The sequence below is a fragment of the Entelurus aequoreus genome, linkage group LG08 (genome assembly GCF_033978785.1).
Source record: "Entelurus aequoreus isolate RoL-2023_Sb linkage group LG08, RoL_Eaeq_v1.1, whole genome shotgun sequence".
Lineage (NCBI taxonomy): Eukaryota > Metazoa > Chordata > Actinopteri > Syngnathiformes > Syngnathidae > Entelurus > Entelurus aequoreus.
Window position 1 is genome coordinate 40,255,435 of NC_084738.1, and position 59,129 is coordinate 40,314,563.

General features: G+C 38.0%; 1 protein-coding gene across 2 annotated transcripts; it reads right to left on the reverse strand.

The window, feature by feature from the left end:
* Positions 1–593: 593 nt before the first annotated feature.
* mbtd1 (mbt domain containing 1) lies at positions 594–57,737 on the reverse strand. 2 transcript variants are annotated; one of them, XM_062056473.1, is made up of 17 exons: positions 57,591–57,737; positions 48,800–49,004; positions 47,075–47,208; positions 32,674–32,788; positions 32,507–32,589; positions 32,304–32,421; positions 29,025–29,159; positions 28,845–28,933; positions 27,242–27,476; positions 23,620–23,675; positions 23,099–23,203; positions 22,871–23,018; positions 22,653–22,735; positions 19,578–19,812; positions 16,505–16,576; positions 9,069–9,221; positions 594–963 (listed from the first exon to the last, which is right to left on the reverse strand). In XM_062056473.1, the coding sequence occupies exons 1-17, from the start codon at positions 57,609–57,611 to the stop codon at positions 845–847; spliced, it is 2,106 nt and encodes a 701-aa protein (XP_061912457.1). In that variant the 5' UTR covers positions 57,612–57,737; the 3' UTR covers positions 594–844. The 2 variants fall into 2 exon arrangements, with proteins under 2 accessions (XP_061912457.1, XP_061912458.1); XM_062056474.1 differs by lacking the exon at positions 9,069–9,221.
* Positions 57,738–59,129: the final 1,392 nt, after the last annotated feature.

A 59,129-nucleotide genomic window follows, 5' to 3' on the forward strand; every position in this document is an offset into this window, starting at 1 on the left:
TTTCATTTACAATATTTTCACCACACAGCCACCAAAATCATGTGTAAAACCTACTATAAGACAAACCCCTAACCAAAGTCAACATAAAAAAACCAAAAATGATTCAAGTACTAGATCAACAATGTCTTGTGTGAATTCAGATATATATATATATATATATATATATATATATATATATATATATATATATATATATATATACATATATATATATATATATATATACATATATATATATATATATATATATATATATATATATATATATATATATATATATACATATATATATATATATATATATACATATATATATATATATATGTATATATAAATATATATATATATATATATATACACACATATACATACACATATACATATATTCTTATTTGTGCCAGCTTTTAATATCAGACAAATTATTAAAATAAATGTTCGTGTTCAGTGGCTAACCTACCCGAAAACAAATCAACACAAGAAAAGACCCAGCCCACCCATACAAAAATCACAGTTTCTACAGGTCTAGGGCGACGTTAAGTACAGAGGAGCTCCACTTACACAGAAAAAGGTAAAAAAACAAAACAAAAAAAAAACATTTTTACCATTGGTTTTAATGCTCAAACAGTTGACACGAGAAAGAAGATAAAAGAAGAACGGTCAAACATTTGTGACCAAGTCCTGGGTGCTTTTCCAAACTTGGCTTTATACACACACTTAGAAATGACTACAGAAAATACCTTACTTCTCCACTGGAAATATGCATCTCTGTGTGCCATTTCAGTTTGGATTGATCCTTGCAGAGTCACTGTCATTTCCCTCTTTGTCCTGTTCTGATCTTTAGATCTTAGGGCTCCTGTTTGATATAGTAGGTGCCAGAGCCATTGCTCTCCTGGTCAGAGGTGCCCTGTGAAAAGTTGAACTCATCCACCTCCATTGTCTCTTCTTTCATTCGTAGGAGGGAGTCTACAGACACAAAAAAGAAAACATAACAGGTCATGCTGAAATACATCAAGACCAGGAACAATCAATCATATTTTACATTTTAAAACATTCCTTATGATGTGTAGGGGTATAACGGTACATGTATTTGTAATTACATTTTTTGGTACCACACTGTACATTTGGTTCCTTACAGCCTTTTTCCACACGGTACACATTAAAGCTATTGCATGTCATCAGCTCAAGATTGTTTTAAAATATCTAAAAACACCACCAAAGGCTAGCATATGTTACCAATAGCGGTTTAAGAGAACATCATTAATAAATACATCTCTATATTTGTCACAAGTTAACCTTTGTAAACATTTACCAGAGGTCCGCAGTAATGTTGGATTTGATTGGCTTTCATTTGATTGGCAGTGTGTCGATTAAAAAACAGATGCAATGTTAAATAGGTGAGCGAGACCGTAACTCATTCCAAATATCGACCTCTTTTCTCCAGGTGTGCGCATAGGTGGGGTGTATCCTGACAGTTTGAAGCACGAAGGGGGCGGGTCACAGTACTACCGCACGATGACATACAGCAGCTTTAAATGAGGGAAAGGAAGGGTGTCACGCATCTACTCGTTTAACAAATACACAGCAGCCCAGGTACAACCACTCACATTGGGACTGAACCCACATTGCACTGCAACTAATGCCACCCACAAGATAATCAGTCACACTTAAGCTAATATGGAACTTTCATTTAAATTTTTATTTTTTTTAACGGTTGCACTTGTCTGCATTATTGCACTTTCAGAAAATGTAATGATAGCAAGCAATACACATATTTATTAGGGCTGGACTATTAATCGAACTTTGAATTCAAATATGGCTTCTCACAATGATAAAAAATATTGGAATCAAAAAAATAAAAAGATTAAAGGTCCAGGCAATGTGCATGCAAAAACCTGAGCTTGTAACATTGAAACGGGCAAGTGAGCGTTTCAGTGGAAAAAAGATCACGTCAACTACAAGTTTGGAATATCACAATGGTTGGTACTTTTTATTTGACTCAGCTCTAGTATGCCTAATCTATAATCACTAAACTCAACAAAAAAGTGATTCATTTCCGCGTTGACGTAAAACAGTCACAGAATTAGCCAATGAAACAGAATCCGCTGTTAAATGCAAAATATCACAGAAATTGACATAAATGTGAATGGAATGCTGTCATTGAGAAGGAATATTTGTTTGGTAAAATAATTTGTCTGCTACCGCTCATTCACCTGACCTGTGACCAGACATCGAGACGGCCACCTGAAACAGCGACTTAACTACGAAGGTAAAGTTAGAAAGAACGATCCACACAACCACTACTGTGAACGTCATTGATGTAAGATCAATGTACAAACAAGACAGCAGCTCCAACTTGAGCCTTTTGTTTTAACAGCCTCAAGTAGTTTTCAAACATCAAGATGAGAACATCAGAGTACACTTCACCTCGTCACAATCATAGCGCGGTGCACCACATTATTTAATTAAACATTTTATTTATTTATTTTGACACAAAGAGCACACACTCTGGTTGTAAAATAAGTGTGAAAGATAAAAAAAAACAAAAATGGAAACCTGAATTGTATTGTTTAAATTGCTATTGCCCTTTTAAATTATTGCTGTTACTATCCATCCATCCATTTTCTACCGCTTGTCTCTTATGGGGTTGCAGGGGTGCTGGAGCCTATCCTATTATTGTTATGTTATTTAAATGTATTCTTTGACTTGTTGTTTAGTCGTTTCTAATTTATATTTGTTGTTCTTTTAAATTCAAATTATAGTTAAGTTTGGTGATGCAATAACCTACTCAGTGGCCTAGTGTTTAGAGTGTCCGCCCTGAGATCTGTAGGTTGTGAGTTCAAACCCCGGCCGAGTCATACCAAAGACTATAAAAACTGGACCCATTACCTCCCTGCTTGGCACTCACCATCAAGGGTTGGAATTGGGGTTTAAAACACCAAAAATGATTCCTGGGCGTGGCACCGCTGCTGCCCACTGCTCCCCTCACCTCCCAGGGGGTGAACAAGGCGATGGGTCAAATGCAGAGGACAAATTTCACCACACCTAGTGTGTGTGTGACAATCATTGGTACTTTAACTTTAACTTAAATAATCCTGTTTTCAATATAATTATTGTGTTATTATTGTGATTTCAATATCAACCAAAAAAATCATAATTTTTAATTTTGGACATATTTGTCCAGCCCTACATGCACACTATTTTACATCAAAGCTATTAAAAATCGGTTTGTTAAATACTTACATGTAATCTCATACAGTATGTATACTTCAACAATCATGATAGAGGTACAACATATTTTCTTTATCATAATACCTTTATTTGCATATCTCATAAAATAATTAGCATGTTGTCACATGGGTTTTGTTTTAGCTGCACTAGGAGGTAGCAGTTATGTAGCTGCTGACAGAAGCACATTGTATATATGTTATATAATTTCATAGTTGGTTAGAGTAAATAAATACAATGTTTAAATATAAGTTCATATTTACATATAATGTGATTAAAAATTTACTTTGTTTGGTAATTTCATGCAAGTATATGTTAACTTTATTTTTGTTACAAAACCCATGTAAATTGGAGAGGAACATATTTTTTGTTCCGGTTTGGTCACATTGTTGGGGGGACAATTAATATGTGACGGAATAAGGGAAGCAGCATGAGACAGCAAGCATTTGATGGAAGAGGTTAATGGAGTCTCGGCTTGAAAATAAACTTTATTCCCTCTGAGTTTGTGAGGCCAATGAGGTATGATTCTTTCTGATAACGCATGTGAAATCAATGTGTTTTTCTTTTATTTGATGTCAGACTAATTGTAAGTTCTGTTTTTCTTATTTATTAGTTCTGACGGCATTATTTTGGCATCGTTGTTAACGAGAAGAAGGCGTGGCTGAAATAAATGTCTGCGTGAGAAACGAACAACTTGAGCCTTGATTAAGACCTCGGAGGGAGTAACAAGTTATATACCAATTATGTGTAGCCCAGTTAAATAAAAACAACGCACTTTCATTTTCTAGATCCTGTCATTTTAGCGCTGTTTTCATTGGGTAAAATGCAGCAAATGTAATTTAATTGCATTAATGTTATTGCCAAGGATTTTAAACATACAGGATAGTGCAAAAACACCATTAAGTTCCAAACTCAAATAATGAATTCCATTTTAGCCACTTTATAAGATCCTCAAGTTTTAATGGATTGTTCCCTGTATTTACCGTGCCAAAGTTATTGCTGCAAAAAAGCTAATTAAAACAATAAATGAGACGTTTGAACAGTGTATCATTATGTGGCTAAAGTGATCACTAAACTACTTTGTCAGTATACCTTTAAACTGATTCAGAAATACCAGTTTGTATATATTTGTATATTGCTTATCACCTAACTAAGCTGCACCACCTACAAGCTGATGACACAGAAGCGCCAAAGCTAGCTAGTTACAACATGGCTAGTGCCTGAAATACTGCATACCTGAAATAAAGGAATCATCCACTTTCCTTCAGATCTAGCGTTTGGAACTACTTTGGTTTTAGTATTAGTATGACCCTAATAGGTGATGATGGAATACAACAAAAGTCGCAAGTGTCACACAATGCTCAACATCGGTGGAAATACTGAACAATATGAAATACACCGCCAGGGACTCCCAAATTATACAATACTGTATTTGGTTGATACTGTGGTATTAAAAGTTTCAAAATATTAATGGTTATGTTTCAAAATATATACTCTGCTGCTTGGTGTCCGTGCATCACATAGTTTAAAGTATCATTGAGTAAAATGAGATTTGATGACCCATTGAAGTTTTATATTAAAATGTTGTCAGTTTTGGAGTGTATGAAGTGTTTTAAGAGCATATAATTGTTTATTAAGTGTGTGTGAAAGCTGTATAGAGTTTGTTTAGGGCTTGTAAAGATGTCTAACGCACACAGTATATATAATATTGCTATAAATCGTAAAATAAATTGTGTACCGACTTTGTGGAAAGTCACCTACCACAGAGCAGTCCAGAACCTAATCCCCACAATAATCAAGGTAAGACTGTATGATTCTAACTGAAAAAGTCCAAACATACTTGGGTGGAATGTACGCGTAAGGGGGTTCTGCGTGTACTCAAAGTGGACGTCCGAAAGGCCTGTGCACACAAAACTCAAAAAAAAGATTTTTAAAAATGCGCACTCGCTTCACACAAAACACTGCTCGGCCCGACCCGCATTGACAGTGACATCAATCTGCATTTTACCACCAAAGCATAACATAAAAATGAAATCAAGCCAATTATGAATTAAATGTTTTCTTCAATGTGTTTCACCTCCGAGACAATTTCAGACCTCTGAGACAATTTCAGACACGGTTAATGTGCCCAGTCGGTAAGTGGCTGCAACATTTTGCACGGAGCCGGTATAGAGTACTGCTCCCTTGGAATACACCCTGATCCTTGTCTTTTGTGGCATTTAATGGCTATACACATCACTGTCTTCTTTATTTTACTGCTTTTCAAAACTCAAATTGTCCAGTTGTAGGGTTTCACAAAAAACTGTAGAAGCTCTGATGACTCCAGACATAGTACACTCACAGTATTCTCCAATCTGTGAGCACCTTAAAGGGGTCATGTAAAAAAAAAAAAGTCTACATTTAAAACACTTCCTTGTGGTCGACATAACGTGTAATGGTCGTTATTTGGTCAAAATGTTGCATAGATTGTTTTACAGACCGTTTTCAAGCTGCTCTTTAGAGTGAGCTGTTTAACAGCGTCTTCTTCCCAGCATCCATGTTGCATTTTTTAGTGCCTCCATAGCGAGTCTACTGACAGATATAAGTTCAAACAATGCTATTTTGTACGAACCAGACTGCCCAACTATAAATGGATAGTGAAAAAGAAGGAACTTATTGACTACAGATTCTGAGTACAATGACAGACTAATGAAAGCACTTTTGGGTAATTTACTATATATGGAGATATAACCGCTGACGAAACAATTGAGAAAAACATCATTGATAGCATTTAGCAGCTAGTTTGGAAGAAGTAGGAAGGAAGGCAAGATTGTATTATAAATATCTCTGCCATTCCTCCATGGTTTGATTTCAAATTTTCGGGACTTATGCTGGATCCCAAATACACAAAAATAGGTACAAAGATGTAAGAAAAGTTGTTTTTGTAGAATTGTTCCCTGGTAATTATGCAGGGCAGAAAATAATCCGGTACAGCTGTAACAGATGACATCCATACATTTAATTTTATTTAAAACCTGTACTTTTGAATTAAAAGAAATGCTGGTAATTTCAATAAACCACAGTGTTTGCCTTGACTCACGGGTGCCCCAGTCTACAATTTTTTGGAGATTCGAGCAGTCTCTTTGCTGATATTTTCGGCATCTCACTTGCTAACATTAGCTAATAACTAAGCAGACAAAACTTTTTTTTCCAACCATGGGTGTGAAGAGGGGGAAGAAGTAGATGATATTCATTTAATTTTTAAAAAAATACATTAGAAATGCACAATAATTTTTTTTCCAATGGTAAAAGGCTGGTCATTCAGTACCATCATTTCCATGGTGAAATCACAGCTCGCTTTAGCCCTCAGGTCGCCACTGGCAAACGTTTTGCACTTTTCCAATACTGCAGTGATAGGAACTTAATCTGTGGCTGGCATTGGGACAGCTTCTTTAGCAGTGCAGGCATCCTTCTAGCCTTTTAAAACACCTTCGTAGCAATGCTGGCATTTAGGTTCAAATTTTTGATGTGTTAAATCGTAATGTTTTTTTCCTCCTCGCGGAATGCAGTACATTTGGTGCAAATATCACACCAGGAGACTTCATCTCCTTGATGCTGACTGGTATTTCCTCCACTGTGGTGCGCAGCTATGGGTTGGCTTGGAGAGGCTCGGGAGGATGGCGGTGGTCAGATTGGCGTGTGAGTACAGTATGTGTGGCAGAGTTGGTGACAACGGGGACCTTGCGGCGTCGGTGAGGAGGTTCTTTGGTGGGACTTCCAAGACCTATGAGACGTTCCACATCTAGGGCCTGCAGAGTATGGCAGAGCAGAAGATGGTCCGGAATTGTCTGGAGGAGAAGAAAGAGGAGTAGAACAACCGGCTGAGGCGAGCCGTGGAGTTCTCCCAGGACAGGCTCCAGGAGTGGGAAAGGGAACTGAAGACATTTAAGGCCCAAACCACAGAGCTCCTGCAGAGTCAGCCCTGGGAGGACTGTGAACAGGCCATCAGCAACTAGGGACTCTTGTCGGTCTTGGGGACTTCATTAAGGTACACAATGTCAATGTGTTTGTTTCTCTGTCTGGACTTTGGCAGTTCTGCCAAGGAGTTGTGTGTTTTTGTTCTGTGGAGACAACATGGAGTTGTCTGTAGTCTCTTTGACATGCCATTTTTTATTTTCTTTAGTTGACTAACTGTTTGGCGGCACGCTTGGACACAGCAGCCATTGAGAAAATTGCTCCAGAGAATAGTCGAGAGAGAAACCGTATTTCGATTTTTCCCTTATGTTATGGATTTGATGATAGAGAAAAGACTCTATGATGTCTTTTTAAGTCCCACACTATGATGCATATGTTTACAATGTGGTTTCAGGGTGTCTACGACAGGCTTATTTTTTTTCCAAGATGGCTGCTGTTGGCAGGAGCTCTGTGCTCTTGTGTCATCCTTTTGTGTTCATGTGTTTTTTTTGCCTTTTGGTTCGGGACCCTTTGAGACTGTGTGACAAAGGGTGGCACTTTCGTGACTTCTGTGGTGCTTCTTTGTGAACTTCTGGATCTGCCTCCTGGGAGCCTTTTGGCCATGGAGACCAGCTGCTGGGTCTCTGCCACACCAGAGTCCATTTGGAGAGACTGGAGGAGATGCGGATGAAGAGACATGCACGCTTCAGTGTCTTGGCTGAATGAGCAGGTATCGGACACCTAGGTCTCCTTGGACGTATCCTCGCTCATCCATGCGGACTGGACACTGGCCGAGAGTTGGTGGGCTTGGTTGCTTTGTTGGGTCTGATCTAGCCATGCTCCCCCCACCCCAGCAGACGATGGCGTGGAACACCACAGAGCCATGTAGGTTTTTTGTTTTTTTTTGGTGTTGTTTTACTTTTGTGGCTATGTGTAGTTAATGTCCTTTGTGTTCTTTGATGTTTCCCTCTTAGACACATGTTTATGTGTGCTATGGGTATTTTTTTTCCTTGACCTCAGTCTGGACCTCCTCTCCGGGGCCCAGGCTTAGACTGATTTTTTTTTTTCTCTCACTAAGATTATTATTTATTTAACACAAAGATTATTATTTATTTAACACAAACTTTAGGCTTACGTCAGGCTGATTAGTAAGATAAGTACTAACCAAATATGCTTGTGGCCCAACAAAACACTGCTCTATTGTATTGTTTTTGATACAATATTCATTATCTCGGATTTCGTTTTTCTTATCTAAAATATTGTTTTTGGGGGGCCCAGAACGAAATAATGGCATTTCAATTTATTTAAAAAAGGAAGATTGATTTTAGATCGGAGTACAGTAGTTGACAAGTGCCACACCTTGCGGATTTTTGGTGATATAAACCGTCTCTTTATTTTTTCAACTTTAGATTACGAGCAAAAACTTGGTTACAAGCCAGCTCCAGATACCTCCCCGCTGCTAGGTGGTGTGGTCAATGCCACAATGAACCCCATAAGATTTCCCCAACATCCAGTGTTTCACACACTAAACTTGGTTTTTCAACCCTTAGTCCAAAGAAAGTGATTGTGACGGACAGTGCTGAAAAGTACAGTACTGACAATGAACCGAACCACGACTTTAAAACCTAGCTTGATACAGATCCTTAATTATGTTGTACCGTTACACCCCTAAATATGATTTACTTCAGAGTGGAAAGAGTCTTGCCAGAGGTAATAACTCTTTTTACAAGCCAACTACCAACATAGAAACTATTAATGAGGGATAGTCAAAATGAACAGGTCAGTGATCATACATGCAGCATCTGCAAGAACCAGTTCCAGAGAAAGGCCATGTGACCAAAAATCTGATGGCTATCTCCTGCAGCCAACATGCCCCAGAAGGCCCATTGCCGTGAACAGTGTGATGTTACCTGAATTGTGGGTTTGGTGGACTTGGAGTCGGAGTTGGGGCTGAGCTGGCCCTTCAACATGATATGGGGGTGGACTCTGCTCTTCATCCCCTGAGAAGCTCCTCCTCATGCCTGCCTGACTGAAGGGCCGTCGACCAACCGGAATCTTCCTCTCTAAACATTAGGCCAAACTCTGGTCAGCTACCAGGGGCTTATCATACACAGGATATCAAGTCAACTAACATGTCTCATGGCTTAGTTTTCATATAATATGAGACAAAGTGTAAAATACTACCATTGAATCACATGGTCCCTCATACACCTATCTAAATAAGCCCCTGGTAATCTGGAACCAAGCTACCAGACCCTAGTCAGCACATGCTCTTCTGTTCACGAGGGACTCAGTCTTGAATACCAGAAACAACACACATTTTACCAATGTTTTATATTAGCTCATAGTTGCTATCATATAATTTAGAGGGAACATTACCAAACAAGCCATTCCCCAAGGGTTCTCTAACCAGTCAAAATTGTATCGTGACATGGTGCATTAAAAATACAGCTGGTAGATATTTGAAAATTGAGAGAACAACATTTCTCTCCTACAGTTAGGATAACCACTAACCAACAATAACGTTAAAGGGATCACTTTTCAACATTACACAAAAGAAAATGTAATTATTGTGCACATGAAACTACAGTTTTGAAATACCTCCATGAGACTGAAATAAAAATGTATGAAATACAAGGATTGTGTCATTTTTTCACATTTTGATAGCATCAAGGTTATTTCCACAACAGTACCTCAAACATTTTTTATTTATTTAAAGCTTATTTTACACAGCGGGGAAAACCGGTATTTGATCACGTTAATTTTATAAGTTTACCCTTTTATAAATGAACAGTCCATTTTTATACCGGTAGTATGTTTATTTTAACAATTATCCAGAATAATAAAAAAACACTTTAAATAAAGTTTATAAATGAATTTTAATTGGTTTGATTTGATTGTATTTGGTCAAATAGCAATATGTAGATTGCATGGATTGCACTACAAAATTGCAATCTATGACAAAAGAAGTATGAAATGCTTTTCTTGGTGACCGTGGTTCAAACTCTCTTGACATCATAACAAGCTCCTCCCCTGTAATCCTGGGCAGGATCCTCACCTTTCTCACAATAAATTTTACCCCACAGGTGAAATCTTGCATTGAGCTCCACTGCGACGGCGATTGACTGTTATTTTGTATTTCTTCCAGTACTGAATGATTCCGCCAATTCTTTAGTGGTCTCATTCTCACCAAGTTTCTTGCTGATGTTTTTGTGTTTCAGTCCAGTCATTTTTGTTGACAATTGAGTTTGTGAGGTTATTTGACAGCTCACTGGTCTTGCCCAGAGTAGTGGATTTATTTGAATGGAAAAGATTGTTTCTGTGATCAGTGTCTTTTATCCATATAATAAATTGAGATTAGGACTAATTTGTGTGTTTCATTGACTAGGGATGAAACACTATAGTAAATACAGCGGTATTGCGGCTTAAAAATTTGAGCAATAATGTGCTAGAATTACCAAAACACATCAGTGATGTGTGTTGGTAAACGACAACTAGGAGAACACCTGCCAATGTAGTTTTTTTTCCTAGCACTATTGAGAGAGTCGGAATGAGAAGCTCTGCGCAGCGGCTTTTAGTACAGGATGGCAGGAAACATGGAGAAGCAGAGTGGAAAGCTTAAGCTAGTGGGTCTTCCTGCAAAGTTAAAAAAATTGACATTTAGACACATTTTGGCTTCGCAGTCAAGGAAAATAAAGAGGAGAAAAATACAGTTTGCAGTTATAGCCAGACCGCTATCATCTACAAGTCAGGAAATACAGGCAACATGAGAAGTAGGGATGGGAATTGATAACATTTTTCCGGTTCCGATTCCACTTTTGATTCAGCTTAACAAATTGTTTTTTTAACTGTTCTCTTATGGATTCTTATTTGGGAAAAAAAGAACAAAAAGGTAGATTAGTGTCAATTGTGTTTAGTTTAGAGCCAACATGACTTTGCAAAGCCAACAGTAAGGTCTTAAGAGGCACATAGCATAGAAAAAAAATAACTTTTGAAAATAAATAAATATTCATCTGTAGAATTTAACAAAAAAATATGTGGAAATTACTCAAGAAGGTAACATTTATATTAACATTTTTAAAACGTTGAATAATCTTTTGTTATCTCTCTAGAAAATATATTGGTGACAGTTAATATTACAATGGTTTGTTTAGATTTTCAGGATTAAACTATCATACACATAACATGTAACACCATATATTTCAAGGCTTATTTTGATTAAAATTTGATGATTATGGTTTACAGTTTATTAAAACCTTGAAATGAGAAATCTCAGAAAATAATAGCTCTTTAAAAACTGTAAGCCATGATCATCAAAAATATAATAAAAGCCTACAATCTTTGAAATGTTATAAAAATGATGAAAAAGACGACACATCTTTAACCCACATATTTATGGCGATCAGGGCCAAAGTGTCCAAATGTTCTTTGGTTTTAAAAGGCACACAAATCATATCAAGGAGGCCTCTTCGCCAAGTAGGAACGTTTATTTATGTGTTCACTTAGTCGGCTACTATAGTTCAACGTATCGAGTCGTTCATATTTCCATCTGCTGTGCACACTAACCCAACAACAAAAACATGACGCAAAACTGCATTAATAGCCAAAGGATTCAGAATATATAATAATATACAATATATTAACAATATACAATAATAATTATAGATGTGTAAATTATTGATATATAAATGAATCGTAGCCCCTAAATTGTAATCAAATCAAGAGTTGCCCAAAAATTCCCACCTCTACTTGAAACACTGTTCCTTCACTGTTGTTTGCCTTTTGCATATACCTCGCCGTAGTAATAAATATGATTCTGTCTCATTCTGTCTCTCTCTGTTACAATAAACCTAACAAACTGTTCATATCCGTCGAGACTATTCATATCTTTCGAAGGGAGTGAAGTTACAAAATACCAATTTACCATACTGTGTTAGCTTAGAATAACTGAAAATCATTTTTTGCAAACTCCTGTTGACGGTAGATGTTTGATGCCTGACCACACACAACCTGCAGTCTCCATGCACTATATTGTCCAGTATGAGGCATTTACTTTATATGATGTAGACAACAAATTGCTTACAACAATTACACTCCAATATTTTATGATACAGTGTATGCATGTACCATGTTTATGCCTTCTTCTAGCATACACACTGACTGATCACTGTAAGTGAATGACCCAAAGAGCAAAGACAACACAATTAAATGAAAGCTTAAAAGGGGCTGTTTGCAACTTGCTCAGAGCTACAATTTTCAAAGCAAACAACACCACTGGCTATCTTATTAGACTTAGACTTAGACTTCCTTTTTATTGTCATTCAAATTTGAACTTTACAGTACAGATAAGAACGAAATTTCGTTACATAAGCTCATGGTAGTACAGGATAAAAAAGCAATAAGATGGATATATACATAAATAAATAAATAAATAAATAAATAAATAAATTACTGTACAGATAAATATATTGCACTTTTTCACATGCATCCACGTTTATGGATGTATGTTGTATTGTCTTTTTTATTCCAGCGAGTTAATCCATTTTGGGGGGAGTTGAGGGGATAATTATGATGCGTTCAAGAGTTACTTATGTTCCCGGTAACGGTTTAACAGAACATCCATCCATCCATTTTCTACCGCTTGTCCCTTTTGGGGTCGCAGGGGTGCTGGAGCCTCTCTCAGCTGCATTATTCATATTTTTCACACTAAGTTTGTGTAAAAAAACCCACCGGCCTAAATAAAATGATTGGTGTTTACGGCACACCCTGAGCACATACACAGATACAAAAGCAGACCAAGAGAAGCAAAAAACAATCTGCAGTCATGTTGTTGTCATGATAGAATATACATTTAATGATAGCTAATGCTAACTATCCAAATTGCTATTATTAGCTAACAACACCCAGAGCTAATGCGGGTGCATGCGTTATGTACGTTTGCATCCTAAAAGCCGTAAGAGGGCGGGATATAGCATTGGAAAGTTAGCGCCCTCTAGACATCTGTGTAAACGTTGCAAACAGCCTCTTTAAAACCGTGACATTTTCTCTTCTTTCCTGACATCGCAAATAGTGAAAAAAATCCTAAGAAAACACAAAACTAGTAAGCGTATCTAACACAAATAAACACTGCCTATAAAAATTATAATATTTGCTTCTACATCTGCACTTCTCACTCAAAACAAAGACAATATTTCAAGGTAAATAAAATAGCAGTTAAGGTTGACATAAGGGGTGTGAACAGTGTTATGAGATTTTGAAAGGTTAAAGTCACAATATTTCTCATTTAAGAGAAAAGCTGTCTTGTGGCCTATTTCGAGTCTCACAGAAGGGCAAACATAACTCAGATTTTATACGCAACTGTGACTGAATGGAAGGTTAAAAGACGATAAAATGACATCGCTATTGTGACTGATAATACATGTAACATGGAAGTGGCAAAAGCAGAATTGGAAAGTGCTTTTTACACACTGTAAACGTTGCTACCCACTGCGGTGTTCCCCTCAACACTTAGGTTAGGGTTAGATGTGCGGTTGCTATTTTCATTGGAGTTCATTAGCTACCGTGGTGTTTATGTCAAAGCAGAAGCAGCTACAACTGTCATAATAGAAGGTAAACTTGGACGTTAAGATGCAAAATGGAACAGCACTTTGGATATGCTGGCTTGAAACCTCGAACAGCAAGCTGCCATAGCAGCAGCTCTAACCAACTCATAAAATTATATAGACTTGGTATCTGCGGTGTAAGAGAAGCCAAAAACCTTGTGTTTGTCATTTTGCCACTAGAGAACATACAACTTTACATGCATGTAAAGTTTCAAAATGCACAGACATTGTTTTGTCATATACAGTATTTTGTCATTGTAGTTTTATTTTCTTAAAAGTCATGTGAAAATATTTTATTAATTAATTTATTTGTATTTATTTGACAGGGACAGTACAATTAAACAGTGCTATCCAAAGTACATAGGACTTCTAACCACAGGCTTATTTGCAATCCTTGAAAAAAAAAAAAAAAGTTGAGAAAAGTGTAAAACACATACAAAAAGATTAGGACAAGTACACAAATAAAAACATATTGAAAATAATTGTTCCCATTTGTCCACACTACACCCACTTCTGATTTTCCTTAAGCCACTTTTTCATAATACCGTCTTGTTATTTTGAACCCAATATCCCTGATCATCTCGTCGTGTGAGCTGAGTGTGTCATTACACTCCTATACGATATTGTATTGAAGACGTGTTCGCTCTCACAAAGCTTTTTTTGTTTAGAGACACAAAATTGAAGCACACAGAGAAAAGAACACACTACCCTCATCTTTGTGCGATAAACCAGAAAGTCTATCCTACCTAATGTGTGACAGGGAGGAGACTCGGTTATGTTCTGTGTCTGCGTTTAGGCCTCTTGTTCACACGCAAACACATACTTCTTACCTTAAAAATGCACACTTTTGCAAATGCTGGCCAAGGTGAAGAGTTCCAAAACTCTCCACTTAGCGTATGCAATAACGAAGACTTGTACTCATCTGAGGACATCACTGTTGTACGCTGTCATTTCCAAAGCTCAACAACACTGCCTTGCTGCCATGTTTTTAATCCTTATTTAACGACAGATCATGAAGATAATTTACGTGTTGGTTTTATTTGTGTAGTAAACAAGTGGCTTCTAACCGTGTTAAAGAGGAGGGGCGCTATAGACAGGGCTCTAACTCTGCGTGGGAAATCTTTGTGGCCGCTATGGGCATGTGGTCACCATAAGAAGGTGGACGCTAACACAGGCTTGACTGTTCAGTGGGACCTCAACTTACAAGTATTTTGAGATACAAGCTGTTATTTTAGGTATGATTCAAGTTGAGAACGTAAGTTTGAGTTACAAACCTCTGCGGCGCGAGAGTGCATAGTAAATTTCAAATGAACATTGCAAAACCCGCCCGAAAAGAACTAGGGGATCATAATCATTGAATTGAAGAAATAATCAATATCAAAGCAGTTCAAGTGTAGTAATGTTACCTGCCAGACTCCGGAGACAGCAAAAACGACGTACATTAATCCATGAAAATATGGAGAAAATGCTGATGGTGTGTGTGTGTGTGTGTGTGTGTGTGTGTGTGTGTATGTGTGTGCGTCTGTGTGTGACAAAGAAGCAGCTCAAAAGAGACTCATTCGAAGTCAGTTTTCCTAAGTATAAACACCAGCACTTCTCATGATAGGTCCCCACAACATGACAGAGCAGTCCGGGCACAGTGAGGGTGAACTGCCATTGTAGCTACAGAGACAAATTATCAACAAACAATGTGAAAATCAACTTCACCGCGGAACGCGGGTGCTTTTTAAAGGTAAATGCTGCAATTATCACCAGATAAAAATTATAACTGTAGGTATTTTTAGTAAATTATTTTCTATTCAGAAACTGTATTCATAACCGTGGGCAAATGTAAGCATCTGTAGCAGCAATAGAAAAGGGGGAACAATAAAACAGTTAAAATAGGATACAAGAAATAAAATAATATATCACATGTATATCTGTCTATGAATGTTCTCATTCATCCAGGTCATTGTCATCATATGTATATCATCTGTAACTGTTGTATTGTTTTTAATACTACAATAAAACATATATAGTCAACGGCAGTCGATGGTTCAGATAATGCAACAATATATTATCTTTGAATATGTTTTTTTTTTTATACAATATTTATTGAAAACTTTTTTTTAAAAAGGCATGTTACAAAACTGTTGTGTTTTGGGGGGCAAAGCACAGATTAAATTGATTTCAATTAATTTCAACGGGACTGTTCTGAGTTACAAGCTCTGTAGTGGAATCAATCGAGCTCGTAAATTGAAGCACCACAGTATCTGAGGCAAAATATTTGTGTTGTTTTAATGCAATTTTCAGACACAACAAGCTGAGCTTGGTGTAGTAGAGCAAACTAATCAGCAAACAACACTCCGATTCCAATGAGACACAAAAATACCACAGTAAATAATTGTGCAAAAATTATAGTCAGGATTAAATGCTCCACTATTGAATTGAAAGTTTCTGGACATTTGGTGGAAAAAGGCCTTTTGTCATGGCCCAGCCAATACTTACAATGACACTGGTAACTCACATTTTCGAAACGCTTACAGTTCAGTCAAGTTTTTGGATTATTCTTTCATAAATAAACTACAAAATATAAATATTATCATGGACAAATTCATCAATTAAAATTGCACATCAAACATTAAAGTAGAATGTCTCACGGCAATATTTTCAACGACCAGGTGACAACCAACCATACGTTGAGACAGAAAAAGGAAGAAAAAGTATGTTAAGTCAAACATAAGAAATCCAAGAAGATTACTCACTTTTCTTTTGTCCTTTGTACTGCTGTGACTTTTTCTTCTGTTTGGGTAGTGACTGAGATATTTCTCTGTTACCTGAAAGATAATTTGTAATATTACTATTGTACTATACATAGTATGATCTATGTACAGCAGTGGCCAGATGTATCAATAGTCACCTATACCACATGCAAAATAGCACGTCATTTTGACAATTCCTAAAATCCAAAGTTACTGTATAATAGTGAACTATGTGACTAATGAGTGATAAAAATTAACAAATTGTAAGACAGGATTTCAACGCAATTCAATGATCTATTAAAAATTGTGTGAATTCACGCTATACAGGTATGTCTTCTTCTAGCTAACCAAGAGGTCATCAACCTTTACTGTCATTTTGCCCCATCTTGCACTTCATTTTTTTTCTCTCTCTGGCTCTCATTGAAGGCGGACGCTTTTCCTTCCCTCTCCTGCTTGCTTCTTTGTTTTGTCTTGTCTTAACGCTAAACAATGGAAATGATCAACTGTCCTCCTAACAAAATTAAAAAGATAATCTCGACGACAAGCCCTAGTTCAGGGGAAGCTGCCTGTCCTGTGTATCAACAAATTGGAAGATGTTGGCAGCCGTTCAAGGTACCCAAAAAATGGGCAGAGCTGTGGGCACTCAGATTTATGTGATTTTGGACTAAATCACAAACTGGACAACATCTTGAAGACGCTGTCTGCTCTGCATTGTGAAGTATGATTTATTTGAGCACTAGAAATAGACAATTGGAGTGAAAAGTTTTAATTTGTTTTCGCTCGCTCAAACACAAACATTCTAATCTGGATTGTTTTCCCTGGGTGGAGCGACCTGGTAAGGTTGTTGATTCGAGACTCTCCAAAAAGGACAATGCTGCAAAGGCGCTATAAAATCCTCCCCTGTCTCTTGCAGACACTCACCTGCTTTTGTTGACTTTTGTTGGACTAACAGGCTGTGTTTTCGCGATAACACTCAGAGCACCAGGATCGCAGATCAAAGCCCACTGTGCAAGTTTACACACACGCAAAATAGATCCACGTCACACGTACACGTGATCCAACCCCTAATCTCACGCCTTTGTCGCTTCACCCCACGTGGTATGACAAAAAACGGAGCAGTACCCTTGGTGGCGGCAGCTTCGGGCCAGATGCCTGCCCCCTAATTGCAAATATTGAGCTTTATGTAGTAATATGTGTATGTGCTTCGCTCAAGGTTTTTTCTAGGTCTCAACCACCCCCAACTATATTAAAAAAATAAAATAAAATAAAACCACACGTATTTAAGTATTCACAGCATTTGCTCAATATTTTGTTGATGCACATTTGGCAGCAAATACAGCATCAAGTCTTTTTTAATGTGATGCCACAAGCTTGGCACACCTATCTTTGGGCAGTTTTGCCCATTCCTCTTTGCAGCACCTCTCAAGCTCTATCAGGTTGGATGGAAGGCGTTGGTTTTCATTCAGGATTTCTATGTACATTGCTGCATTCATCTTTCCCTCTATCCTGACTAGTTGCCCAGTCCCTGCCACTGAAAATCATCCCCACTGTAGGGATGGTATTGGCCTGGTGATGAGTGGTGCCTGGTATTGTCCAAACATGAAGCCTGGTATTCACGCTAAAGAGTTCAAGCTTTGTCTAAACAGACCAGATATTTTTGTTTCTTATGGTCCGAAAGCCTTTCAGGTACATTTTGGCAAACTTTTTACAAAGAAACGTCTTCCGTCCGGCCACTATATCATACAGGCATAATTTGGTGGTTTGCTGCAGGGATCGTTGTCCTTCTGTAAGGTTCTCTTTTCTCTACAGAGGAATGCTGTAGCTCTGACAGAGTGATCATCAGGTTCTTGGTCACCTCCCTGACTAGACTTAGATGAATGCAGCAATGTACAGAGACATCCTGGATGAAAACCAACACTTCCCATCCAACCTGGTGGAGCTTGAGAGGAGCTGCAAAGAGGAATGGGTAAAGAGGAATGGGCGAGACTGCCCAAAGATAGGTGTGCAAAGCTTGTGGCATCGTATTCAAAAAGACTTGAGGCTGTAATTTCTGCCAAAGGTACATCAACAAAAAACTGAGCAAAGGCAGTGAATGTATGTACATGTGATTCTTTATTTTTTAATACATTTGCAAAATAAAAAAATAAAAACTTTTGACATTGTCTATTTATTGAGGGGAAAAAAAATATTTATTCAATTTTTGAATAAGGCTGTAACATAAAGTGAAGCGCTGTGAATTATTTCCGGATGCACTGGATATGCAGAACGTGTGTGATGACTTGTTGGGGCAATCTGAATTCTCCCCCTTAACTCTTCATCCTACAGCCTAAAACAAAGGCTCAAGACAATGTGCTGAAAACAAGAAACTAGGAAATCAGACATCACTTAATTCTTGCTACATCATCACCCATTGTGGCTTGCTGACTGTTAGATGTAACCAAGTGCGACAATTCGCTCTGTCATATTTTTAACGGAGGCAGTGTATTATGGGAAATTTCTCTAAACCCTAGTTTTCAGGGAGGTCCCTGGGCTCACTTGGTTTCGAGGGCTACACAACCCTTTGATCTTCGCCCTCTACCTAGCCTTGCTCAGAATTCTGACAACTTTCTCGACATTCACGAGCTAAACCAAGGAGTAAAGGATAAAACAAACGGAAAAGGGTAAAAAACTGGACTGGCCCATTCAGAGTCTTTTTGGAATCTCCTAAGTCAAGCACATATTTTTCTGAAATCCTGGTCCACCTCAACTTAGTTCCAATTTCAAAACAAAGTTCAGTTCAGTTCAGCTAGTTATTTATATAGCACATTTAAAAACAACCCCGGTTGGCCAAAGTGCTGTACAGACAAAAGAAAAGGGGCACATAGTGTCACATTTACATCGTAACACGGAAGGATGAATAAAATACAGTAGTAAAATATACCTTCAAAGAAGTGCAGAATATATCACCTAAAATATTAAAATGTAATAAATAAATAAAAAGGATACAACAAGAAATAAAAACAACCAAGATATCCTGTCTAACTGGATTTTAATACCACGGAGTAAAAATATGCTTCAATTGAAATCAAACTCTTACTCTGGGATGCAGGAGGTTGGAGTTGGTAGCCGGTCAGCTGACACCAGCCCACAGGATACAGATCAGGTGACTCGCAGTCAACCCACTGGTCATACTCATCCTCCCAGCCGTCAAAATGGATCCGTAGTAGACGATGTACAATTCTTGTCACTGTAGCAACACACACCAGTCGTGGCTCCATCAGGTCAACTGCCTCTAGCTTCATGCCTTGTCGAAATCCATGATTTGGAACTTCCTATTAAAGCAGGAAGAATAGTAGAAAATAGTATTTGTAATTCTTACATGCATACTGACTTGAGATGACTTTCCATTGAGCAACTAAATACGGATTGAAATCCTGCAGTGCCAGCAAGGTGCCGCCGCTTAAAAAGACATGTACAAGTTTGTCGGAAATTTGACAAAGAATACCTGTATGACTCTGGCAAGGATTGGGAGAATATAATGTGGTTTGTCATTAAATGCACTTGACGTGTTTGTAGGTAAATAAAAGCCACATATGAGCCCATCGACACCATCTGGAATGTCAAACATGGTAGCGGAAGCATTCTGATTGGGGCTGTTTCTCTGATCAAAATCCCTCCTGAGATGTGTGCAACCCCGGTGACCAACAAAAAGAAACATCTGACCTCTTTGTTGCCAAACAAGTACTGAGTCACGTTTTGTATTGGAACCAAATCACTATTTCAATCAGTCAAATACAGTGGTACTTTAGTTTAGAGTGGTACGTATTTAGAGATTTTTTTGCTTGAAGTTGCGGGCAAAAAATTGGGTTACAAGCTATCTTCAAATACTTTCCTAATTCTCATAGTCATTCACATTGACGTCCCACTGGGGTGAGTTTTCCTTGCCCGTATGTGGGCTCTGTACCGAGGATGTCGTTGTGGCTTGTACAGCCCTTTGAGACACTTGTGATTTAGGGCTATATAAATAAATATTGATTGATTGATTAATGCTATTTGGGGTAGCGAATGCCAAGGTAATAATATCTGCCCAACATCCGGAGGCTCACTTAATGGCATTAACTAGCATTTACAAAAGTAGTATGGCTAAATGTGGATGGATAACTTGACAGTTAAACCTTTGTTTTCCAAACCAGAGGTCGGAAGAAAGTGAATGTAAAGGATAGTGTATAGAAGATAAACAGTACATAATATGACATGCATTGAAATAAAGAAAGGCATTATTAAAAAATATGACTCAGGTGTGCGTGCAGCCGACTTGGCGAAACAGTTTGAGCACAGCACTGCTACAATCCGCACCGTATTGAAGCAGGAGTTGATAAAAGCTAGAATAACGCAAGCAAAAGGGCGTTAAAATAATTTCCAGCTTTTAAAAATATGGAGAAACTGCTGATGGTTTGACAGAAAATTCACTTGCAGGAGATACTGTAGAAGGTAAGGTAAATGCTGTACATTATTATTACTTCATGAAATGACTTCTTAAAACAGAATGACTGTTTGTAGTACATTATATTGTGTTGTTTTTTATATGATCCATTAATCCTCTATTGATTGGATCGGGTTATGGGGGCAGCAGCCTAAGCAGAGAAGTGCAGACTTCCCTCCCCCTCGCTACTTCATCTCGAGTCGTTCCCAGATTAGCTGAGAGACATGGCCCCATCAACATGTCCTGGGTCTTCTCCGAGGCCTCCGACTGGTCGGATGCGTTGGTTTTGATACAATAGTTGTTATCAAGAGGTCAATTTTTCTCATCAAAAAGCATGTCACAAACAATGGTGTTTTTTTGTGGCCCCAAACATAATATCGGCGTTTCAATTTATTTCAGTGGGGAAGGCTTGAGATAAGAGTATTTTGCGTAACAAGCTTTGTCATGGAACTCATATGTCAAGGTACCACTGCCCAAATCCATGCATCACATTAATTTTAATTTCCATTTGTTAAAATAACTCACTATAAAAATTATAGGACTGTTTATATCTTTGTCAGGGGTAAATCTTAACACTGTAAACCTCAAAACTCCAGATAAAAGACCTGTCTTTTCAACATTTTTTTTATTTTGGGTAATCTGGTAATACTTTAATAAACATAAACGTAGGGTTCCCCTCAATGTATTTGACGCCCCACAGCAACATATTAACCACAACCCTTTAAAATTAGTTTTTTTTAAAAGTGTAAACAAAATTAAGTAAGATAATGTATTGTAGCGTCCAGAAGAAAACACACACAATCTGGCGCTCTTTTCAGCTTTTGTTAACAATATTATGCTAACAACGGGTGCAATTCTAACAACTATTTTCTGCGTGCACACACGTATCCATGTTTCACTCCTGGACACACACAACATGTCCTCATTCTCCCCTGACACGGTGTGTTCACAGACCACAGGAAAAATTAACATCATAACACACGAAAATACATATTAACACCAGCAGGTAGTTGCAGTGTGAATGGATATATATAGTTAATTATTTGCGCACTATTGACCAGTGATGGACCGTAAGTTTGACCGCCGAAAAAAATACGTACTTTGATTATAGGAACACAGCTTGCGAAACTGGATAATGTGATGACGTAAGCCATACACACAGGGTTGTCTGGATCGGAGGCAGCATGTATCTGAGCTATACCCACGGACAGCAATATTCAAAATTTAAGATGGCAGTGGCAGCTATTAAGGAGAAAAGGCCCCCAGGAACGTGAAGCAAGTATGATGTCAGGCTCCCTGCAGATTTCTTTTCGTTGTGGACATGGAGCAACAGAAGTAAAGAGTCTTTAAACACGAGTATATTCTACAATAACACAAAAAATAAATGCTAGACTTGTAGCTAGTCGAGTGACTAAAAGGATTGGGGAAAACAGCAAGATAAAAAAAAAATCTCAACAAAGAACATTGTACAATGAGCAACAATTGAAAATGATATGTAAGAAAAATATATGTTAATACTATAATTAATTATAACATGTGCTTTAAATGTATGTATACATGTTGTTTTGCTTTTTTAAAGAAAATATATGCATCATAGTAAATAATGTGATAATGTCATATTGACCCCCCCTCCCCCCAACCACAGCGCTACAGGTATGTGGCAATCTAGCGAAAACCCTGTAAACCTACCTTGTTAAAAAACTTAACAGGAGCAGCCACTGAACCGGTTTCTCTGAGGTAGTCAAACCATTTAAATGGCAGCTTAGTGTACCCTGGGGGAAAGAATAAAGAGTTGACCCGAACCTGATTAATAACCTTTTGTAAAGAAATGTTTCTCACTTATCTTCAACAGATCGCTATTAACATCTCTCTAAAGATTCAAATACATACATATTAGTTTACAATACCTCGAGGGGGTGTCACGTCAATGTTGTTGATTTCACAGAAGCCAACAGGGAAGATGGAGGGTGAGGTGCCATGGTAGCAGAACCAGTCTGATCCATCCACTGCCTCAGAACCATCAATTCCAATCATGAGATACCCGTCTGCCAACACCTTAATGGCATATAAGTAGCAGCATTTAAACAAATTACTTTATTTAGATGTATTACCTATAAATGGGAAAACACACATACCTTTCTTACAGTGGCTACACATATAGCTGAGAGGTTCAGGGGGTCAATCGCTTCCAACTTCATTCCATCTTTGAACCAGTCCCCACTTTGGTCCACATCTCTAACCTGGTGATGACATAGGAACTACTGTAGTTTAGGTTTACAGTCACAATCAATCTAGAATAGTTGAATGTTTACAGAGTTGTGATAATACAATGTTGATAAATGTTCTTTCAAATATTAATCTCTAGAGTGAAATGTATGCCACCTACTGAAACTGAATTGTCAGGAAGTCATGCACGTTTGCTGTCATCCGTTAAACAGTATACAATTGAGGGCCAGTTCATAGCTGACTTTAAGATACTGTCGTAGGATCAACTTTCATCAATGCACTTTTCACAATCATGGTCATTGGCATTCGGTCATTCTGAATTACCCCAAGCATACATACAAAACAAACGTAGGACTTCAACAAAAATTATCAAAGCTACTATTATCAATTACGGTAAGCACATATTACGAAAGCAAAATAAACATGTTACCCTATGGAAGAGCTGTGGCGGAGCATCGACTTGACCTTCAATTTTCTTTGTTACGTCTGAAAAAATAATTGACCAAACAAGTTAGACCTACATGACACGATAATGTATTTATGGAGCTCGATTTCATAGTCGGAGTAGAGTATCTTCCATTTGTAGATCTAGTGTTCAATAATACTGGGGAGCACCCAAACATCTAAAGTGACATTTTGAAGCAGAGCAGGATGCCTTCCAGGGCTGCACGACTTTGAGAAAACACCTAATTGCGATTTTTCTCTCTAAAATTGCCATTGCGATTCGATTTGTAATTTCGATATTTTACAACGTGTGAAAATAACAAGTGAACGAAGACATGTTATTTTTAGACAATCAACATATTTGTCTCTCCTGGTGCCACAAATTAAAACAATATGCAGTAATTTACTGTAGAAAAAAATATTTGGCTTTATGCAGACATTTTTACCATTGTACTGTAATTGGAATGTAAGTAACAGTTATACTAAAAAAAAATGTAAATATAAAATAAATAAAAACAAAAAAATACAATTGACTTTTATTTCTGTAAGCTAAACTTTAACTTGCATAAATATTCAACATCTTAATGTGCATTTTTTTCCCAGTCGAAAATACAAGGTCTGGCGTTGTCTTTTTGTCTTTGGCGACACATGATCACAGACGGCATTCTCCAGGGATCCAAGTGAGGTATAAAAAAAAGAATTGAGGGTTTAAAAAGAAATAACTGGAGTTCAAGAGGACCATTTTGGGAGTTCAAGGGGCATCGATTTTACCATTTTTAAGATGCTTTGGAACGCGTTTACTACATAGAAAACGTGTACAAATGCAAGCAAACTTATCAATGGTTTCTATTTGTTCGATGCTATAAATTGAAAGCCCCACCCCTTTTTGACATCCATAGTTTGTTCATTTTTTTGTTGAGAAAAGATCTTCACCATATCAATACAAGCCATTTCAAAATGTATAACATCCATAGTTGATTTCATTAGTTCAATGATGTGTCTGGTTTGAGGAAATCTCTTCACTGCATATTTATAAGAAATTTCATGAATATATGAGATATGATGGCTATATTTGATAACAAATATTTTAATTGTAAAAACTTAAGATTTTTGTTGAACAAGTGAGTCACTTAGTAAAGTCATGGATGTAAGATTGCATTCAGTGTATCTGCTATAAATTAGTTTGTTCGTTCAATTATAACAAGAAGCTTTTTATTAAACGTAACCTGAATTGCATTCATGATATCTGCTACAAGTTTGTTTGTTCAATTATCACATAGAGCTTGTTATTACATATAACCTTAATAAATTAATGACTATACTGTATTGGTGTCGGCAATATAAAGGTGGCAGAATGACTGTGCACAAGTCAGCCTTTTATTGTATTCACAAAACTCGCACTGTATAGCCAACGGGCAGGAGCTTGATACACACTCACGAGAAGAGCTCCTCTGAACACTTCCTTGTTTTTTCTTTGCTCCCAGACTAGGTCTAACACTGAGGCAAGCCCACCGCTGCCCTCTGTGGCCCACACACAACATTCCTATTGCTGTTTAAGCAAGTTGGGCCAAGCAGCACTAGATCTAGTACAAGATAGTGAGATTAGGATTTTAAATCATGATTACAATCGTGAAACCTAATAACATCTACTTGTCAACAGCAATATTTTCATCAAACAGAATGTGTGTTACAGCACTCGTGTTGCCAAAATATCTCCTGCTTTTCCCCATTTACTGACTACTTTCATCCACTTTACCACCTCACTAATTAACCTATACTATAACATGGTCTAAACTCAACATTATTTTAATCATTCAAAGCATTCACTCTTTTGATTTTTCATCGCTTAATACGCAGGCTAGCTTAGGTAGCTCCAAAAACGACACCACTTCGACGCCAGCCTAAATGAGAGTATGGCTTCATGTAAGAAAGATTGTCCCTACTAGAGGGACATGTCCATATGTTGGAACAGAATAATAAGATACATTTACCGTAATTTCCGGACTATAAGCCGCTACTTTTTCCCCTCGTTCTGGTCCCTGCGGCTTATACAAGGGTGCGGCTTATATACGGCCTGTTCTTCTCCGACACTGACGAAGAGGATTTCGGTGGTTTTAGTACGCAGGAGGAAGACGATGACACAATGATTAAAGACTGACTTTTCATATACCGGTAGGCTGGTTATTTTGATAACGTACAGGCGAGCACTTTGTATTACTTTGCACCGTTGTATTATTTGTACTCTGCACGAATGCTGTTCGCCATGTCAAAGATGTGAAAGTTTGATTGAATGATTGAAAGATTTATTGTTAATAAATGGGACGCTTTGCGTTCCCAAACAGTCATCTCTGTCCCGACAATCCCCTCCGTGGTAGCAGGAACCCCTATATACTATGGTAATTACACATCAAAACCCTGCGGCTTATAGTCGGGTGCGGCTTATATATGGAGCAATCTGTATTTTCCCCTAAATTTAGCTGGTGCGGCTTATAGTCAGGTGCGGCTTATAGTCCGGAAATTACGGTAGACATTGTGGACACGCCAATTAGCGCAGGCTAATTGCGTGGCGAGCGTAGCATAGCTAGCTTTGACTCCAAGCCAGACGGAGTGAACAAGTCAGTTAGTGTCCGCTGCGCAAGGCTGTACTCGGCATGCTAGCGTGGTTAGTGCTAAGCAGCCAGCGAACCACGGTGCGCCGGAGTTACCGGTAGTGGTTATTAAACAAAAATCTAAAAAAGTTCCACTTTGGCTAGAAAAATAGCGGAATTCCACTAAATAGCGGACATCTGGGATGCCTGATACTCGCTCGTTCATCTGTATTAATGGGGGTGTATTTCCAATCCAATTTGAAGCCAAAATATTACCACAACGCGACATTTGGCATTGTAAACATATTTTTCTCCTGCTTATCTTTGTTACTTTGTAGCACTTCTTACTGGCGTGTCGTCGGTATGGAGGGTTCCTGTGTGTAAAGTCGGCGTCCCGCTCTTCGCCCACCGAAACAAAGATCCTGACTGTAAAGAGAGATCACTGCGTTCTTTTAATTCTACTGTAAATCAACATGCTCAGGCACTAAGAGCGATGTACAAAATGGGACGTCTTTCTCCCTGTTTGAAGCAAGAGACGAACAAACACGAAGCTCAAAAATTCTGATTGGCGAACATATCTGTCACTCAAACGAAGGTGACTCTGGAGGAAAAAAAGCCTCTTGCGATTAATCGTGCAGCACTGATGCCCTCTCTTCAGAAACTGACCTGCATGTTACATGGCACATGATAATGCACCAAAATGTGTTCAAATATGGGGCACCCACAAGACATTCAATAGCTCGTATTATAATTGAGTGAAAGAAGGTTACAGTAACACCTTATGCAGCTCTGTTCAATACCATGTCTAATAGGATGAAGTCCATAATCGTGCTCATTCATGTTCCAAAATCTATACTGCTTTCTTAGCTGCTAACTGACTACTCTAATTCAAGTTTCATGTCTATAGCATTGTCCTTTGATAAGATAACATTGGCATGGTTGCTGATATGTAAGGGGTAAATTGTGATCATGGATTTGTTTCACATTCTGTTGCAACTAAAGTACAAAAGTAAATCCTACCAGATCTTTTAAAGCGGTGTCCAATGCTGCGTGACCATCCAATATTATGAATGAGAGGGCTGTACATGTGGCACCAGAAGTCGTCAGACCCATCCTGGCTCTCTTCATAGACGAGCTTGAGGCGACCTCCGATTACTTGCTCCACCAACGCCACACGTGTCCGACAGAGATAGTTTTTATCCACAACCTCCACCCGCATCAGCTTCTTAAAAGGAAATTGTGTGTTCTCATGGACCTACAATATAAATCATATGGATAAATCAACAGTGGTGGATGGGAAGAAGCATTAAGCTTGATCACAAAACACAAATATTTGATTTAGTTTTTACACATTACAACAATTGAATATTTTGTTAATTTACACTACTCAGAAAAAGTTAAGATGTATTCGACTTTCAGAAACAATTTCAGGATTAATGTAAAAAGCCCTTGAACGGGTGCACTCCATTTTTCAGCAGGCACGCTATTTCTCAAAGGATCACTGCGAGGTGATCTACCTCATAAACGTTACATTAACATATAAATAAACATGGGACTGCAATAAATCATCAAAACATCTAGAAAAAAGCTTTGATTTGTATTTTGTTGCTTTTTTTAATGAGTTTCACTAATAAAAATGTATTAAATCCAGACTGCATGGAGTGCCCAGAACTTTAAAATGGTTCCCGCAAGACTGCTCCTAATTGAGCGCACATGAGAATGGTGTTGCAAACAGGCAAAAACAGTGATGATGGAGAGAAATGGCGTGGCACATAGGAAAGGACCAAAAGAAAACAAGAGAACCTGTCAACATTTTTTAAATAATTTCAAACTGAAAAGGACAGACAATGTGGTGAAATGTTTACACTGTCAAGCAGAGCTGGCATTTCACAATCGCACTACATTGATGCAGCACGTTATGAGAAAGCACCCTGCAAATTTACAGAATACTTACATAGCAAACAACCAGAAACAATGTGAAAGTCTATTTTGTCAGTTAACGCCATCTTTCATGTTTGACTTGCATAACAAATGTTTTACACATGGGGGCATGTGAGGACATGTTAGCATCTACAGTTAGTATGTTAATATCCAATGAGTTCTTTGTTCAAAAATTAAACACCACTCCTCTGATTACAGTAATACCTATTCAAATGTATATGTGTTCAATTGTTTGATAATCCCTTTGTTTGTAGAATGCTTTCCTCGACAAGTTTTCTCCTCTAGTCAGCCTTCCAATAACAGTGTTTCCCAGAGCTTGACAGCTTTGGAAGAGCAGGTGGAGGCATCAACTTAAACACGTATGCATATGATTGCTCTACTGACGGCCACCTTGTCCCAAATTATCTGAACATTTTGATGTTAGAATGGTTTGAGAAATGTGGAAATAGATGAAGTAGTTGGCAGGAAAAAATATTTAGATTTTTGGTGTACTGTAGAATGCTCCAGCATTCACATAATTAATTGTAATTGGACGTTCCAGATGTACAAATATGTGTCAATGTCTAAACACTGCTGGGTGTAATGAGGGTGAACTCCCCTTTGTCAAAATACTTCAGGTGTTAGAATTGTAACCAACTATAACAGACTTTGAGCAATGGCTTGGCAATAATGTGTATCTTACCTTGGCATTAAAGTCGGGTGGCAGTGTTTTAGCTCCAGTAAGACGCTTCACAAGAAAAGTTTTCCAGTTTGAATACTTATGCTGTATGCCTGCGAAATATATTTCATAAATATTCCATAGTACTTCCACTAGCCTGACAAAAATAACATTCAGATAAGGAAGGGTTGATGTAGTGCTGACTTTTTGGAGGTACAAGAGGTTTTCCACTAGACGCGCACCAGCCCACTGGGTGAACCTCAGGGATGCAGATATTACGCCAGAAGTCTTTACTGCTGTCAATGTCAAAACCTTCATAACGCAGGAGCGCCTTGAACCCTACAGACGGAAAAAGAAAATGCAGATGCCAACATTGACGGTCCATTAAAAACAGAACTGTGTACCAACAACAAAATAAAATAGTACATTTAAATTTTAAGAAAAGGTTTCAAATGTTTGAATCAACAGTTTCTTTTTTTAAATGTATTAATATAAATATATACAAATATTTTTTTATATTATAATTAGAAAAATTAATGGCGCAATTCATTATCAATTAACATTTTCTATTTTGTCAATTTAAGGAGTCTATTGTCTTGTAATTATTGGCAAGGAGATACTATGAAGGTTTATTTTCTGTAAAAACAAATGCTGCCGTAATTTCCAAAGTAAAGCCACACTCACCTCATTTTTAGACTAATTTTATTTACTACATATATTGGCCGCACATGTACACATAGAAAAATTAAATACTTACACAGGCACGTATGCTCAACCACAGATTAAACAAAAGACAGTGTTTGTAACACGCTTACAAGGTCCATTTACGTTGTGGTCAACCGTTTTTGAATATAAAACCAACACTAAAAAAACAAAATAAATTGTGTTTTCAATATCTGTTTCCAAACCGTAAATGAAAAAACGGATAACAGATCGTTTTTCCAATTTCCATCACAATTGGAAAATGGAAAAAAAAGGTAACGGGCATATGAAGTCATTTTATGCAAATCCATTTGAGACACCAACTTTACCCAGAAGTAGATATCCGTGGACTTCGGTTTGCAGGTAAACAAAACGTACCGGTCCGATGGGAGTTTCGATCAAGTAGAAGTTATGGAATGTCTTTATTTTTAACCTAGCCAAACATTGAATATGTAGTATAAAAACAAAACTGGATAACAACTTGAATATTTAAGTGAGGATTTTCTTAACAGGCTTAGCAGCAAATGACCAATCACAAACATGGACTTACTGCTTAAAGTTTATGTCATTCATAAACCCAATCTTATTAAAGGATAAAAAGATATTAGGCCTATAGCAAAACCAGTTACGAGTAAAAAAAACATGCAGGAAAGAAGGCTGGTAGGAAATCATAAACTACGTTAATACCTAAACATCCACATCATTAATAAACATATATATATATATAAAAAAAAACCACTGAGTATTTCTAACCGCTTGTGCCTTTTTGAGTGGAGTTAAATAATCTTCCACTAGATAGCAGCGGGTATAGGGCCTTGTTAGTCACACAATACAATTAGTGAATTTAGAATCACTAAGGTGGCAGTAACATATGTGGATAAATATCTGAAAAACTAAAAAAATAAACTACTCTAAACCGTGCCGCTAAAAGAGGCTTATTTGCATCTCTTTTTAAGGAATGGCAGCGCAACATGAAGTATTGTTGGTCTATACGGCGTTTCGCTGGATATTGCTGCTATATCCAGACGAACATGGATACTTTAAAAATGCATATTTTCCTATTTTTGTCCTGCTGATATGACATATTTAATGTTTGGCTAAGTCGGGAATCGGCAACCCGCGGCTCTAGAGCCGAATGTGGCTCTTTAGCGCCGTCCTAGTGGCTCCTTGGGAGTTTTTCAAAAATGTATGAAAATGTTTTAATATGGTTTCTGTAGGAGGACAAACATGACACAAACCTTCCTAATTGTTAGAAATCCTACATGCTTCACTGATGAGAGAGCATTTGGCGAGCACCATTTTGTCCCACTAATTTTGGCGGTCCTTGAACTCACCATTGTTTGTTTACATGTATAACTTTCTCCGACGCTGCCACAGAAAGATGTGTTTCATGCCACTCCTTGTTTGTCTCATGTTGTCCACCAAACTTTTCATGCTGTGAGTGAATGCACAAAGGTGAGCTTTGTTGATGTTATTGACTTGTGTGGAGTGCTAATCAGGTATATTTGCTCACGGCATGACTGCAAGCTAATCCATGCTAACATGCTATTTAGGCTAGCATCCTTATGTCTCGTTTGTAGGTATATTTGAGCTAATTTATTTTCCTTTACTTATGTCCTCTGTGTATTTAATTTATATTTGCATGTCTCATAACCCATTATCTCTGTGTAATATTGGCTGCATTTCTGATAGTTGTTTGTGTGCTCTTATAGACCACAGGAAACATTACCCAGCTTTCAAAAATTGTAGTAAATCCATTAGAAGAAGACAGCCTGACGTTTCCTATAACTTGGACACACACACACATCTATACCTTTGGCCATTCTAAGCCAGTATCTTCCAGGAGTAATCTCACCCTCTGAGAAGCCTCCGATTTACATTTTCCAATATTGCAAAAATGTGTAGAATAAATATTACATTTCAACATCATGTATTGCCTTCATTATAAGACTGATATAAGGCTTTTAACTTTTTGCGGCCCCAGGCAGATTTTTTTTGGTGTATTTTTGGTTCAATATGGCTCTTTCAACATTTTGGGCTACGGACCCCTAGGCTAGATTAAAACTAATACATTACATAACGTCAACTTGATTTAGACTCCAACAGTTCTCCTGTGTTCTTCTCTGTTTGTTTACCAACTAGCCCACGTCTGCATATCTACTTCCAGGTAAAGTTGGTGTCAAATAGATTTGCAAAAAACAAATTCAAATGCACGTCATCCTTATGTCCATTTTACAGTTGTGCACAAAAAGGTAAATTAGAACAATCATTTGTTATTAGTTTTTTAAATTTTGGGCATGAAAACAAATATTGAAAAAAACGAGTCATTTTATTTTTTTAATGTTGGTTTTATACTGAAAAACGGATGACGTACACGAACCTTACAGCCTACCTACTCATTGTCTTTTCCTCCTCCTCCTCCTGCTGCGTGCTGTATCGCCATTTTAGCCGTCAGAGTTTAGGGGACTGGAGCATATTAAGCAATAAATGGCTGATTGAATGATTGTGTGAGTGGTTTGATTTAATGTAAACAATTTGTTTGGTCCACGTTGACCTGTTCGGCAATTTCATTGGTCTGATGCGACAAGGCTAAATTTACTGGCGACATGTGGGGCTCGTTAACACAGAAAAATACATAAATTAGCTGCAGCAATGTATAAAGTGCAGGATTCAAAGTATGAGATTTAAGAAACGGATTATAGACCAAGAATTACGGCACTTGTATACCTTGTTCCCATCAAACTAAAACAAAGTTGATGTGTCAATAAGTACCAGTCTTACCTGCTAGCTTAACGATTTCTGCTATCCAGTATACCTTTGCGGAGTGGTTGGTGTCAGAGTTGAGCACTTCAATTCTCACACCTTCCTCTATACCTCCCCAGCATGTCCCCATAGGGGCCTGCAACATATGGTGTTTTTACAATGAATAATGCCACACATATTGAAAAATTTTGACTCTACAATGAGTTATAGATAATACTTACATGCTTGAAACAGCTGACTGGAGCACCAGATGTGTTATTGCCACATATATAGTGACCCCAGTCAAAGCTTTCAGCAGTGACCACTGACAAAGAAAATAAATTAGTGTGAATGCATCATTCAAAAGAAGATTGTGATCCTTGTAACTGTCATGAAGGATCTTACATACCAGCTTTTGATTTGGTCTGGTTCTGTTGACTTGCTTGGTACTGAGCATAGGCTGCCAACTTTGCCATTAGAGGTTGTTTCTGTAAGACTTTTGCTTTTTTTGTTGGTGGTTTGCCCTAGTAAAATCAAAACACACATAAGGTTTTGTTTCTTTATATCTACTCTATATAGGAGGTGCCTAACGGACATCTTCAGTTTGGTAGAGCGTCATACCAATGTCCCACAAAGTACACATTAATTGAGAGACAGGAAGTGTTAATAGTTTCCCTTGTTTGTCTACTCAGTAAAGAAATACAGTGGGGCCCAGCCTTTGGATAGTGGGAGTCATGGTTAACAAAAGTTCCAAGGAGAAAAAAAACAGCTTGAAAAATATCTTCTGTCATTAAAGTCTTGACCTTACCGGTGAAATACATAGACTGACAAAAACAAGTAGTTAAGACGAAAGCAGTGTTCTGCCATTGTTTGGTAGAAATTGGGTATTGTAGCAGAGCAATCTGGTGATGTTTCATCACCAGATTGGAGATTGGTGGATAGGCTGGATGTAATCATATATAAGGGGACACACTTCCAGGTAAAAAGGGTTGTTGTTGTTAAAGGAAGTCTGATAATAAACTCACCGGCTCAGAACTACTGCTCTCTCACCTCATTATCTTGACTCCCACATTGGTGACCTTGATGTTTATTGGACATGTTTAATGCTGCTGATCTCATTATTCCTGATGACTCTGCGCCATAACAGTCAATAGCGTATCCTGCCGTGTTTGCTGCACCAGTGAAACTACCGGAGTTCTGGCAGCGCGATCCTGAGCCCTGGTTTCGGCTTCTAGGTATAACAACAGATGAGACACAGTACTACCATGTTGTCTCTGCTCTGGACGCTCAAATTATGCAGAGAGTTATGGGCATGCTCAGGGGGTCCTCCAGCCAGCAGACAAGAACAGACCAGCTGCACCAGCTGTCCGACGCTGAGCAAGCTGACCACCTCTTATCTCTCAACGGCCCAGGGGACAGCAAGCCTACAGAGATGATGGTGAATATGCTCGCATTGCTTGGTCCTGGGGATGCATCGTCCCTGTTTGTGCAGTCCCTGTTCGTGCAGCTGTTTCTCAGTTAGCTGCCGCCTCCAGTACGCATGGTGCTCGCCAGCGGTAACCGAATTACAGTTTGTGGATGTTTCCTGCCACATTGCTCTGTGACATTTCTACTGGTCCACCTCGTCTGATGGTTCCTGCGGGTTGGCGCCGGCAGGTTTTTGACATCATGCAGGCTCTCTGTCACCCCGGTGTGAAGGCATCTGTGAGGCTGGTTAGCACCAAATTCGTCTAACCAAGCATGCGGAATGATGTCACGGGGTGGACAGCCGCATGTGTGCCCTGCCAGCGGGCCAAGGTCAACCAGCACATCAGCACACCACTGGAACCCTTCCAGGTGCCAGATCGGCGGTTTGACCATGTGCATGTGGACCTGGTGGGTCCGCTGCCTTCCTCTCGTGGGTGCACTCTTCTCCTCAATATGGTGAACAGAGCTACCAGATGGCCGGGCTTATATTTTCAACTGGGTCTCGAGGTTTGGCACACCGTCTGACCTGACCTCAGACGGGAGAGCCAAGTTCACTTCAGAGCTGTGGAACGCAATGGCTGTAGCACTTGGGATACAGCTACATCGCACTACTACTTATCACTTTCAAACAAACGAGCTGTGTGAACGTGTTTCATCACTCGCTAAAGGCTGCCCTGCAGGCTAGTCTCACAGACAGTGGCTGGGTTGACCGTTTACCGTGGGTAAGGTTGAGCCTGCGCTCTGCTGCGAAGGAAGACCTCCAGGCCTCTGCTGCTGAATTGGTCTACAATCAGCCCCTGAGGGTGCCAGGCGACTTCCTGCCCACAACCTCAGGTCAAGAGACATTTGTGGCCCATCGCCCTGCTGCTCAGGGGGCCACCAAGGCAGTGGTGCCAGTCCCCATGCATCACTGTTTGCCTTGTATGCCCAAGGACCTCCTGGCAGCAAAGTTTGTGTTCTTCCGTCACGGTGGTCATCGCTCTCCACTCCAACCTCCTTACGACGGTCCCTTTCGGGTGGTGAAGGCAAGGCTCAAAACTTTGTCATAGACTTGTGTGGTCGGCATGAGCGGGTTACTGTTGATTGGATAAAGCCTGCTCGTGACGCTGCTTGCACTCCAACCTCGTCGGGCCGGCCGCCTGCATTTGTTCTGGACCATGTTCCCTCTTTTGACATACGGTCTGGATTGCCCGCTGTTCCGGTTGGCCCCCAAGGGCACCATTGTCTGTGCCCATGGATACTGTGCGGAGTAGCCGCTATGGGCATCCTATTAGACCATCTAAAAAAGCCTAATTTGGTGGTTTCTGTGTTGATTTTAGTTTGTTTTTCTCTCTTTGAAGTTTGTTTTTTGTTTTTGCCAAATCTGGTGTTTCGGGGGGTGGGCTATGTAGCTGGGCACTAAATGTTCTCATCATCATTAGGGACACACGTCCGGGTGTAAAGGGTTGTTTTTGAAGGAAGTCTGATAATAAACTAAAAGGCTCAGAACTACTAATCTCTCGCCCCATTATCTTGATTCCCACAGTACAAAGCTAAAAGTTAGAACTATTGAGTCTGCACTTCATCCACTAAGGATGTCACTCACACTGTTCAAAATCCTGCTATTTCATTGCACTTTAAATGCATTTTGTTACTGTGACCTTACTGTACAAAACCCAAAACCAGTGAAGTTGGCACGTTGTGTAAATCGTAAATAAAAACAGAATACAATGATTTGCAAATCCTTTTCAATCTACAGTCGTGGTCTAAAGTTTACATACACTTGTAAAGAACATAATGTCGTGGATGTCTTGAGTTTCCAATAATTGCTATGACTCCTATTTTTTGGTGATAGAATGATTGGAGCACATACCTGTTGGTCACAAAAAACATTCATGAAGTTTGGTTCTTTTATGAATTTATTATGGGTCTACTGAAAACGTGACCAAATCTGCTGGGTCAAAAGTATACATACAGCAATGCTAATATTTGGTTACATGTCCCTTGGCAAGTTTCAATGCAATAAGGCGCTTTTGCTGGTTTCATCCACAAGCTTCTTGTTGAATTTTTGACCACTTCTCTTGACAAAATTGGTGCAGTTCAGCTAAATGTATTGGTTTTCCGACATGAACTTGCTTCTTCAGCATTGTCCACACGTTTAAGTCAGGACTTTGGGAAGGCCATTCTAAAACCTTAATTCTAGCCTCATTTAGCCATTCCTTTACCACTTTTGACATGTGTTTGGGGTCATTGTCCTGTTGGAACACCCAACTGCGCCCAAGACCCAACCTCCGGGCTGATGATTTTAGGTTGTCCTAAAGAATTTGGGAGGTAATCCTCCTTTTTCATTGTCCCAATTACTCTCTGTAAAGCACCACTTCCATTGGCAGCAAAACAGGCCCAGAGCATAATACTACCACCACCATGCTTGACGGTAGGCATGGTGTTCTTGGGATTAAAGGCCTCACCTTTTCTCCTCCAAACATGTTGCTGGGTATTGTGGCCAAACAGCTCAATTTTTGTTTCATCTGACCACAGAACTTTCCTCCAGAAGGTCTTATCTTTGTCCATGTGATGTGAGTCCTGTTTTGCTGCCAATGGGACAATGAAAAAGGAGGATTACCTCCAAATTTTTCAGGACAACCTAAAATCATCAGCCCCGGAGGTTGGGTCTTGGGCGCAGTTGGGTGTTCCAACAGGGCAATGACCCCAAACTAGGGCTGGGTGACATATCGATATACTCGATGTATCGCGGGTTTGTCTCTGTGCGATATAGAAAATGACTATCGTGATATTCGAGTATACGTTCTCACACAGTTGCTTTTAGCTGCAGGGCATTAAACTGCATGCGTTTCTCACTCTTTCCTGTCTCTCCTTCTCACAGAGACAGTAAAACAAGCGCACCTTCTTACATACGTCACATACTGTCACTTGAGCAACGTCACACGCTCCCGCGGAGCGAGAGGTAGCGACATGGTAACGTTAGCTGTGATTCTAACAGCTAACGGTGTGGTTTGAGTGGTAATACGAGAGAAAGAAGGTGCGAATCTGGTAACAAATGGAGGAATAATTAATTCCCAAGAAAAACAGCACGGGGTCCATCTTCTGACGGTGGTTTGGCTTCAAGCGGGAATATGTCTTTACATCATGTCAACATCTCCGTTCGGTGCCACACCAACTAAATGCAGAAGCAACTATTTCCACATCAACACCGTAGGACATATACTATTTGATATGCAGCTCATTTTTATGTGACACTTATTGAAATATCTTGTGTGTCATCATGCACAAAAGTGCACTTATAGCTTGTTTTAAAATGTCTCTGACAATCTTGCAGTTTCTGTTTTGGAAATGACATGAATGTTTGTGCCACTGCTTAATAACTGTTTAATAAATACAGTTTTGCTAAATTGACTTTAGTTGTGATTTCCCGCTCTGCATGAAAGTTTAAAATGAGCATATATTAATGCAGTATGAACAAGAATGTTTTAATGTAGACACATAGAATCATCATACTGCTGTGATTACATGTATCAAGTGTTCATTCAAGGCTAAGGCAAAATATTGAGATATATATCGTGTATCGCGATATGGCTTAAAAATATCGAGATATTAAAAAAAGGCCATATCGCCCAGCCCTACCCCAAACACACGTCAAAAGTGGTAAAGAAATGGCTAAATCAGGCTAGAATTAAGGTTTTAGAATGGCCTTCCCAAAGTCCTGACTCAAACGTGTGGACAATGCTGAAGAAACAAGTCCATGTCAGAAAACCAACAAATTTAGCTGAACTGCACCAATTTTGTCAAGAGGAGTGGTCAAAAATTCAACCAGAAGCTTGTGGATGGCTACCAAAAGTGCCTTATTGCAGTGAAACTTGTCAAGGGACATGTAACCAAATATTAACATTGCTGTATGTATACTTTTGACCCAGCAGATTCAGTCACATTTTCAGTAAACCCATAATAAATTCATAAAAGAACCAAACTTCATGAATGTTTTTTATGACCAACAATTATGAGCTCCAATCACTCTATCACAAAAAAATAAGAGTTGTTGAAATTATGGGAAACTCAAGACAGCCATGACATTATGTTCTTTACAAGTGTATATAAACTTTTGACCACGACTGTATATTTAATTGAATAGACTGCAAAGACAAGATACTTAACGTTCAAACTGGAAAACCTTTTGTTATTTTTGCAAATATTAGCCCATTTGGAATTTGATGGCTGCAACATGTTTCAAAAAAGCTGGCACGATTGGCAAAAAATGGAATGCTCATCAAACACTAATTTGGAACATCCCACAGGTGAACAGACTAGTTGGGAACAGGTGAGTGCCATGATTGGGTCACCACTTTGTGAACAAATGCGTGAGCAAATTGTCGAACAGTTTAAAAACAACATTTCTCAACAAGCTATTGCAAGGAATTTAGGGATTTCCCCATCTGTGGTCCGTAATATCATCAAAAGGTTCAGAGAATCTGGAGAAATCACTGCATGTAAGCGATGATATTACGGACCTTCGACCCCTCAGGCGGTACCTGCATTAAAAAGCGACATCAGTGTGTAAAGGATATCACCACATGGGCTCAGGAACATTTCAGAAAACCACTGTCCGTAACTACAGTTTGTTGCTACATCTGTAAGTGCAAGTTAAAACTGTACTATGCAAAGCAAAAGACATTTATCAACAACACCCAGAAACGCCGCCGGCTTCGGTGGGCCCGAGTTTATCTAAGATGGACTGATTCAAAGTGGAAAAGTGTTCTATGGTCTGACGAGTCCACATTTCAAATTGTTTTTGGAAACTGTGGACGTTGTGTCCTAAGGAACAAAGAGGACATTTAAACATCTGGATTGTTATACGCGCAAAGTTCAAAAGCCAGCATCTGTGATGGTATGGGGGTGTTATTAGTGCCCAAGGAATAGGTAACTTACACATCTGTGAAGGCACCATTCACGCTGAAAGGTACATACAGGTTTTGGAGCAACATATGTTGCCACCCAAGCAAAGTCTTTTTCATGGACGCCCCTGCTTATTTCAGCAAGAAAATGCCAAGCCACGTGTTACAACAGCATGGCTTCATAGTAAAAGAGTGCAGGTACTAGACTGCCTGCCTGTACTCCAGACCTGTCTCCCATTGAAAATGTGTGGCGCATTATGAAGCCTAAAATACCACAACGGTGACTGTTGAACAACTTAAGCTGTACATCAAGCAAGAATGGTTAAGAATTCCACCTGAAAAGCTTCAAAAATTGGTCTCCTCAGTTACCAAACGTTTACTGAGTGTTGTTAATAGGAAAGGCCATGTAACACAGTGGTAAAAATGCCATGCAATGTGTTGCTGCCATTAAATTCTAAGTTAATGATTATTTGCAACAAAAAAAAAAGTTTCTCAGTTCGAACATTAAATATCTTGTCTTTGCAGTCTAATCAATTGAATATAAGTTGAAAAGGATTTACAAATCATTGTATTCTGTTTTTATTTACGAATTACACAACGTGCCAACTTCACTGGTTTTGGGTTTTGTAGAATGGAGACAGAATAAATTACTGTTTCAACAGACACCACAGTGGCAAAATGACAACCTGGCAGAAGGAAAAGTGCAAAACATTTGTCTCACAACTGAGATATTAAACCCCTTCTTTAAATGAACGGCAATCAATAAAATCAAACAATTTTTTATGCCAGGACTGGAATCCTGTGTAACTTTTATACCCGTGTATAACTTAGCATGGGTTAACAAATGAGCAGAAAACAGGCAAAACTAATATGTTTTAGGAACTCACATCAAAGTTGCGGCACTTGTGTCTGCTCGCCAACACGCTCTTCGGAGCAAATGTTGTAGCAAATGTCCCACAAGCTGCCAAATGCTTGCCCTTTTCCTTCTTAATCTTCTACGTGCAATGATTCATTTGAGAAAATGTTGACTTTGATTGCACAAAATAATCCAAATTGTCACAAATGCGCCGAGACCGACAGCCATGTTTACTTCCGTAAACAATGCATCACATGTGACGTATGATGAGTCATGATTGGCTAATGTTTTGCCCTAACCGAAGCCATTCGTGACTCATCATACGTAAACCAGCCAATCATCATGGATGTTCTCATACGTAACCCGACCAATCATCATGTTTGTATTAGAGTGATTAGATTGATATTTTTATTTTCCCAAAATCTTTTTTTTCTTTTCGTTTCTGTTAATATTTACAAACTCAGGGAATAAGTCCCTAGAGACAGGAGGACGTTGAGGGTAAAAACCAAAGTATTTCAGTAACTAATAGATATTAGTGTTTGCTATTGTTTAGTAATTGTATACTATTGACTTAGTTTAGATTATTTCAAACAAAGTTACATTGGAATAATTTCCTCTTCACAAATTTACAATTCAACATGTCCAAAAGGAAAATGTATGGTTTTTATCAAACAATTGTTTGAAATAAAAGAAAATACAGGACTTGTTTAAATATTGCATGAGATAGTTAAACTATTTAAAGTACTCACCATAATCAAATTTCAAAATTTACAGTTAATACATGTGATTGGTATAGGCCAATTTACTCATTTGACAGCATAAAACCCTTGTCGGACACCACTATCTCAAAAAACAACAGACTGTGTAAATGTTTTTTTATGAGGTTATCACAAATAAAATGTACTTATCAAAAAATAAAAACATAAATGTACTTCTGTGGAAAGAAACTTCACAGCATTTATATTCAGGTTCAAAAGGTTGATATTTGTCTCCCGCTTGAAAATAGTCCCGTAAATTAGTACATTTTTGATCATGCCTCTTAAAAGAATCGGAATCAAGATTTGTTGGGAACCGCAACCAGAAGTGTCCAAGTTCAGACGATGCCCAACCCTAGTGAGGATGTGTACAAAAATATACAAAGTGCAATCATTGGTGCACATTATGGACTATTTATTATTTATTACTATTTTTTAGTTCCTAATTACATAACATTATTGTTACTCTATGTGAAAAATCTGCACTGAAACCAAATAATTTCCCTATTGTGGGCTATCCTATTTGATTCTTGCACGTCACGAAGTGTCCGGTTGCTGTGGCCTTGGTTGCAAGCGCATAGGGTGGAAACAAGCCTATAAGAGTCAGGAAGTCAAGATGCACTGTTCTCGCCCATGGAAATAGTGTTGGAAAAATGTTGTTGAAATAACCCAAAGATGCACAGAAAAGTGTTTGCTGTTTCCAACCAAATCTGAAAACGCTCATGTTTGCAGTGCCCATTTTGTGAATTCCTGTATCAACTTGAAAATATGCAAGGCAAGGCAGGGAACAATTCATACAAGAACCTGTAAAAGCCTGTTTATTGATGTATTTACTTTTCTTATTTACAATATACTTACATGAGCGGTTTTATTTAGTACTTTTGACATAATCAACAATTGTATGTATTTAGTTGTTTCTATTTTGCACCCAAAACCCATTGAGCATCTGTGTGGAATCCTCAAACAAAAAGTGGAGGCGTTGTCATAAAACAGTGGACAAGGATTCCAGAGGCAACCTGTGAACCTCCAGTAAACTGTAATTTTAAGACAGTTAAGGTAATCCTGGAAGTAATGGTAGCTACATTAAATAAGGCTGCACTAACGGATTATTTTTTTAAATCGATTACTAGTATGAATATTTTTTAAATTAATCTGTAGATTTAATAGCCTTTTGTATATAACTGCTTTTTAATGCAGTGGTGCAACACATTTTACAAATGTATTATCCCCAAAAATAGTCAATTTTCCTGTATCTAGAAATGTTTAAATGCACGTTGTTCGGTCAGGAATACAATAGTAAATTACTTAGTTGTTTTACCTTGTCCGCCATCTTGGAGAATAGTCACTTGATGCTGCTTATTAAGTGCTTGTGCATTGCAGCAATGCTGCTGTAAAAACCTATTTTCTAATTTGCACAGTTTAGAGAGTATTGTGTTGTTTGTTTATTCCAGGGGTCGGCAACCCGCGGCTCCGGAGCCGCATGCGGCTCTTTGACCACTCTGATGCGGCTCAGCTACATACTTGCCGACCCCCCCGATTTTCCCAGGAGACTTATGGATCTCAGTGTCTCTCATAGATAACTCCCCGGGAAAATATAATCCTATTTACACTCTAATTACTAAATAAAGGGCGTGCCCTAATTGCACTGCAGTAATTGTCCTCTAAAACATTTACAAACAGCGTGTTAGTCCAGCCACATGTTGCATGTTGTTATTACTTGCACACACAGGAGACAGCAAAGCATACTTACTCATCAGCCACACAGCTTACACTGACGGTAGCCGTATCAAACAACTTTAACATTGTTACGTTACAAATATGCGCCACACTGTGAACCCACACCAAAAAAGAATGAAAAACACATTTCTGGAGAACATCCCACCGTAACACAACATAAACACAACACAACCATTACCCAGAATCCCATGCAGCCCTAACTCTTCCGGTCTACATTATACACCCCCGCTACCACCAAATCCCCCCACACATCAACCCCCCCCCCCCCCCCCCCCACCCCCCCTCCGTGCGTTAGTTGAGCGGAAGAGTTAGTGCTGCATGGGATTCTGGGTATTGGTACCGTCAGTGTAAGATGTGTGGCGGCTGAGGTAGTACGCCTTGCTGTCACTTACGTGAGCAAGCGGAAACTGCATTCTACATGTGGTTGAGCAGGTACACTGTTAGGGCAGACTGTAGAGGGCGCCAAATGCAGTGTCATCACGATCTGATATTCGGGAGTCTCCCGAGAAAAATGAGAGGGTTGGCAAGTATGACGCTTGATAGCGTCATTCAGTACTCGCGGGCTGCACTAACATCAAATTTCCACATTAAAGTGCGTGCCGGTGCGTGTGTCGGAGACCCCTGGTTAACATAGCACAAAGCATTTAAGCTTTGTATGCGGTGTTTTTCATTTTAAATTTTTTTTTGTGGCTCCGATTACTTTCTTTAATTTGTGAAACTTGCCAAAATGGCTCTTTGAGTAGTAAAGGTTGCCGACGCCTGGTTTATTCGATGACCGCCACATTAGCTGTGTTTCCATTGCAGTTTTTCGCAAAATAAAAGTGATATTTCTAAAATTTCGATAAAGTACATTTGCGATTTTTAAATGTTTTCATTGAACGGTGTTTTGCGTCATGAGCCGTAATTCTCATAAAATCTCATCCTGCGGGACTCCACTTTGAGAAAGATATTGCAGCCATCGCTGTTGCCATGATGTCAATCGATGACGAAGGCAGCGGGTGATCACTCAAAGGCAACGCCTTTACGGCCCCCTTGAAATTGTTCAGGCATGTGGGTCTCTCCGAGCTTGCGGGTCGGCCTCTATTGCGGAGGCGGGCTGTGCTATTGAACGCTGATTAGTTGAAAAAGGTTGGGGGTGTTCCTAAAACTTTTCAAACCCATGACCGCCATTGGAATATAAGTTATAATATAACTTGTTTATTTCTCATTTTTTTGGGTATATATATATAAAACTTGACAATGAAGAGAAAGAAGAACGAAAGGAACATTAGAAATGCAGGAACTTTTGTGGGGCATCTGTGTGCTGAAGAACGCTGATTAGTGGAACTATTTTGGAGTGGTTTTACTCAGCCGTAGTCTTTCAACTTTATGCAGTTTATTGTTGCTTATAAGTTTTTCCAACCTTAATTTCGTTAAGCGAAGCTACGAGAAGTGGACGGACTCGTTTAAACGTACTAGTCTGACTTCATTGGATAAATTTGGAAAAATAGGAGGCAGCACATGAGTGGAACTAAGGTAAACAACATCAAATATTAATTTCACTTCTTTGGAATTATGCCTATCATTCACAATCATTATGAGAGACAAGAACTAGACACACTGGAAAAACTCACAATCTAACCAAGTATATATTTTTCATTTCTAGTCAAAATATCTAACCAAACCTAATACAAGTCACAATCCCATGAATAGTATTAATTCAGTGAAACATAAGAACTTGTTTTTAGGCAATAGATCTTCTGAAAGAAAAATACTACTTTTGAGCATAACAGGTTTCATATAAGACACACAACTTCACAATACTAGCTAATACGTTTTAATTGATAATTTTTTATTTCATCAAATCTTTCCCAGACTTCAAGTTATTTTTGCTTGTAATAAGAAAAGTCAAAATTGTCTTGGTAAGATTTGTTAAACATAAAATTAGCACTTAAAACGTATTATTAGCTATACTTACTTGTATTGTAAAGTGTTGTGTCTTATATGAAACGTGTGATGCTCAAAAGTAGCATGTTTTTCCTCAGAAGATCTAATGCCTAAAAAGAACTTCTTATGTCTCCCTGAAAAATGACTTGCATTAGGTTTGTTTAGATATTTTAACTAGAGATTACAAATAAATACTTGATGAGAGTGTGAGTTCTTCCAGTGCATGTCTTTTTTTTAGGATTCTAAAGACTATTTAAAAAAAACGCTCGCAAAAAGGGGCTACAATTGCAGCTAATGGGTGTCACCTGTGATGCCTTCAAAGCCCTGTAAAACAAATTTAAAATCCACCATAAACGTTTTATATACAAGCTGTAAGTATATACAGTAACAGACACATTAAGACCAATATGTAATATGTATAATATTTACCATATTTTGGTAATTTTAAAGGGGAACTGCACTTTTTATTTTGCCTATCGTTCACAATCATTAAAGTCCGCTTACAACGGAGCCAATGGAAGGTCCTTTATTTCACCCATAAAACCCAATAAAAAACATCCAAAAACCGCCAACAATACTCGCATTTACATTTTGTGGATTGAATATTAAGCAAGTATGACATTGTTATTATAAGCGCTAACGCAGATGAACTATTTATAGCGGCGCTGTGATCACACGCTTGGGTGCCCATTTTGATTGGCGAGCGGTTTCCTTGTTCCCTGCTTGTGAAAGTTTATTCTAGATCATAAATCGTGCCTCTATCTTGGATAGTAGAATGCCATCCATCCATTTTTATACCGCTTGTCCCTCTCGGGTGCCGGGGGGTGCCAGCTTCACTCAGGCAGAAGGTGGGGTACACCCTGGACAAGTCGCCACCTCATCGCAGGGCCAATACAGATAGACAGACAACATTCACACTCAAATTCACACACTAGGGCCAATTTAGTGTTGCCAATCGACCTATCCCCAGGTGAAGACGTATTCCGACAAGTTGGTACACTTTGACAGCCAAATTAGACCTGGAAATGAAAAGAAGAACCTTCGTTCCACCCCCTTTTCTTCGCAAGGATTATGAGACATTCTTCATCTAATTGGGAATATATGAACATCCTAGCAGTCGGCATCCTAATGACAGCAGACATTATACAGTAAGTGACATTTTATTATGTTTGTTGGCTCTCATTTAGTCTACAGTGAGTAATAATCAGTGCAGTTGGAAATGTAAGCGTTGTTGCTCCCCTATTGTTTAATACTGCGGTATCTTCAAACAAACATTTCCACCATGATTGATCAAGGTAAAAATACTAATAGCTGATAACCGTGATCGAACTCAAATTAATTGCGATAATCGATCACAATCATATAATCGCCCAGCCCAGTCCAGCTCTTGTCTCTTATAGGGATTGTAAACAATAGACAAAACTCCAAAAAAAGTGAAGTTCCCCTTTAGTTTAGATTTGAAATCTACTGTTAAAGGTGCACTTGCTCTTTAAAACAGTGGGGTTGCATCAATGCCTCTATAGGATGGCTTAAACAATTTGCTATTAAATGCAGTCATCAATAGATTGCTCTCAGTTTTATATGGTGAATTGAATGTTAGCACAATAAATTGGTCTTGTTTATCAAGAGGGGTTGCTCAGCTTGCTTCATCTTGGTTGTTTTCAATTAATTTAAGTCCATTGCACAACACAATATGTGCGTGTAGGAATGTGACGATAAACAATATGATAAACCGCAGTAAAACTCTAGATGATTATTATTACCGAGTTCAATTAAAAATTGTTGTAAAAACAGTGATTGATAACCACACTTTAAAAATCTAATTATCTGTGTTACCTCACTAACAAGCTGTATAATCACTCGCCATACAGCAATAGATGACATCTGCCTATTACCTGACACCTGACATGTTAGCTACTTCTCTTTGTTTTTAATGTCTATTTTCTATTTCCTGCTGGATCTACTCTCTATTTTATGCTGCTGATGTCACATATACTGTATATACTGTAATATTGTACATGGTCATTGGTATATATTGTATATATGTTATAGACATAATATAATATATCTGTATATATATTATTCTGTACACATATGTATATATTCGTATATATGTTAGATTTTTTTAAATCGCTATATTAGTCTATTTATACCTGCATTGTCCTTTCCATCCTTACACTTTCCATCATTGTAACTGAGCTACTGTGTTGAACAATTTCCCTTGTGGATCATTAAAGTTTGTCTAAGTCTAAGTCTAAATGTGAACATGGATACAAGAGACATTACCATCATAACATCTTTCCCCAATAAGTAACGACAAGCCCCAACATGTATAAACACATTGTTGTCTAAGCAACTAAGCTATTCAATCGTACACATTTAACTGACAGGCTGTGCTCTTAGTACGAAGTTGTAAGAGGAGCCGGAAGTGGACTAGAGTGACGTCACATAAACCGGAGGTGAAGCCCCCAAACCCATTTTTCCTAAATCATTATAAAATCAATAAAACATTTCCGGATTAAAACGGAAGATGAACATATTCAAATACTCAAATAACAATAATATGGTTCCTAAGAAGCAAGAAAAATATTTAATATTTATTTTGCCAAGAAAGTTGTGTCTATTTACAGTACTTTATTCAATATTTGAAGTAAAATTTGGTTAAAATAATTCAGTGTGGGTGTTAAAGTACTTTCTGAGCAGATTCAACAATGCAGTGATAATACTGATAACCATGATAATTTTGATCACAATAACCGTGAATTGTAATTTTCATACGGTTACATCCCTATGTGTGTGCATGTAACTGTTATGTGTGCCTTTATTTTAAACATCCTTTTTGCTTGTATGCTTTCAGGTTTATATTTTTAATGGTCAATAATATGTTGACAAGAAGTTCGCAGAGTAGTTATCAAAGAAAAAGTGTTAGGTAAAGCCAACATATTAGTACATCAAGGGTAGCACATTGTGTGTTTATTTTTTTGTTACTTTGATATTAGAGTGCATTTACACCTTTATACAAGGTATACAGACTGACTACATTGCTTTGCATCGAAGTAGCATTTCTACAGTGTTGTCCCATAAAAAGATAATTAACTATTTGCAGGAATATGATGGGTGTGCTCACTTTTCGTAAGGTACTATAAAGTGTGAAATAGAATTAATACCGTAGGGAGTACCTACCTGGAGTCTTGCCATTATGCTTGCTTTTTTGGAATTTGAAGAATAGCTCCTGGAACAAGAAACACTGCAGAAACGCTTTGTTTTGGAATAAAAAGCATCTCGAACTCCAACCATTCCACACATCTCACAGGTGGCTGTGAAACAAAAGAAAACAAGAGTGTAGCAAGCTGACACATTTTGTAAACAGTAATCAGGCAAGTTTTTTTCCTCAACCGATTCCCGTTGTTGCAAAAAGTTGTTCTTTATCCATTTTGAAATTACATTTTTTTGTTTTCGTTACCTTCTACGTATCTTATTGTGACTTCATTACTGCAACTACTCTTTTAGTTTATTCTATTTGCATCGTTGTTTAATATTTGCTTTGTGTTACTTTAAGACCACATGAGCAGTTTAATCTCTTATTGGGTTTTTTACATTTAAAACACTTCCTTGTGTTCTACATTAGAATCAGCTTTATTGGCTAAACATATAATGAGGATTCTTTGGTCTAAATTTTGCATGGATTTAGTTTTACAGACCACCTTCAACCCGCTCTAACTGTCCCTTCAGAAAGCACCGTTTTGTGGGCAGTCTTATTTACGTGCCGAAACCCTCCTCCTGGCCAAGCCCCTTTCAACTGTGTCTCCACCGTCAGCTATGTTGTAGTTGTTAGCGCATCCATATCGAGCCTACTAAAAGATTTAAGTTATAGTATGACTATAAGCCATTTTTTATTAGAAATGGCGACTGCAGATGATTTTAGCATGCTTGTGCATTTACGAGCCAGTCTGCCTCATAACAAAGAGAATAATAAGGAACTTACTGACTACAACTTTGAACAATAAACTGAATAAACCGCGCAAAGCTCTTCTGGTTAACCTATTCTATGTGTGGAGATATCTGCTAATGTAACTTAGGCAAAATAAGATTCAGTAAAGTCTCAAACTCTAAACGGCTTGTTCTGAGCATGTTAGGAAAAAGGCAAGATTGTTTTATAAAATATCTCTGTCACGCCTCCATGGACTTATGGGGATCCTAAATACACATACACAGGTCCCATCAGGTAAGAAAAGTTAGTTTTGCACAATAGGACCCCTTTAAACCTTGTGCTTGAAACGTTGTGACAAAAGGAAAAGACATCCGAAATAAATAATTTTTTTCTGCCCATGTACAAGTTCTACATGGATGACTTTGGTATTAAAAAAAATCTTTGCAACTGGATAGTAATTAAAGCTGATTGTTGAACAAGTTTGACAGGTAAAGAAATTATCCTTGTATAGTTGGAAGGTCTAACTGAATGGTGTTAAGTTTTTCCACAAAAGTGTTTGCCTTTATGAAACTAATAATGGCATACGTATACTGCACTGGACTGCTTGGTCATTTACAACATTTGGCAATTTAGTACTTGTGATATTAACTGTCTTTGGTTTATGCCAGATAGGTCAGCTCTAAACTTAGTTCCTTCTAAGTCCTCACATGTGATCAGGCTTCATCTGTTCATGCTTAAGACTAAATTAAACAACTCTGGTTGTAGTCCAATTAGATGAGGTAAAACATCTTATAAAAAACCTGAAAAGTGTGGTTTCTATCAATTCAATACCCTCAGAATATACTGTGATGGTGCACAAAGACAAAATTATATGATTGCACTGTAAAATAACAAATAATTGAAAACATCTTGTAATGTAATTTAAGCACATGTAAGCATGCAAACTCTACAGAAAAAGCACACAACAAAGTACAAACCCATTCCAGCCTTTCCATCGGGGTAGGTATAGACCTGGCCATTGTTCTTGATGATGGGAAGACTGGCAGGGATGGAGGGCACCACTTCATCCTCACTATCCTCAGAGCTGGAGCTGCTGGTTGACTCCTCGCTGCAACTATCGTAGCCATCAAACATCCCAAATGAATCCCTCCGCTTACGTTCTGAACGTGGGGTGCGTTCAGCCTTGATTAAAAAACACACAACAACATTATCATCACTTTCTAGGGACCAGAAATACTTCATGACAATATATTAAAATAAAAAATACATGTTTTTATACAACCACATTATATGACTTGTTTATAAGCATGGTCGATTTGGCCTAAAATATATTTTGCAATATACAGTGTATTGCTTGGATTTAAATGACGTCACGTCCGGCTCACATAAATATGCGTGGTGGTCATGCGGCGTCTGTTCTCAATGGGTACAACGCTCGATTTAGCCTTTCTTGAAGAAAAATGCCCCAATGCTTCCGTTGTTTTCGGCTGTACAAACCGTTCAAATCGCGAAAAGGATAAACGTTTCTTCAGATTTCCTTAAAAGGAACTCAAGAAGGGCGGAAGAGTGCAACATTTTAGGAAATGACGACGACAAAGTGACACGCACTCCAATCCAAGCAAGCAGAGTCATAGAACGCACAAGTTTGCAGTGACTAATTTGTTAAAGGTTTGTTTGATATATTTTTAATATACTTTGCTTATTTTTAGTATTTCCCATTGAAGTATTACCCTGATCTGATCTTCCTCTCGGGGATTAGTAAATTGAAGTTCAAGTTTTCCAGTGACTTTATTTGTACCCGAAGATAGATTTGTTTTGCAATGTAAAATACAGGAGAATGGCACATGCATATATATTAAAATAAACAAAAGGTATTGACACAAAACAGATCACAACATGACAAACATGACAAAGTACTCAACAGGCTGCCTGGGACCAGGGAAAGAAGAAAGAAAGAACAAGTCACATGAATAATAAAAAAGAGGCATAGTAAAAGTTAGTATAGGACAGTAAGATAGATAGATAGATAGATAGATAGATAGATAGATAGATAGATAGATAGATAGATAGATAGATAGATAGATAGATAGATAGATAGATAGATAGATAGATAGATAGATAGATAGATAGATAGTACTTTATTGATTCCTTCAGGAGAGTTCCCTCAGGAAATTTAAAATTCCAGCAGCAGTGTACAGAATTGAGATCGAATTTAAAAAGTAAAAAGTAAATAATGGGGGTATAAATGGAAACAAAATAGAAAAATATTACAAAAAGAATAAAAATAAAAATCAACAATGAGAATAAAAATATAACAGTAAAAAAAATATGTAACAAGAGAAACTAGGCAGTAGTGACCATGTTATGAAAAAGTATTGCACTGTTATTGTTTGGATCCCCTGTCATCCTAGTACCCCCCTCCCACCCAGAGAGGAGTTGTACAGTCTAATGGCGTGTGGGACAAAGGAGTTTTTTAGTCTATTAGTCCTGCACTTGGGATGAAGCAGTCTAGCACTGAACAGGCTCCTCTGGCTACTGATAACAGTATGCAGAAGGTGACTGGCATCATCCAGGATGCTCACTAGATTTTCCACAGTCCTCTTCTCTGCCACCGTCACCAGTGAGTCCAGTTTTATTTCGATCGTAGAACCGGCCCGCCTGATCAGTTTCTCCAGTCTGGAGCTGTCCTTCTTAGATGTACTGCCCCCCCAGCACACTACGGTGTAGTACAGAACACTGGCAACCACAGACTGGTAGTAAAACTACCATAAATGAATAAATATATAAAAAATAAATAAATATGTGCAATATAGCTATAGTTTGTTTAAGAGAAGAACTGTGGCTGCAACAAAGCTGTTCCTAAACCGAGATGTTCTGCATCTTAGGACCCTAAGCCTCCGATCAGACGGGAGGAACTGCAACTCACCATAAAGAGGGTGGGAGATTTCTGCTCTAATTGAGTTGGCAATCCGCTGCACCTGCCAAGTGTACAGGGACTCCAAACTCAGCAGAGGCTCACTAATAAGTTGATTTGACCACTTGATTATTTGGCGTAATCTGTTTCTCTCCTTCAGAGGCAGCTCTCCAAACCATGACACCAGACAAAAAGATAAAAATGATTCAATAAAAGGCAGATTAAATGGTAAATGGTAAATGGGTTATACTTATATAGCGCTTTTCTACCTTCAAGGTACTCAAAGCGCTTTGACACTATTTCCACATTCACCCATTCACACACACATTCACACACTGATGGCGGGAGCTGCCACGCAAGGCCCTAACCACGACCCATCAGGAGCAAGGGTGAAGTGTCTTGCTCAAGGACACAACGGACGTGACGAGGTTGGTAGAAGGTGGGGATTGAACCAGGAACCCTCAGGTTGCTGGCACGGCCACTCTCCCAACTGCGCCACACCGTGTAAATAAAATCATCATGGTTTTGTCAACATGAAGGTATGACAATTTCCTTAGACAGTAAAGACGCTGGTGACCTCTTCTGCATACAGCATGACAGTTAGCTTTGAAATTCAAAGTATTGTCAATAATGGTTCCAAGATATTTATAGGATTGCACAACATTGATAGTTTGTTCCTTAATAATGGTTCCCTCATAAGTAATTACTGCCTGCTTTCGAAAATCAATAATCATATCTTGTATTTTTAGATTGTTCACTTGTAGATATGACGCATCACACCACTTGGCAAAATCATCAACAATAGGCCCATGTTTGTTCTCATTGCCCTGAAGGAGACTGACAATTGCTGTGTCATCTGCCATCCATCCATCCATTTTCTACCGCTTGTCCCTTATGGCAGGGGTGTCCAAAGTGCGGCCCAGGGGCCATTTTCGGCCCGCAGCTAATTGTTTAGCGGCCCGCCAGATATTCTGGAAATACTATTGCAAAAATTAAAAATTAACATTAAAAAAAGTGGAATAAGGTGAAATCTAACGAGGAACAGTTGCAATGTTGACACAAAGATGCCATGCAGGCTGTTTGTTTTTCTTTTATCTTTCTTTATTTTGCTTTTTTTACCATTACTCAAAAAAAAAAAAAAAAGTTTAAAAAAAAATTCAATGTTATAATCAATTATTGATCTATTCAAGGCTCCAATTACTTCAAATATTTCACTTTAAAATGTTTTATGTGGAAAATATTGCATATATTGTGTGGTTGCCATATAAAAACAATGTTTTCTTTGACATAAGAGCATAAAACAAACAAAATAATAGTTCAAACGTAAAACGGACAGATATATCTGAAGTTGATCTCGTAATTTAAGTGTTGAAAGTAAAAAAATATATGATAAAAATGTATCACTTTATGAGTGGGGGACCTTTTGGATCCCAAATATATTTAATGGAATTTTATTGATCTTTTCACTGTGATTAATCAAAAATAATAATAAATTAAAATCAATGGTGTCCTGCATTATTGATCTTTTTAGGGCTCCAATTACTTTACATCAAACATTGCTTTCTGAATGTTTTGGGCGGTGGGGGAGATACTGCATATTTCAGTTTTACTATAAAAAACAAAGTTGTCTTTGACAGAAAATGCTTTTTTTTTAACGTTATATCAACCTGAAGTTGATATAGAGATTTACTGTAAGCGTTAAATAAATAAAAATAATAATAATGTGACTTATTTTTAACACTTTAATGACTGAGACCCTTTATATTTATATATTTTGTTATGATTTGAAAATGAAAAATATCAAAATGGCCCCCGCATGCTTTAATTTTTCCGTGTGCGGCCCTCAATGGAAAAAGTTTGGACACCCCTGCCTTATGGGGTGGCGGGGGGTGCTGGAGCCTATCCCAGGTGCAAACGGGCGGTAGGAGGGGTACACTCTGGACAAGTCGCCACCTCATCGCAGGGCCAACACAGATAGACAGACAACATTCACACTCACATTCACACACTAGGGCCAATTTAGTGTTGCCAATCAACCTATCCCCAGGTGCATGTCTTTGGAGGTGGGAGGACATGCAGTCACGGTGAGAACATGCAAACTCCACACAGAAAGATCCTGAGCCCAGGATCGAACCCAGGAGCTTCGTATTGTGAGGCACACATACTAACCCGTTTCACCGTGCTGCCTTGTGTCATCTGCATACTTTAATATAGTCAGATTTTTAAAAGTGCTCTGACACATATTTGTGTAGAGAATAAAAAGCATTGGCGAGAGCACACATCCTCGGGGGGAACCAATTGAGGAGCACACGGTGTTTGATAAAAATACATTCACTCTGACTCTGCGTTCTGTTTGTTAAAACGTCTAAAATCCAGCCCACAAGATTATTACATTAGTTCAAATGTTCTAAAAGACTAATTAATATGTGGGGTTGAATGACATGACACCCATTTCCCTCCAGGTGTTTGAAAAGCAAATGAATCAGAATGAGTGTGGCGTTCTACACTCCTCTTTTAGGCCTATAAGCAAACTGCAGTGAATCAAGAGCATGTTCAATGTTTTTAAAAGTTCTGATCGCACCAGCCTTTCAAGGGTTTGCATTGGCGGAGAGGTCAGGGCTATAGGTCCAAAATCATTAAAAATGTTAGGACGACTGGATTTAGGGATTGGGACAAGTATAGCATCTTTTCAGACTTTGGGGACGTGGTGTGTTTTTAAAGATTGCACGCGCGCTAGCGCTCTTTGCAATGGCAGAAAACAACCCACGGACCTTGCTCTTGAGATTTTGCCCTTGTAGTAAACGGACAACATCTGAAGTCTAGACGTATTTTGGATTGGTAAAGCATGCTGAAGGTAAAATCATTGAGGACAGTCAGCCCATCACCAGAAAATGCAGGAATAAAGTCCCTGCGAAGGGAGGCAAGACTTCAAACATGTTGAGCCAATTCCGGAACCAGCAGTCACAACTACACGTCGAGTACAAGGTACGTCAACTTGTAGCTGAATGCATGATGGAAAGTGTTTGAAAATGAACTTGTCATCGTTGGTCTATCAAACGTTCTTATAGTTACATTTATGTGTTACATCAAGTTACTTGTTATAGGCAGCTATCGGTGAGGGCAAAGAGTGTGTGCACACAAGATATACTACAGCAGGGCAAAATGTACTTCTGTTAATGTGTTGTGTGCTGTTAATGACCGCTGCTACTTTACATTACTTTTAAAACTTAGTGTTAAAAACAAATCCTAGTAGAAACACTGCAACATGTTTTGTTTTTACAACTGTAGCATTAGGGTTTGTGTGTCACTGTGTGTGTGTTTGTGTGTCAGTCAGATGATTATAATAATAATAATGTGCATCTAATAAGTATAATAATACATTTGCTTTTCCCTTATTTACAGAGTGGGCATGCACCCGGCAAGTTGGATGCCACAGTTACAGTACATACAGTACATCACTATCACACATACAATACCTAATGTCTTCCAGAAGCAGCTGCTTATGCTCCCTCGTCAAAAATTACAGAAGACCTCACTGCAGCGCTGTCATATTTTATTGCCAAACTTTCAAATAGTTGAGAGGTGTTCGCTGATATGTGTAAGACTAGATCTCTCATATACAAATCCTGTTTCCATATGAGTTGGGAAATTGTGTTAGATGTAAATATACACGGAATACAATGATTTGCAAATCATTTTCAACTCATATTCAATTGAATGCACTACAAAGACAAGATATTTGATGTTCAAACTCATAAACTTTATTTTTTTTTGCAAATAATAATTAACTTAGAATTTCATGGCTGCAACACATGCCAAAGTAGTTGGGAAAGGGCATGTTCACCACTGTGTTACATGGCATTTCCTTTTAACAACACTCAGTAAACGTTTGGGAATTGAGGAGACACATTTTTTAAGCTTCTCAGGTGGAATTCTTTCCCATTCTTGCTTAAGTTGTTCAACAGTCCGGGAGGTCTCCGTTGTGGTATTTTAGGCTTCATAATGCGACACACATTTTCAATGGGAGACAGGTCTGGACTACAGGCGGGCCAGTCTAGTACCAGCACTCTTTTACTATGAAGCCACGTTGATGTAACACGTGGCTTGGCATTGTCTTGCTGAAATAAGCAGGGGCGTCCATGGTAACGTTGCTTGGATGGCAACATATGTTGCTCCAAAACCGGTATGTACCTTTCAGTATTAATGGCGCCTTCACAGATGTGTAAGTTACCCATGTCTTGGGCACTAATACACCCCCATACCATCACAGATGCTGGCTTTTCAACTTTGCGCCTATAACAATCCGGATGGTTCTTTTCCTCTTTGGTCCGGAGGACACGACGTCCACAGTTTCCAAAAACAATTTGAAATGTGGACTAGTCAGACCACAGAACACTTTTCCACTTTGTATCAGTCCATCTTAGATGAGCTCAGGCCCAGCGAAGCCGACTGCGTTTCTGGGTGTTGTTGATTAACGGTTTTCGCCTTGCATAGGAGAGTTTTAACTTGCACTTACAGATGTAGCGACCAACTGTAGTTACTGACAGTGGGTTTCTGAAGTGTTCCTGAGCCCATGTGGTGATATCCTTTACACACAGATGTCGCTTGTTGATGCTGTACAGCCTGAGGGATCGAAGGTCACGGGGCTCAGCTGCTTACGTGCAGTGATTTCTCCAGATTCTCTGAACCCTTTGATGATATTATGGCCCGTAGATGGTAAATCCCTAAATTCCTTACAATAGCTGGTTGAGAAAGGTTTTTCTTAAACTGTTCAACAATTTGCTCACGCATTTGTTGACAAAGTGGTGACCCTCGCCCCATCGTTGTTTGTGAATGACTGAGCATTTCATGGAATCTACTTTTATACCCAATCATGGCACCCACCTGTTCCCAATTTGCCTGTTCACCTGTGGGATGTTGCAAATAAGTGTTTGATGAGCATTCCTCAACTTTATCAGTATTTATTGCCACCTTTCCCAACTTCTTTGTCACGTGTTGCTGGCATCAAGTTCTAAAGTTAATGATTATTTGCAAAAAAAATAAATGTTTATCAGTTTAAACATCAAATATGTTGTCTTTGTAGCATATTCAACTGAATATGGGTTGAAAATTATTTGCAAATCATTGTATTCCGTTTATATTTACATCTAACACAATTTCCCAACTCATATGGAAACGGGGTTTGTATATACACTGTGATATATATATATATATATATATATATATATATATATATATATATATATATATATATATATATATATATATATATATATATATATATATATATATATATATCATGAATGCTTATTTTGATTTGTGGCTGTCAACGACCACGTGTGTAACACAAATGCATTTGTTTACTCTTTTGTAAACGCTGAGCATAAGTTGCTGATGTAAACAATAATGGACTGAAAATTGCATGGCGTTTTATATATTCGTTTATACACAACTTTACTACAAGTTAGGTCATACACTATATGATACAGTCTATTTCAATTTATTGACATTTGATTATTTGTGTATCATATACTTGTGTGTGTAATATATATATATATATATATACACACATATATATATACATACATACATATATACATACATATATATATATAAACAGTATACATATATACACATACATATATACACATATACAGTACACATATACATACATAGTATACATATATACACATATATGCAGTATACATATATACACACATAAAGTATGTATACATATATACACACATAAAGTATGTATACATACATACACACATATATATACACAGAATACATATACACACACACACACACATATATATATGTGTATATATATATATGTGTATATATATATATATATATATATATATATATATATATATATATATATATATATATATATATATATACACACATTATATATATATGTGTGTGTGTATATATGACCTACATACAAGTGACATACATACATACATACATACATACATACATACATATATATATATATATATATATATATATATATATATATATATATATATATATATATATATATACATATATACGTACACATATATACACATATGTATACATATATACATACATACATATACACATATGTATACATATATACACATACATACATACATATACACATAACTATAGCTTGTAAAATTCACAAGATTTAGTGTCAGTAAAATTTGACTAGGAATACTTTAAAAATACACTAACCACATGGGACCGCACTTTGGACACCCCTTGTCTAGAGAACCTAGGCAGGTTTCCTTGACAGTGTTTACCTTGGTTACAGTGAGGGAACTATGCATTCATGTTTACATAACATAGAATAATAAGGACAGTGGGAAATAGTTACATTTGACATGAAGGTACAGTAATATAAACAATGTTACAATTGTTAGTGAATAAACTATACATTAATGTTCCCATAAATTCGAGATAAGATATAAGAACTCGAATTAAGAATAACGAGGATCATGAGGAATGATCAAATGTTTACAATTTAGAGACAAAAGGGACCATGTTAAGATAGTACGAAACGGTACATTTTGAAGGTAATTAACTACAAAGACGTTAAGTAGCATTAGCACAGCTTGCTAGCGAAAACATTTAGATGCAACTGGGAGTCAGTCGTTTAAGTGTAAAAAAACAAGTTTAGCTGAGTGTGATTGAGCAATTATTAGTAAAGCTTGTAAATATAAAATATGTGTTTCTAGTGGTAAATAATGGTATATGATGGTACAGTAGCTAGCTCTACTAAATACACAACAACAAAGGATTGTGTAAAGTAAAGCCAACGCAGTCGAAGGCTTGCGGCCTTAAAATGTTTTTTTACTCACCAGATCCCGTGTGTCTTCCATTAGCCCTTCATATGAACACGTTGACGTTACAGTTCGCTTTAAATGAAAAGTACCCTTGAACTGGTAAATGAAAACAGCTAATAGGAAAGGACTACCAAACAGGATATCAACAAATTACTCTCTGTTATGCGCATGCGCCACTTTAACCTACTTTTGGGTGATTGGTGAATCCCGACGATGACGTCACTCAACAGAAACACAAACATGTTCCTTCAATTATCGAAAAGGATGTCCCTCAAATCTGTAGTGAACACAAATTCACAATACAATTATTCAAGTATATAATGTATACATTCAAGTAAATATTTGTTATTAACATTGTATATATTTTATTTTATATTATTTATTTTTTTATAAAGCATTGACTATTTTTGAATGCCCAAACTCTAAGGACATCTACTTATTGTACTACTGGGAAGGTCCTTACAAACAAAGCTACATTTTTTATATTTTTGTTACCAAACTTTCATATATTTCTTGCTTAGTTAGAATGCTTTTATGATTAAAAAAGTTGTGACAAACGGCAACAAAAATCATAGACTGTGAAGTGCTGACCAAGAATTTAGGCTCCAGAAATGGATTATTTTATTATAATTTTAGTGCAAAGTTAATTTAAAAATGTGTTTATTTAATCTACAACTATTATCCTTGCAACACAAATATTATATGCTTAGTGTTGTTTTCTTTATTTGTTAAATTGATTTCTATATATTTGATCGGATTTAACATCTCTTTGATAATATGAATTAAAGGCCTACTGAAATGAATTGTTTTTATTTAAACGGGGATAGCAGATCTATTCTATGTGTCATACTTGATCATTTCGCGATATTGCCATATTTTTGCTGAAAGGATTTAGTATAGAACAACGACGATAAAGATCGCAACTTTTGGTATCTGATAAAAAAAAGGCTTGCCCCTACCGGAAGTAGCGTGACGTAGTCAATTGAACATATACGCAAAGTTCCCTATTGTTTACAATGATGGCCGCATGAAGTGAGAGAGATTCGGACCGAGAAAGCGACAATTTCCCCATTAATTTGAGCGAGGATGAAAGATTTGTGGATGAGTAAAGTGCAAGTGAAGGACTAGTGGGGAGTTGAAGCTATTCAGATAGGGAAGATGCTGTGAGAGCCGGGGGTGACCTGATATTCAGCTGGGAATGACTACAACAGTAAATAAACACAAGACATATATATACTCTATTAGCCACAACACAACCAGGCTTATATTTAATATGCCACAAATTAATCCTGCATAAAAACACCTACGTGTTTGTTAAGCTAGCTCCTAGCTCCTCTGCTAGCTCCTAGCTCCATAGAACGCGCCAATACAATTCAAACACCTGATCAACACACACAATCACTCAGCCCAAAAGACCGTTCACCTAACCCAATGTTCATAAAGCTTATATATTTTTAAAAAGTTACGTACGTGACGCGCACATAAGGTCAAGCTATCAAATGTTTAGCAGCCAAGGCTGCATACTCACGGTACCTGATATTCAGCTGGGAATGA

Bases quoted from the DNA above. Each gene is read 5' to 3' on its own strand.
- mbtd1 (XM_062056473.1), bottom strand. From the start codon at position 57,611: ATGGAAGACACACGGGATCTG. The intron at 32,590-32,673 runs GTATGTAAGATC...TTTCTTTGTCAG, and splicing joins CCAGACCAAATCAAAAGCTG to TGGTCACTGCTGAAAGCTTT. The intron at 22,736-22,870 runs GTATTGTAAACT...TCTTTCCCCCAG, and splicing joins TGACGTGACACCCCCTCGAG to GGTACACTAAGCTGCCATTT.